The 63,049-nt window shown below is 37.9% G+C and overlaps 1 protein-coding gene and 1 long non-coding RNA gene across 2 annotated transcripts; both read left to right on the top strand.

Annotated features, from left to right (window-relative positions):
• The first annotated feature begins 11,087 nt into the window (after nucleotides 1-11,087).
• Nucleotides 11,088-13,899, top strand: LOC140227245 (uncharacterized). Its single transcript, XR_011901029.1, has 4 exons — nucleotides 11,088-11,641; nucleotides 12,219-12,366; nucleotides 13,118-13,221; nucleotides 13,605-13,899. It is a non-coding gene; the product is annotated as an uncharacterized lncRNA (long non-coding RNA).
• A 15,259-nt stretch (nucleotides 13,900-29,158) lies between these two features.
• Nucleotides 29,159-30,509, top strand: LOC140227871 (uncharacterized). The gene is made up of 3 exons (XM_072308258.1): nucleotides 29,159-29,507; nucleotides 29,951-30,076; nucleotides 30,361-30,509. Exons 1-3 carry the CDS (start codon nucleotides 29,159-29,161, stop codon nucleotides 30,507-30,509), a joined length of 624 nt encoding a protein of 207 aa, XP_072164359.1.
• The last annotated feature ends 32,540 nt before the right edge of the window (nucleotides 30,510-63,049 follow it).

Below are 63,049 nucleotides of genomic sequence, written 5' to 3'. Positions count from 1 at the left end.
GGCAGTTATCATATTTTAAGTGAAATGACTTAATGCATAGAATTATTACTTGTACATCAAAAAAGTTGGCTTATTCTCTTTCAAGTCTTTTTATCATCAGTCAGCGTCAAATCAGTGTCTTCGTCCACGACATTACATGGCTTACTGAGATTGAGCATACTATTTGTATAAGGTATTTATATATAAATATAAATGTATACATTTGTATTTCTAATGTGAATATAGATCATTTACCCAACCGGGGGAATGGAGAATTTTTTGCATGAGTGCATTTTCTATAACAACGTGCAGGGTATAAATAATGGATGCAAATCTGTGTTCCAAACTTCTTAAGCCTCCCCCTCCCCTTCATCCATTCCAACCTGTTCACTTACGGGCCGTTAATGATGCATTCAAACAGGCGAAACTCGTTTTTTTTTTTTCATTCAATAACTTGGCTGTATCGTAGACATATTCTGATGATTCATTCATTCATTAATTCATTTATTTATACACGGCACATACTTCAGTCCGAAGACTGTTCTTCCGCAGATCCGTGCGAATAAAAAATACAACATAGATATATATTTTATACAGAAATGAAAAAAGAAACCAAACCAACAAAAAACAAAACTCATACATAAAAACAACAATAAAAAAAAAATGTAGAAAAAAAAACCACAACAACATGGTGATGAAACTGCGGCACACATTTCGACAGAAACAAACATGATCAATCAGAGATAACCACGTACAATTATTATACAGTACATCGCCGTAGTTTAAAATGAAAGAGACGAAAACAAATGAGAGTTCAGGAGAGAGAGAGAATGAGGGAGACAGACAGAAAGAGAAACAGAGAGAGAGAGAGAGAGAGAGAGAGAGGAGAGATAAGGAGATAGAAGCCCATACAAAGGGGGAAAACTGAAAAAGTTGTCAATTAACAGTTTCGGTCAAGCGCATTTTAAAGCATACAAACGTTGGTTTTTGTTTCAATTTCAAGGGTAACTTATTCCAATGCAATGATCCAGAATATGTCAAACTTTTATGTTTGAAACAAGTCTTAATCAAAGGTAACACAAAATTCAACGATGAATTCCTTACGTTATAGCTGAAAACTTTAAATTGAAACATATCAAGCAAATATTTCGGACAAAGCTTGTGTGCAATTTTATACATAATTTGTAGAGTATGTTTATTTCGCCTCTTATCCAGTTTATCAATGGGTAGTGCTGTGTATAATAAGTCAGTTGGGAACCTAGCTTGTACGTTCAGTACTGCACGCAGTGATCTATTTTGAAGAATTTGGAGTCTTTGAATATGAGATTTCTTTATATTCCTCCACACAACATCACAATAATCCAATTTACTTTGAATAATTGATTTATAAAACAAAAGGGCAATATCATCAGAAATAAAAGACCGAATTTGTTTCAACAAGTACAAATTTTTCACTGTACTTTTACACAAATAATCAATATGTTCATTCCAGTCAAGTGATTGGTCAACATAAACGCCACGATATTTGCAACAAGAAACGTGTTTAATGGTTGTGTTGTTAATTACTATATTGATATGTTGCTTTTTAACTCGCTTATGTGAACCAATTATCATAGCTTCACATTTATTGGAATTTAGAACTAAGTGATTACACTTCAGCCATTTAGATACATGTTCCAAATCGGTATTAAGTTTGGCTTCAATCTGACTGATTCTCTCTCCGGAAAAATAAATACATGTGTCATCCGCGTACAACGCAACAGATGAATGCTGCAAACAATTGGGTAGGTCGTTAATGTAGATCATAAACAAAAGAGGACCGAGATTGGACCCCTGTGGGACGCCACACCTTACATTCAAAGGCTGGGATCTAACTGCACTGACTTCAGTGTACTGAAAGCGACCACTCAAATAATCCCCAAACTATTCACAGGCGAGAGGACCCATACCAATCAAGCGCAGTTTGTCAAGAAGTACAGAGTGATGGACTGTATCAAACGCTTTTCGCAGGTCAATAGTAACCATGCCAACAAGTTTCCCTGTGTCCATAGAACTTAACCAGTCTTCCGTCACTTTTAGGAAGGTGGTCTGAGTGGAGTGTAGAGAACGAAAACCAGACTGGTTTACATTGATAATATCAGCGGCTTTCAAATAAACATGAACTTGATTGTACACAATTTTCTCTAATATCTTAGCGCAAAGAGGTAATATAGATGTCGGTCTATAGTTATTCTTATATACCTCATTTCTAGAATCCTCTCATCTGATTGGTTAAAAGGGGAGTCATGAAAATAGCTGTGCCCAATTTTTGAGGTACTGTGACCGGGGCCAGGGCACATTTAGTAAATAGGTTTTAGAGACAGTCGCGACCCCGTACACGTAGATCGCTCATACGTACGCACCAATGATACGACCGCCGCGCATTCAATCAGCGTGCTGTAAAAGAGACTAGCGGACTAGTTTGGAGACAGTCACATAGATGATCACTCATGTACGCACCAATGATACGGCCGCCGCGCTGTCGATCAGCATTGATTACGAGTGCTGTAAAAGAGACTAGAATCTATATTTTTGGTATCTATATTTCGGAATCTATATTTTCGGTATATAAAACAAATAATGACTGCTTGATATTCGGGGCACAGTTAAAATTACGTAGGCCCTCGGTGATGTGAAAACCATAACCATGCCCTCAGCTTCGCTTCGGGCATGGTTTACGGTTTTCACATCACCTCGGGCCCATAATTTTAACTGTGCCCCTCATAGCAGTCATTATTTGTATAATATCAGTCTTTTTACCACTCTTCAAAATGGGTGTAATTCTGGAACATTTCAGTTTCATTGGCACCTTCCCTGTTCGAATGGACAGATTGAATATTTGGGTCAAAGGAATCGCAATATATTTAGAAATAGGTTTCAACAAAAACAATGGTAAATTATCACTTCCACAAGACTTTTTATCTGGTAATACGTGTATTACGTCGATTACATCTCTTTCCGAGATCGAGTGAAATTCAAACGTATTGTCACGTGCTCTTATGAACTCTCTGTACTGTGCGTTATCATCACACTACACTTTTTTTTTTTGTATGGACTCACCAATTTCAGTAAAGAATGAATTAAAACAGTCTGCTATTTCTCGTTTGTCACTTATAATTCCATTTTCTTTTTCTATAGACATAATATTTTCTTTCCGACTTTTGGATGGCATGAGATGTTTCAACGATTTCCAAATTGCACTGGAATTACTAATATTCGATTTTACGGTATTACTAACAAATTCAGTTTTGGCCTTTCTCACTTCCTTTGTGACGAGATTCCTTAGTTTCCGATATTCAAACCAATCACATTCTTGCTTAAATTTTATTGCTTTTTTCTTTTGTACATTTCTTGTGCGAATTAATTCCAGTATATTGACAGTCATCCATGGCGAGTTTTTCTTTTTAACTCTTTGTTTCTTTAATGGTGCATGTTTATCAATGACTTTCATTAAACTTTCCTCAAACGAGCGATATGCATCATCAACATTTGTCATAGTTGTGAGATCACTCCAAATTATTTTACTCACATCATCGACAAATTCTGTCATATTTACTTTATTAACATTACGCATTTCTCTGTACCTATGACAATTTCCTTGTAATCCAGACGATTTATTTCCCCATAAAGTACAGCGCGTATCAAAAAAACGCAACAAGATTTAATTTCGAATTTGTGAAGATTGTGTCAGCTTTACACCAAAGTGAGTAGCATCATCTTAAAGCCACATATCTCTTCTTTCCAGTGATATCTTATTTATTCTTACACGGTCCTGGATGGCTGAGTAATCATTCTTTTTGGACAATGGGTCAAATTGGACTTGGGACCAAGTTTCAGTTTCTGCATTCAACTATGACGTAGATTTTCGTAGAGAAAAGCTGAATGTCTGTTCTGGACTTTCTAGAAACGGTTTGCTCCTATGGCCTTCTTCTTTGAAAACAACATGAACGGAAATGGATACTTACAAATTTTAAATGAAATATGATTCCTGAATTAATGGACAATTTTCCTGTGCAACAAAGGAGTGTGTTCAGATGCCTATGGTGGGCACAGGATGGCGCACCAGCCGATCGACTAGTTGCATTAAGAAACAGATTGGCTGAGGTATTCGGAAATCGGGTGATTGCCTTGTATCATGATGTGGAGTGGCCACCACGATCTCCAGATCTGACTTGTGACTTTTTTCTTTGGGTTATCTCAAGAGCAAAGTGTTCATTACCCCTCCACCTGACATTGCAACTCTGAGACAAAGAATCACTGATGAGTTTGAAGCTCTATACGCCACCAAGCCCCAATGATTCTCAGGGCTGTGCGTGAGATGGCTATGTGGAAAGAAATAGTGGCCATGTTGAGGGGCATGGGATGTAATGTTAAAAAGAGATACTAGTATCCGTAAGAAGACAATGGTAAGTTGCGATCATTAATTTCATTAAAATTGATATCATTATTCCGTTTGTTTCGTTAATTTCTAATAAGGTGCATTGATTCTTGCTGTGCCTAAACTTGGTCCCAAGTCCAATTTGACCCATTGTCCAAAAAGAATGATTACTCAGCCATCCATGACCGTGTAAGAATAAATTAGATATAATTGGAAAGAGGAGATACGTGGTTTTAAGATGTTGCTACTCACTTTGGTGTAAAGTTAACACAATCTTCACAAATTTGAAATCAAATCTTGTTGCGTTTATTTTGATACGCACTGTATATCAAATAATGTTCGCTCATAGAAATGGGCAAAACACCAGACTGAACAATTTTTTCAGACTTATTGGTGATAACCAAATCTACAATCGAAGAAGTTGTTTGTGTGACTCTGGTCGGACTATCAATAACTTGTGTTAAGTTATAACTTTCAAACAATTGTAAAAGTCGCTTAGTCTGCCATAAATTCACACCAGACGGCTTCATCATATTACAATTGATGTCACCGAGAATAACAAAATCAGTGTTTAAGTCATCGATATTTTGCAAAAACGAGTAAAAATGTTCAAATACTTTATGATTGGCGCTAGGCTGCCTATTGTATACCACACAACTACTATCAAGTTCTTTCTATTTGTGAACTTCAATTCAATAGGCAACAACTCCAAACTGTCGTCGACTAAATCTGTACGTATTTCATACCTCATGTTTGATTTGACATAGGCGGCGACACCACCTCCATAGCGGTCCCTATCCCTGCGTATGATATCATATCCATCAATACTTAATTCAGAATCAGAAATTAAATCATTTATATGTGTTTCATTCAAAAGAAAAACATCAGCTGAAAGTTTATGTTGAAGTAATCTCAGTTCGTCTATGTTCTTCAATAAAGACGTGCAATTTAAATGTGTCAATTTCAATCCTTTTCACTTACGAATTCTCTGCTGATTTACTTCAAAATCTTCAACGTTGGGTTCACATCTGTCTGTACTTATACACTCATCGGATGGCCTACTTAACTCGGGGTTGAGTGAATATGGATAGAATGGCAATTCTTTGGATAAACAAACATCACATATCCAATCATTTTCTGATTCGAATGTTTTTCTGTCAACTGACGTACATTTGAGATGGCACCATAATGAACATTTAACACACATCATAGCATTTTGATTATTTTTGACTGCTTTACAGCATAATGATACATGGATATAGTGTTGGCATATTGCTAAATCATCGTTACGTAACTCTATCACCATCATACTCATTGCAACTAGCTGAGACGTTCGATGTCGGCCTTTGTCCGGATGACGATTTTCCTCCTGTCAGCACCAGTTCCAGTAATCAAGGCATAGATCTTTCCATCTTGCGACCATGTCCAGGCGATGGCATCACTGGTCCTCGCAGCGTACATCAAGCTCTGGCGATGGCTGGTAAGATCCTCGTTGATGAAGACAGATGTCCCTTTCAACTTTGACCTTGCAGCGTAGACCTTTTGACGCACATTGTAGCTGGCGAACTTGACTATGATGCTTTTTACCCTCTCTGGCCCTGTCCTGGTGCTGCTTCTCGGGGTGTTCTATGGCTGCGATCAATGTCGGATTCTGCCAGGTGAATGTTCATGTGGTCTCTCACAATGTCGGAGATGAGTGTATCGGTACTTTCGCCCGGCCATTCCTTAAAACCGTAGAATCGCAGACAGTTGCGGCGACTATATTGCTCTTGTTCATCGAGCGCTGAGTTCATGGCGGAGAGTTTTCCTTCCAGCTCCTTCACTTTCTTTTCCAAGCTGTTCACATGAACTTGGTGTTGGTCAGCGTCCATTTTGAGAGCCTCATACACCTGCTGTGTAACTTGTTCAAGAACAGCTTCTTTCACGGAGCACACGAGAGCTTTGAACACATCATCAGAACAAAGAGCTTCCTTTATTTTAACTTGAATGGCGAGATCGAGAGTGGTATTACCCTCGATTGTCCCTGCCTTGGTTTGATGACCAGCGGTCAGTTCCTCGGTCATCGGTGCTTGAATCAGCCCCCTGGTCCGGGCGCGGGTTTTCGGAGCTTCGTGTTCAGCAGATCGCCCGTTGCTCGACATTTTGACTGTCAAATTACACCAAAATGAAGCGACGAAACAGTATCTTTTTGACGTTCAAGTTGTCATATCCTCACGTCTATGTCACAGTAACAAAGCATAACACCAGTATGTGCAAAGGAACGTGTAAATATCGAAAAATATCCACAACTCTAGGAGCAGTTATGATAGACGTCTCCTCTCCTCTCCTATCTATAGAACCACACAACCAAAACACTTCATACCATACGTTATCATAATAATTATGATAATAATGAAAATTATAACTACAATCACAGAGAACAGACTCACACTGCAAGTCTGCTATACACCACGAACAAAACAGGCTTTGTTGAGAAAAACAGAAGCAGTTCCTAATAAGACAGAGGAGGTGTCAGCTGCCGAACTCGAAGCATTAACCGCGTAGTTTTTTTGCGGAATTTATCTCAATCATCATCGATGATTATGATTATCTCTAATTTAAGCATTCTATATGCAATACGAATATATGTACTTCTTTCTTATCTTTTCATTACTAAAAAAAACATATGAGAGATCGATATCTAATGAATTAGATATTTATCATCTACGTCAAGTAGGATATCTGATTTTTAGGCAGTTATTATATTTTGGGTGAATTGCCTAACAACTATAAAATTATTACTTGTACTTAAAAAGACTATGTCTGAAAGAAAGAAAAGAGTTGGCCTAGTCTCTCACAAGTCTGTTTTATAATAAATCATCACCGAATCTTCACTGTCTTCGTCCACAATAGGACTGACTGAGATTGGGCATATTAGGTATTTATGTAGATATAATTTATATGTTTGTATTATAGTGTGTATATAGATCATAGGTTGTATTTCTGAAACCTGTAGTTTTGCATTTTGGCTACGTTTTTTATAACAACGAGCTGTGTATATGACTATGCATGAAAAACTGTGTTCCCAATTTTCGACCCCCCCCCCCCCCATCCATTCCAACCTGTTAGGGCCGTTATTGGCATTCACACAGGTGAAACTCGTTTTTCTGTTCAATAACTTGGCTGTATCGTAGACCTCTTCTGATGACAATATAATGAAGTCTGCTATATATCAGGAACAAAATAGTGTTGTTTAAAAAATGGTATGAAGAATGATGATTCTAAAGTGTGTTTTCCGAAGGAAGGCGAAGAGTACACAATTCTGCGAGTTTTTAATTGAAAATCCTTTTGGCCGTAAAATAACTGGCAATGTGATTTGCCCCACCTTCTTTGGCAGTGTTGTTGTTATAACAGGCCGTTATAAAGTGTTTTTTTATACTCCCCCCCCCCCATCGGATGTTTGAATAGCAGGACAGAAGCCATTCCTAGTACACGTAAAAAAGGTGTCAGCTATCGAGCCCGAGACACAGACCACGTTGGTCTCACACCTGTAGCCTTTTGCCAAGGTCCTCTCGCTGTATGGTGGTGAGCGAATGGGGCGATCGAAGTGAGCTCAGCTGAGTTGAACGGTCGCGCTCGGCTTCGCTCACCCATTTTCGCCAACATACAGCGAGAGGGCCTTGATAAAAGGCTATCACATCTCTGAACCAGCCCTAAACTTTTTTTTTTTATTTTTATTCAAGTTCAATTTATGCAGAATTTTCTACAATGGACATGATTATCACAAAACAACGGAATAAAAAGGCTTTTTTGCGGAAACAGAGATACTACATAGAATACTCATTAAACATATTAAATACGAGCTACGCAAGCTTGATTATGAAGCAAAATCATGTGTGGTTGATGGAGGTGAATCCCTCTATACAAAATATCCCTCATTTGGAATTTGGATACGCTTTCTAAATCTAGGGGACAGGCCCATATACATTTTGCTTCGAAGAAAGCTCGGTAGTGGAGTGGAAGCGACACCTATGTATGGACGAATTTTATCAAGAGATCGTCGTTTCGAGTTCAATAATATTTTGATTATTATTCATGCTCATGATTTTTCTTTTGTTGTGTTTTACTCATGCATGGCTATTAGACTAAAACACAGTATTTATTACTTGGTGCTTATTTACGTTGATGAAAGGCATTTGTCAATCAGTTGCATGCAATCAAACTCGACCATGTTACTCACTGCCAACGTGACACTGTCGTGGTTTTATTTTTCCAATGAATATAGATCGATAACATCTACGTCATTAATTAACCACGTTGGTTTCAGGAGTCGCAAATATTGTGCTTCAATAATGTCAGGTATATTAAAGAACGTGTCTTGATTCCTGTTGTCTTGTGTATGTTACGTCATACTAAGGAGTTGTGCATGGGCTTCCTTTCCACCTTTGACGTTGCTACACCTAAACAGATATATCGATCCTAAACAGTAATGATGATTGCGTATCATGAAATATCATAGGGCTACACAGCATTAGTATTTTGTATAATAGAGTTTTGTTGTTGTATTTTAATCACTATAGATAGAACAAACAGAGGTTTAATATCTGCAGGCTGTGGGGATATCATGTTAATTGGAATCGGTACAGAGGAAGGGTATAGGGAGTGTTTTCTTCAAAGGCAAACACGAATATGTACTGTATATCCTGTTTATGTGTGTGTTTGTATGTATGGTGTGTGCACTCGCGTGCGCGCGTGCGTGTGTGTTGGGGGATCGTTGAAAAGAAAGCCTGGTATGAAGACATGCTTCTGTTACCCTCTTGAAATCACTTGGGACAGAAGATGTTCAAAATGAGAAAGATCTATGCCTACAGCTTGAATGTTTTCTCTCTCGGAAAGGCGTTTGCTATTTGAAGACTTTTAAAACCTTGTTTCCATTAAAGCGCATTTTTGACCAGCACCTTCACATGCTGTGAGTTCAGAACTGTTTTTTTTTTTGCTCTTTATAAAGGCATACTCTTTATATAAATAAACATGAGCATAAATTATACAAAATAGATATTTATCTATGAACAAAGGAAAAATCAATACAGGAGACTGTCATCATGAGCAGAGCTTGACGTGGATGAGGCCCTTATATCTTAAATATTTTTCACCTCCAACAAACCTACATACATGTATACAACTCTTAATCTTACTGTTATATACCAAACACAATTAACTAAAGAAAACAAAAAGAACAACGGAAAAGAAAAACAGTGACTTGGTGCTTTAAAGAAAAAGAAAACAAAAACACACAGCACCATTGCAAACTGGTAAATAGAAGTGTATATAGGTGTGTGCACTGTTCTCGCCAGAATTTTTTTGCTTTGATCGCATTAGACTCATAATGGGTCTGATGTTCTGTACAGTGTCAAACAACATTATCATCGCGGTCCCTTGTGCTGGCACAATTCTTTTCATTAAAACAATAATAGTGGATGCTCTCTCATGCACTGTTGCAGGTTGGAACGTATGCAAATCGCATCTATAGGGCATCCAGGAAGGACCAATGTGAAAGAAAGTATAGGTCTTCTCCATCATCTGATCAGTGTGAAACGGAAAATGTGCTGCATGCATGTAAGCCAAATCCAGAATCGTTATTATGCGCTTGCCACACCCGTACGCACAGGCACGTACTGTATACATGTATGACCCAATGAAGATGAACCTGTATGTTTTATGCTACGCACTCCGCGGGATACACACTTCGCCAAGACTAGTGAAAGTACAACAGACATGATGCTAGGTCTTTGTATGGATGTGTGCGACATATCGCCGTGCTCAATTTTTGTGAGAACTATGGATAGGCTGGTCGGACGTTAGGATCGAAACGTTTATTCACTTTGATTCGACGAAATTGTCTCTGTCTATATCTACCTATGATGGATGAAATATCATTCCTTGCTCTGCTAATAACACTGACTGCTTCTTTGCCCTGTGGCCGCACTGCCGGATGTAAGTGTGACTGTTTCAAGAACCTGAATTCATATCAAGTCAGCGCTCTCAGGTCTCAACCGAGTGACTTCACCTGCAGAGCTGCAGAGTTGGAAAACCAAGGGATATAGTTATTGATGTAATCACCATCTTTTGGTAGACGTAGAATGCCGATTAGCTATCCGGGCTAAACCCTTCATGGTCTAAGGATCATCTGGTGCAAATCTGAAATACTTGAGCCCTAAGAGTCGTAAGACATCCCCCCCCCTAAAATAAGGAAATTGTTGTTGTTGTTGTTTTTTTTTTGCAATTATATTTTTTTTTTTCTGTACGAGGGGACTGCATTCTACAAGCCCTGCTTTTCAACAGTCCCCTCCATATTGTTTATGCATTTACCACGTGACGTAACAGTTATTTCGTCGCTGAATCCACGAACCGGCACAACCGGCCAAAATCGAGTAAATTTTCGATTTTGAGATTTTTGCATATTATGATAGTATATACCGAGTTCTACAACCTGACAAATTTTTGAACCTCAATCTCGAGTAATTACGTAATAATAACGACTGTGCCACTTCGTAAAAACTCTGACTGGTCGGTCTGGATTTTCACGAAGTGGCACTATTGCGTGCGTACACGCCGGATGTCATCAAAAATCACTTATCTGTCAAACGTCCTCGTACGCGCTCGTTCAAAATGGCTGCGCCCAGAGCAGCGGAAACCAGACAGATGAAATCGGTAAAGTTACATATCGCTCTGTATTGACAGTTAAATTATTCGAATTTTTCACCTTATTGAATGTAGATTTGTGAATAAGGAATTAGAATATCCAAAGAGTGTAAATATGTACTCTAACAGGTCACAATGACTTAGTTTGGCTCTGTCCTAGCTTCGTGCGCTACGTTTGCAGTCCCACAGCTATTATTCGGTGTAAGTGAAGAATAGGGAAAGCGGTTCGAACTAGAGTCAAATGAACTCGTCTCACATTTGCATCGAATCTGTAACGCACTAAACGGTAATATATTGTACAATTTTATTGTTGCCTGTAATACGAGCTCAAGTATGTAATGCTACTGCCTACTTCTTCCCAGGTAAATTAGCTCTCTTATTCACTCTGAATCTTCCAGGAATTATCTACAGTTCTTCTAGATCTAATGTAGATAGATCTCTAGTTAACTGTGTTACAGTGTTAAATTATTGATAGTGATCTTGAATACCTTTACCTGTCCAGGTTACTGTGATGTTATTTCGCTGACTACCCTTGAAGTCTCAATGGGAAAAAATGATTTAAAGGTACTTATGCTAAAATCTAAATGAGGAAGGTCCTCCTCCCACATAACAGTTGTCTAAATTGAGGGCGAGGCGTTACGAACAACAATAAGGTTTGATAATGTTGTCGTGAATATCATACCAGCAATTTTGATTTGGATAGACAACAAGCAAAAACATATTTGTTATGCAACGTTAATGCTCAGCACCTGAATTCATAAATTGTTATATCATGCTATAGGCCTAAATGTAAACATTTTAAACATGTACCTGGCAAGTAATTTTGCCTTAGTTTGTGATATTTGCTTGCTATGATTTTCTACAATCTATGGCTCTTTGAAACACAGTGTTTTTTTTTTGTGTTTTTTTTTTTTTTTTGGGGGGGGGGGAGGGAGGCATGAATTGTACAATTAGACCAGAGTGATGTTCTCAAACTTCAGATTCTAATACGCCATATAATGTAGACCTGAAAAGGAGGTGGGGAAGGGGGCAGTGTGATGTTTTGGAAATTTGTGGCTCATATTGATGATCTCACAGAATTGTAAGTGGTGATGGATTTTCATGTAACTGACATCTTGCATTCATCTTCCATTCCAAACAGATATTGAGGCATTTGTGTGGACAACGCAACAACTTGCAGACTGGACTGAAATGAGTGATGTTCTTCGATGATGGGCTACTTTACACAATTGTACTCCAAACCGCATTCCTGTAGATTTCTACCATCATCACAAGCTTGAACAAGAACAGTAAGTTACATTACTATCTGACAAGGATTTAGACAGACCAGTGTGTAATACTAGTACACAGTGCAGGCATACGACTAATAATTTGACTTTCCACATACCGTACTGAAATGATTGTGTATCTTACTCTTTTTTTTTGGTTAAATTACAACTGTATTTGTAGTTTTGATGGACGTGAAGCACTGACATAACATGGAATCCGACATTTTGACATCTAATTACCTGCAGTCATGCTGCATTTTGGTATAAAGGCAATGCTGTCTCTCAATCTGATCTTGATATTTACCGGTATGCATTTCCTCAGTGTCATGTATCTTTCATTACTGTTATAACTGTAGTTGTGTGTGTGTGTTTTTTTTTAATATGTTTGCTGTGGTTTTTTTGTTTTTTTTTTTTTGGGGGGGGGGGGGGTGGGGGAGAAGGGGGGGGGGGGAGGGAGGGACAATGGAGATGGGGAATGAGCAGCTCTCTGTACTGATATGAGATACCATCAGCTTTGCAAAAGTCAATGGCACATACAGTATGACATATACTTGGCAAAGACAATGAAAATGAAAGGTCTCAATATACATTTAAAGCTTCACTAATATTAATGTTGTTGTTGTTGTGTGGTTTTTTTTTTTTTTTTTTGCTTTGTACACTCAGAAGTCAAATGTTGTAAGAGTATGAGACTTTTACATGGGGTTAACTATATCACCGATTTTCACTTGTGATGTTCTGCTTTCTTTATTCTTTGTCTTATTCTTTACTTCAGTTCTGCTCCTGATTCTAGTCAACAATGTGTTCATTCACCACTTCGTCTGGCTTAGCATCCTCTCCTTACTGCACTCAAAGGTTACATTGTGCACTGAGCTAAAGGTGAGCAAGATATAAACAGCAATCAGTGCAACACCTATTCATGTAGTATTGGGTTTTATTTTGTCATAGATATTACTCAGAAAATCAAGTGTCAATGGACAATTAGGAGTTATCCTAGTATAGTCTTGTTATGAACGTTATCACATTGATTAAAACTTATAATTCAACAGAATTGCATTAGCACTTTTGAGCAAAACATTACCAAAGTGTTGATATGAAAGGAACATTATATGATTATTTTCTCAGGCAAATCAATATAGTTTTACAGATGTGGAAAATTGATTAAGTAGTATGTCATGACTGTTGTCTCAAATGTCATCATTCCCCTCTGCAATATAGAAGTAACATTGTCGTGAAAAACAATTGTTCATCTTTGCATATAGGGAGAGAAGCTGATGACAACTGTCTACTGGATATGTCGAAGTGGTGAAAGCAAAGAGAAACCCGGAACAGCTTCAAATGACTAGGGTGGCTGAGCTGAACATCTGCACCAAAGTCCAAGCCAGGGATCGTTATGGAAGGAGAGCATAGCAATATTTCACTACAATCACAGAGTTGCTCCAGACAGCACTCAGCAAACTTTTCACAAATGTGTGTGCGTGATGAATGGGCAGTCAGGTTCTGGCAGAACATTATCTCGATGTTCTGCTTGATGTCCTATTTAATGACTTTGGGTTGTGTGTGTGCAGAAATGGGGGGGGGGGTAGTGGGATTATAAAATATGACATCATTTTAATAATAATAATTATAATGATAATAATAGTAATAATGATACTACTATACTACTACTTCTAATAATAATAATGATGATAATAATAGTGATGATAACAATGATGACATGAATAATAATAATATAAATGATAATAAAAGTAATAATAATAATCAACAGTACTTATATATAGCACAAAGAACATTCTGTATTATGTCCCTATGTGCTCAAGGATAAAAATGATTACACAAAAACATACAATTGCAATAACAATAATGCCTTGTTTCATGTTTAGACTGTAATGAAGGCATTCCCAAGGCAGACTTAGATTAACATTTGTAAATTATTTTAAATTCTGGGGCAGATTCTTCCATATGGTAGAGACATGACAAGCAAATATGTATATTGTTGCTTTTTTATTCAGCATAACAAATAAGTCCCTGCCTTTTGAACAAAGGGTTCTCTCTGGTGTGTCTCCTATTCAAAGTAGTTCTCTCAAATAGTGTGTATTCAAAAGTTAACATCAACATTTTGTACTGAATATGAATTTTGACATGAAGCCAGTGCAAGCTTCTTAGAACCAGTGAAATTTGTGTTAATGTATATATATATTTCGTTTTAAATTTGAACACTACTTTTGCAGCAGAGTTTGGGATAGCTTGTTATCTCTGTATCTGTTTGACTGACAATCCACAAACTAATTAGTGATGAAATCATCATGTCAAATGAAGAAACCATGAACTGAACGTACTGCTATGTGTTTATCAATGGAGTCTCAAATTTTCAAAATATTGTATGTGAAAGAATCAAGGGGACATTATGGGACATTAATCCTATGTACTGTATCTTACACTGTCACTTTATTCACTGGCATTACTCGTGATAACCATCAATCCATGGGTCTCTCCATACACCTTTGTCACAATGATGCCATCCTTAATTTCCACTGTAATATGCTTCCATTCTCTTTGGCGTAACAGTGCTTTTTAAAGCAAAAACTATATAAGTATCAAAATCCATATAAAATGTATTTTCTTTTACTTTGTTTATGAAGCAGCTCACCTACCATACTATTCATTTTGTCTCCTTTAGCCAGGCCGCCATTAGGCCAACCCCGTTAACGATTCCCAGTATTTTTTAATCATGCCTTCCCCAGCACCTGGGACACCCACAGCAGACATAAACTAAAGTCAGGACCAAGCTTCAAGTCAAGTTGTGCGAGTTAGAAAGGTATTAGGAGACTGCAAGAGGGTTATAAGCAATTGGATGCTTACATTTCCTCTGCTCGCTCTCTCTCTCTCTGCAACTCGAGAATGAATAATAAACTCTGACAGAAAATGTTTTATTGGATGATACGTGTACTGCAGTACACAGCCATATTCTTGCAGTCTGTGTCCACATGAGGACTTATAGCATGGCCATCATTATCTATGTCTTTTTATATTGAATATTGTTGTAGATTTCATTTTTCAAAGAAAAAATGAAGAAATGTAGGTCTGATATGTTAACAGTCTACTTGTAAACAGGTACAGTGCCAGAAAAAAAAAAAACAGTCACCTTGTTTCATGGTGTCAATATTATTTACAGAAATATGTGCAGAAAATTATATACAGAAATATTTGTGACGTAAAGAACCACAGAAATATAAAAAACATGAAAAATTTGATTGCGTTAACGAATCTGAATGTGGAAAGTGTGATACTCGAAGAGATATCAAAACTGATAATTTCCACGTAAATCTAGAGTAAAAATATCAGGTAGAAATTCATCTCTATGAAATCTTTTTAAAAGAACATTACTTGTGTAGATAACTCTGTAAAGTGTTTAACAATATCTTTGTACTGTTTGAAGAAATGTTTGCTTTGAAGAGGTTGGACTTTATTTCTCCACTTAAAATAAATCATACTTAAACAACAGTAAAGTTTAAGAAGTAAAACTTATCATTAATTCGTGTATAGGGAATATCCAGTAACTGATTTTGGAGTAAGAAAGGAGATTGATATTATGCCGATTTGGAATGAACATGAAATTTCTTTCTGCCAGAGAGCTGAAAGCTGCGAGAACAATACATTTTATAATCGGTTCCGAAGAAGTAGAGATGACTTGTATTTAGTTTGATGATAAGAAAAAAAGATTCCTTCATTTTTTGGTCAGAAATGGATATAAGAAATACTAAGCAATATTTTATTCTATGAAGGTAAAGGAATATTGTGTAAAGGTACAATGTAATGTATTTCTATTTCATTGTGATATGGGTTCCTCGAAAATGTCTTGTTCATTAGAACATATATGTCAATAACGTTAAGATTTCTTTCATTACGGGAAATATAGTTACTTTAAATTATGATTGAATGAACTACTGTCCATCCTGGAGGTAATATAAAATCTCATTTTAACAGCTTCTTATTTAACAGCAGTTTTGTTTATTATATTTGTTGTTACGAAATACCATAATATAGTAATGCATTTTGAATTTGGCTGAAAATGAAATGTGGAAATCCGTTTAATAAAATGTACAACTTATGATACTTGGAAACAATACAATAAAATTATAGTAATGAATATATATTCAAACAATTATTTTTCCTAGATTTCTTTTTTTTTTCAGTTCTGCCCGAATTAAATGTTGAATATAATCTAATAAAAATGAATTTCATTTGTCAAAAAGGAATGTGTATTTCTTCCTTTAATGAATGATTGTATACAATACAGGACTTGAGAGTGTTTGAAAATGTCATTATTTCTCGAAGAATACAAGTGTAGAGGATGATGATGATGATGATGAAGATGATGAAGATTGAAAGAGAAGGAGTGATGGAGAGAGGAGGGGAGTACGAGGAATTTGTGTGAATTCTTATTTGGTATTAATGTACGTCTGCATACCTATTTAAAATGAGTCGGGAAATTGTTCATTTTCGTAAACAATGAAGTGCATGAAAAACAAAGTATAAAAGGCTGCCTTCCTGTTTAAATGAATATTGAGAATACGTAATGAAAAATAAAAAAAAAAAGAAGTAAAGATCTAAACATGAAGCTCCATGATCTAAATAAGAACAACTAATCTACAATACTTTTATACACGGATGTTAGATTTACAATGCCAAGAGCGCAGTGCTATACGATTACTAGAAGAGCTAACTGTAATTTAAACTTTTCTTAGTGAAATAACCTTAAGCAGAAATAAATTTGAAAGCCATGTGCCGTTTCGTGAATTTATTGGGTGCTGTTCGTTATTCCGAAGGTTCGTTATTCCGAAGGTTCGTTAACCCGAAACACACAGTATACCTAGACGTTTATTAATCCGAAAATGAAATAGGGTTCGATAATCCGAACATTTGGGGCATTATTCCGAAGGTTCGTTAATCCGAAAATGAAATATGGTTCGCTATTCCGAAGGCTCGTTTATCCGAAAATGAAATAGGGTTCGTTATTCCGAAGGTTTTAATCCGAAATGATAGGGTATAGGGTCGGTAATCAACCTTCGGAATAACGAGTTTTGTTTCATTTTCGAATTAACCGATTTCGTTAACCCGAAACACACAGTATACCTAGACGTTTGTTAATCCGAAAATGAAATAGGGTTCGATAATCCGAACATTTGGGGCATTATTCCGAAGGTTCGTTAATCCGAAAATGAAATAGGGTTCGCTATTCCGAAGGCTCGTTTATCCGAAAATGAAATAGGGTTCGTTATTCCGAAGGTTTTAATCCGAAATGATAGGGTATAGGGTCGGTAACGAACCTTCGGAATAACGAGTTTTGTTTCATTTTTGGAATAACGAACCTTCGGAATAACAAACCTTATTTCATTTTCGAATTAATGAACCTTCGGAATAACGAACCTTCGGAATAACGAGCTGTAACTAATTTATTTTGCGGAGAATCCTGAACGCTATGTGCGACACAAGAGCAGTGTGCCGGTTCGTGGATTTATTTTGCGGAGAATCCTGAACGCCATGTGCGACACTAAGCGCTGTGTGCCGGTTCGTGGATTTATTTTGCGGAGAATCCTGAACGCTATGTGCGACACTAAGCGCTGTGTGCCGGTTCGTGGATTTATTTTGCGGAGAATCTTGAACGCGATGTGCGACACTAAGCGCTGTGTGCCGGTTCGTGGATTTTTTTGGACCTAGTCTGGAGTTTTCACAAAACGACACACAACTTTATAGCCTTACTGTGTGCATATTTTACATCACTGGGAGGATTTTTATGTATAGCAAGAAAGAGCAGATTCTTCTAATACGTCACAATGAAATTTATTGAAAATCAATTCCATTAACATATCTTACTAATAGTTTGAAAAAACAGAAATCTTTAAATGCGATTTACTCGAAATGTACTTCGCGCACCGGCGGTGCGCGTGTGCCGGTTCGTGGATTCAGCGACGATTTATATGTCTGTTGATAATTTACCTGTATCTCTTTTACAATGTTATTCTGTTCATCGCATGTGGAACTGATTTCCTGACATCTGTGTATACGAGTGTTTCATTGTATATTCATAATTATTTTGTTTGTTCGAAATGAAATGAAATCAACTTGAACTTGGGGTCTAGGGCAATTACCCCCTGGGCAATTACCCCGGTCCCTTCCCCTGTCCCTAATCCTAATCCTGAAACTAATCCTAACCATAACCCAAACTCCGAACACTAAACCCAACCCTAACCCTAATCTTAACTCTAACCTTACCATTGCACTAACCAGTATTTAGCCGGGGGGTAATTGCCCTCTGGGGGTAATTGCACGGATACGGATATGACGTATGCAGACTGAATGCATGTCAACATGTAGGGGGAGTGGGGTTGAGTTGTATTCTTACCATGACATGATTGTTAAAGTAAAAGAAATATAATGTACTATAATGAAACTTAGGCAAATAACTAGAAACGCAGAAATGAAATAAAAGACTGTGATTCTAGATAAAGAATTATAGAAGATACACTAAAAAACTACTATTAATACTTTGTGTTTTATTAGAGAAATAGTAATAAAATATTTCATCAGATCACTTAGCAAATATTTCTCGTTTCTTCACAATTGAAATTCAGTTTTATATTTGATTCAGGGAAAATTTTCATACAGAATCAAGGAAGATACAAGAAAAAAATACTACTACTACTACTACTACTACTACTACTACTTCGACTTCGACTATACTCACTACTACTACTACTACTACTTCTTCTACCTCGACTATGCTCACTACTACTACTACTACTGCTACTCTTGTTTATACTATAAAACTACTATGTGTTTTATGAGGAAAAGAGTATTGGAATATTTTCATTTCCGCGATCAATTTCTTCCTATTCTCTTTCCTATGTGTACAAATTGTATTATGTACGGGGGCTGCACGCATATCAAGCAACGCTTACGCTACAGCCCCACTGTATTAACTGTTGTATTGCTCATACGTTTTTCTGTACATTGTGTAAAGGCAATGAAGAAAAAAATTGTGAACAACTATGTTTATGTATGCATATACACATGTAATGTGCATGTACAATGATAAAACAGAAACCAATAAATCAAATCAAATCAAATCAAATCAAATCAAATCAAATCAAATCAAATCAAATTGAGTTTTGTATTTGTAAAGTTCAAGATCAAGTTTACTCCACTTTTTTCAAAAATAGCATAACATACATCTCACATTCTACACGACAGGAATAATCAGACATACAATGTGGATTGAAGAGAAGAAACGTAATTCATTTAACACTGATAACGTCGCAGTCCCCCCCCCCTTGCTCCCTGGTATTGCTCGTACGTGTAAAATAACGGAAACGAACATAATTTGAGCTAAAATTAGCTTTTCCTAATTGTGAGCCCCCCCCTCCAATAAAATTCCTAATTACGGGTCTGACGAATTACTCCCTTTTATGTGTAAATAGATGATTTCGCCCTTTAAAGAATATGTTTCTCAATGAATGTTCAAATTCTACATGTTATTCTGCATGAGATCTGTGTCACGATCGTCTGTGAACTGGTACATTGAAATGTGGCTCTAGTAAGCGTGTGTTGTATGTGGAAGGTTCGGACATGTTCTGCATAATGCATGCTGTGTGTAGCCATGGCTGTAGAAACTGGGTTTTTCTACCTCCACGATGTAACACATCTTCTATGGCATCCATGCGAGCGTGCGTGAAGATTGGGAATTCCCACCGACCTCTGTCACCGACCTCTGTCGCCGACCGCTGTAGAGGTCGCTGGGAATTCCCCAATAGAGAGCCAATCACATCATCAGAATTGCCTCACGCCTGCTACGTCATGATAACCATGCATAAGGTGCATGTGAAGGGGAAAGTGGGGCATAGCGGACCCTGGGGGCATAACAGAACTTTGAAATTAGCATATAAATTATGTTAAAAAAGGCCGCCATCTTTGCAAATTCTTTGAAAAGGGTACTGACTCTATGGCATTAGCATAGAGGTAACCAAACACTATTATAAAACTGACAATGAAATTGCCCTACACGTACACCGGCCTTCTTAGGTAAGAAGATGTCCATAGCATGAAGTGTAACGTACCTCCATGTTCATAGGGCTGAAATTTGGTAATTCTAATCAAATAATTTATTTCTTAATTATGAAATATAAACGTTAGACTTGCCTTTTGCCTGTTTTCTAGTTGTAAGGGATTTGATTCCTTTTGCAGGCAAAAATTTTATTACGAAATATGACATTGGTCAATAATGGAACAAAATTCTGTTTAGCCCCTAAACATTGGACCATTTTGAAAATTATGTATTTGTGATTTGTGCATGTTTAGCAGTGTTTCTTGTTTCAATCTAAGAACATTGGTTCATAAAACAAATCGATAGTTTTTGAAGTTTCCAATTATTTTTAGATTTTTAAGTTAGCAAAATTCAAAATACGGGCCTAGCAATTAGTTTCCATGTAATGTGGTTGTATCAGAAAAAAAAAAGAAGTATAGAGTAGTGCACATTTTTCTTCCAAGTCTTTACTACAATTAATTTCCAATTTAGTCTTATAGATGTTTGAAATGCTTGAAGCTAGCACATAAATACTTTCATCACGCAGCTCAGCCCACAAAATATGCTTAAGTAGGCCCCATATCATACAATATAGAACCATTAGAATTCTGAAAGGGCAAAAATTTACCCAAAAAGATTTCGCTTTACCTCGCTATACCAGGCTTGCCGTATAACTGTGTTTTTCTTTGTTTGGAAATCACAAAAATTATCTCATTATAGCAATTATTTCAGAACTAATCAAAGGAATTATGGCTACAATTTTGGCTAAGATAGTGGATTTAGATTTTAACTTTTGTGGGAGATAGTGAGAAACCACTCCTAAGATATTAAACAGCACGCAATTCTAAGAGGAATGCAACGTTTGTTTGATGAAAATCGGTTTGAAACAGGCTGAGATATAAAAAAAAAAGAGTAAAACAAAGTGGTCCTAGAAAAAAATGGTCCCAAATCAAATTTTGTATAAAGGAAATGTCTGTTTTTGGATATTTCAGCCATTTCAAAGCAAGTTTAATCAAATAAGCTTTGAATTCCTCTTAGAATTGTATACGTTTTCGTATTTCATATTAGATGCTTCTCATTATCTCACAAAAGACTTGGAAACCTGAAGCCCCATCTCAACCAAAACTTTACCATCATTTAACAAATGACTACTTACAGGGAACGTTTCTTTTAGACAAATTATTATCTTTAATTGAACAAACTTTTTTTTTTTACAGAACCCCCCCCCCCAAAAAAAAAAACACAAAAACAAAACAAAACCAAAAAAAAAAAAAAAAAAAAACAACCTTAGTAAGTTGTAGATATTCGTACTCTATAAGAAGCTATATTCATATTTGAATATCACATTAAACTAGGCCCTATGTTTGATAACTATTTATGATTACGACGACATGACGTTCTTGCGTCAAAGCTTAAATAATCCTATAACAGTTTACAAGAGATTAAGGCATTGCGTTCCAGATAAGTGCATGGAATAAGTTATCCGATGCTATAGAGTAGACAACATTATATCAAGTTTAGCAAGAAAATCAAACAAATTCTTCTGAGTATTATATATTCGATTAGCGAATTGACCTATCTCCTTTCAGTTGTCAATCTTATTTCATACCTTATAATTTTACATTTTTACTTGCTGCACTGCCTTTCTCCTGCATATATATATATATATATATATATATATATATATATATATTTTTTTTTTTTTTTTTTGTATCTTGTAGTGTATAAGTATTATGCTCATCTTCACCGGTAGGCATGGTAGGCCTATTATATGAGACCTGTATCGATAATAAGGTTGATATTCTGCTTTGGGTAGTCACACTTTGAAGGTCTGCTTTTTGATGCAGAGTTCTTCCATGTAAAATCTCTTGTCATCTTATTGAATTATGCATAACCAAATTGAATCGATTGTTGAATCGGTTATGGCAAATTTCTGTTTTCCATATTTCTCCAACGATTTTCTGTTTTTCCATTTTTAAGATCTGTACATTGCGTAATACCGTTCATTTTCGTTTTAGTCAACGATGTAAGCGTATACCTTTTGTAATATTTTGACAATCTAAAATTAACAAAAAAGTTACATGTGTAAAAAAATATAATCTTGCGAATAAAGTCTGAAATGGGTCGTTTAAGTTAAGTTGTAATTGATATGATTTTTGGGAGTCAGCAAGACATAATCAGGTATGAGGGAATATCATACCTCTCCCGCAATGAGACGTTCATTATACTCATGTTCAAACCACATGAGCTCGGATACTTCATTGTTCCAAATCGGTAGCTCGTATATGCTTTCTTGATGTTTTAGGACTTTTCAATTCTTCTATATATACTAACTTGTACAGAAGGTGTAATACACTACTGTTTATCGTAGATAGTGTAGTAACAATAGACACCTCCTTCTTAAATTCATCATTGTAAAGACATTCCAACCAACCTGCCAACGTACCAACATCTTGTTTAAAAAAGCGTAAACTATTTCAACTTTTGTTTTACGCTATATTTTCATAACTGGAATTGAGTGAGGATTTTATAGGTAGGTCAACGGAAAACCTTTTAGCGACGACAGAATCCCCTCATCTTATTTGCCAATGGCCGTCTTCTGTTTCAAGAAACTGTGTAAAACTTGTTCATTTCTAAAACTTCATAAGTTTTGTTTGACGAAATAATCTACCCCTATGTGGCTTTTAAAGTTCCCTTTTGCTGTTTGTATGGATTCACCTTAGAACAGGGGTTGGGCAACAAAGTTATTCGAAATTATATTAATTTCAATTGAGCCAGCAAACAGGGCTCACTGCATTGAGGTAAAATCCATTAGTGCCACAACTAGAGTTTACTAAAAAGAAATTACAACTAGATGAAAGATGATAATCTTATGCGCTATTCATGGTCATTTATTTATGAGGTAATTTCATATGCGGGGATAGGGATAACAATGTCATCATTTTCCTCAAAGTTTGGAAGGAAGCATCTTCGTATCTCTCCATCAGTGCAGATACATTATATCTGCACTGTCTTATTTTTTTTTTATCTCGTACACGTAAGGGCCTACTCCTATGTATGTGCATTTGGAAATTGATTTTCTTTGTTACTTTTAGTTGTTTGTTGTCTGTATTTCTCTCTGTCACACACTCGATTTTCCACCATTTATGAGGAAACAGGAATATGAAATTTTGGCGACCATATTTGAGGCCATCTTGAATGTCTCAAAACTTTAAAGGATGTATAAGATTTGCACCATCTAAAGATTTAGATCGACACTTTCGAAATAGGGTCTAGGCCATCAAGAATTACTTGGTGAACGGTAAAAGAATTGAAGGTAAAGTCCAAAATCTGGTTTTGACACCCATACTACAAGAATCCCAGAGGGTCCACACTCTACAAGCTTGGTCTTTTTAGTTGGTCTGTCCGATTTTTTTTTTCACACAATGCATACTGACAATTATTTTGACGTTCGTTTATTCAGCAACCATTGTAATGCATTCCTACTGTAAGTTTTCAAATATTGTTTTCTTTGTATGAATTTCAATGCATTATTTTTGTTCCTGGAGAATGTGAGATTTGTGTTTATATATTATGCTCTTGTGAAAAACGAAATAAGTTTGAAGTGAACTGAACTGAAATATCGCTATCCCTGTAACTGACCACTTCATTAAATTTTGGGATAAGTTTTCTGGCAATAATTTCAGAATCTTCATTTTGTAGCTTCTCTTTTAGGGAAACAATTGAAGTTGTGTGAGGAGATCAAGACACTTGCTAATATTCAAATATCCATCGTTTCATTCTCAGTGGTCAACACTGTCTCCACCGTTCAGAGATGGAAAGGGGAAGACATCCGACTGCCATGTCACTTCCAAGGGGAGCCTGCAGCTGTCGCCTGGGTCAAGGGGAGCATCTTTTATCAGCCGGCTCCCAAGGCTGAATATAGCGATGGGACTTTTGAAAGCTTGGAGGAGGGATTTGAATTTGACAAGAACTTCAGCCTTGCCATCACCGATTTGAAGTTTGCAGATGAGGGTCATTACGTTTGCCGCGTGCTACTGAAGAATTTCGAGAATATCGAAAATTCTGTCCATTTGAAGGTCAACTGTAAGTGATTTTTTGTATCATCATGATGTGGAGGTCAGTTTTTTTTTTCATCGGTTTGCATTACCTTGTGAGAGAATTTGATGAAATCAAAGCAACAGTCAGTGGAAGAGACAGCTAAAGGAGTAAATAGTAATGATGGCAGGGTGACTTGCCTGTTAATCATTTTATGAAAAAGGGATTTGCTTTCCTCTCTTATGAAATCCATGTATTTGTCTTTGATTTTTCTAATTTTATTGTTGTGTAGCGGTGTTTAGCTACTTGGGATCGGTTAATAATTTGAGAGGTACACACAGTAGAAATGAGTGGCGACACAGTTCAGTTATGTTTCCATGTGCACTTTATTTGAGAGGCGTTTCAGAGCGATCCTCTCTCTTAGAGCGTCAGAATCCAAGTCTCCTTCTCTGCATGTTATACAACTTTCACTTCATACATTCAGTTACGAGGATTACACATTGGTCACTGGTTACACTGTTGTGACACACTATGAATGGGTGAATGGGGGTGGAGTCTTCATGTTAAAGAGGGGTTTTAATTTGGCAAAACTTTGGTTGTTATAGGAACAAAGGCGGGACTAGTTTTATTAAGGAGGTAGTATTCTTGGATTTGGAATGAACAACAATTCTAAGTAATCAATGGGGGAACGGCAGGATGTTTAGGTTTGGCTTAGCCTGGTCGTAAATTAGATGGGGCTAGATGAACAATGTATACTCAAGGGATGATGAAGGTCGATGACTCACTGGATGAGAGAGCATTGGTAGGGGTCATTGACTGGTGGAGGTGAACTGGTATATGGGAAGAGGTAGTCATAATTTTGTGTATCATTACACAACATTATTTCACCTATACACATTCATCTGTTATTCTATTTTAAACAGAAGGAACAGTGGTAAATACAGCTTTTCTTTAGTTTGCTGTAATTGAAATCATCACTGTGAAGCCGTGTGATTTTCATAATAAACCAAGATAAAATGAATTTGTCGGCCAGAAAATATGCTGCTCCTTGTTAAAGTGGTACGCTAGTCCGCTGTTCATGGCAGGTGATGGATTTTAACAATCTTCATGTTGATATTTTAATGTTGATATTATTGATTATAAGTTCCACTTAATGTCTTCAGTTCTGCGAAGGAGGGATGTCTGTGCTGGCTAAAACCATCATTGCCACAGTGCAACAGCTTTCCTTTGCAAGAGTAATGTGTTAGACTACTGTTTGGAATGTTACGCGTGTACGAGAGTGTTGTAGTCTATACCATAAAATACATTATAAAATGGGTTCAAGAATGTAGCCAATTGGAAGCGCTGAAATGAGTCACGTGTGCGTGCATCAATTTCTCACTAACATGCTCGGCCTGACGTCACAAATATTTACACTAGCAGTGCGCACTCAATCAGTTGTTACAATTGCGTCGCGCGCTACTATACGCGCTGTCAATCCTGTAAATAACTTCTAGTTCGGGCTGCCGGCCGGCCTTTCTTGTGGGCATAACATGTGTGGCGTACGTATACTCTTATACGTACAGTACTTATATATGCGGGATTTCCGAGTGCGACGTGCGTAAATGTCTGATGGGACGAACATCAACGAGTGCTACATGTAGCTGACTGGTATTGACCCACAAAGGTACGTGAAAAAATGCTGTTAGTTTTCGACCCATTTTATAAAACAAATGATGCACAGGATTATTTCGTGGCGTTAGTGGAGATGCAGCTCACTCTCGGGTATTTACAATGTAGTGCATGTTCACAATTGTAAATACCCTCGATTGCGCTACATCTCCACTAACGCACTCTATCCTGTGCATCATTTGTATATAATAAAATGGATTCAAGAATGTAGCCAATTGGAAGCGCTGAAATGAGTCACGTGTGCCTGCATTAATTTCTCACTAACATGCACGGCCTGACGTCACAATGTTTACACTAGCAGTGCGCACTCAATCAGTTGTTACAAGTGCGTCGCGCGCTACTATACGCGCTGTCAATCCTGTAAACAACTTCTAGTTCGGGCTAAACAGGCTGCCGGCCGGCCTTTCTTGTGCATAACAAGTGTGGCGTACGTATACTCTTATACGTACAGTCCTTATATGTGCGGAATTTCCGAGTGCGACGTGCGTAAATGTTTGGGACGAAAATCTTCGGACATCTTGATTCTTCAGCGAGTGCTACATGTAGCTGACTGGTATTGACCCACAAAGGTACGTGAAAAAATGCTGTTAGTTTTCGACCCATTTTATAAAACAAATGATGCACAGAATTATTTCGTGGCGTTAGTGGAGATGTAGCGCACTCGAGGGTACTTACAATTGTGAAACATGCACGAGGCGAAATGGGTTCAAGAATGTAGCCAATAGGAAGCGCTGAAATGAGTCACGTGTGCGTTGGTTATTTTAGTCCCATTGCACTGCGTGTTATCCTATTGCCGATCGTCTGTGCGCGCGGCGGCTCCTTTGAATTGTATGCATACGCGCTGTCAATCCGGTAAACAACTTCTAGTTCGGGCTGCCGGCCGGCCGCGCGGCCTTTCTTGTGCATAACATGTGTGGCGTACGTATACTCTTATACGTACAGTATCTATGTGCGGGATTTCCGAGTGCGACGTGAGTAAATGTTTGGGACGAACATCTTCGGACATCTTGACCCACAAAGGTACGTGAAAAATGCTGATAGTTTTCGACCCATTTTATAAAACAAATGATGCACAGGATTATTTCGTGGCATTAGTGGAGATGCAGCTCACTCTCGGGTATTTACAATGTAGTGCATCATGTTTCACAATTGTAAATACCCTCGAGTGCGCTACGTCTCCACTAACGCACTCTATCCTGTGCATCATTTGTATATTATAAAATGGGTTCAAGAATGTAGCCAATAGGAAGCGCTGAAATGAGACACACCTCCTTCCTTTACTTCAGTACAATTGCACAGCCTGTAATCCTATGGTAGATTGCCGATCGTCTGTGCGCGCGGCGGCTCCTTTGATGAATTGCATGCATACGCGCTGTCAGACCTGTAAACAACTTCTAGTTCGGGCTGCCGGCCGGCCGGCCTGTCTTCCCTTGTGCATAACATTGGCGTACGTACGTATACTCTACTATACGTACACTTTGTACAGTACAGTAGACCAAGCGTTATGGGACCGGAAGCGTACATGGAGTCACTTTGAAGAGCAAATCCAACGATTTAGCAGGTTAATTCTCACGCCGTTTTCAGAGTATGTTGTCTAGTAGGCCTATATGAGGAGTCTATATCAAGTCTTTAAGGTAAAGGGTGCATATTCTATGTAAAATAACTAAGTTTTCATGCGGGAACTTAAGTGTCCGGAAACCCAACCCCCCATTATACTTATACTGTATGTGCGGGACTTCCGCGAGTGCGACGTGCGTAAGTGTTTGGGATGAACGTCTTCGGACGTCTTGACCCACAAAGGTACGTGAAAAACGCTGAAAAATGATGTTAGTTTTCGAATTTTCGACCCATTTTATAAAACAAATGACGCACAGGATTATTTCGTGGCGTTAGTGGAGGCGTAGCTCACTCTCGGGTATTTACAATGTAGTGCAACATGCACTCGGCTTCGCCTCGTGCATGTTTCACAATTGTAAATACCCTCGAGTGCACCACGCCTACACTAACACACTCTATCCTGTGCATCATTTGTATAATATCACACTTAAAGTATGTACACTGTATATGGGGCAATCATTGACCAACATCACAAGATACATTACGTCAATAAAAGACGAAAACCGTATGGTTATAACTCTTTAATGAGATGGCAGAGACAGAAATGGAATTTTGCAGGTATGAAAACAAAGTAGCTTAGCAGGTCTCGACATGAGAATATACTTGTTTTATGTACTCTTCACTTTCAACTCTAATAATTTTTGAAAGGATAGTGCTACTGCTTTGAAAGTTGGCATTGATTATGAACAGAATGTGTTAATGAGGCATGATTAATTTCAATTTAATCTGAAAATCCCTTCATTGTTGTTACTCAGGTGGTTTACTTCGTGTTTTTGTCCCATTCATCGCACAGCCAGCACGGTAAGAGCGCTTGAATAGACATTGTACTTCAGAGCCTCTTTTCTCAGTTCACACTTTTCCTGAGTTTGTGCTTTCTTTCCAATATCTAGATAGAATAGGAGAGCCCATTTGTTTTGAGTTAACATCATTTTGAAGCTTAAAGTCTGTTTTTTCAGAATATGGTCTTAACTAAAAATTCATGTCTGGGGACTTTTTGTTTGTTTTGTGGTGCAGGGTCACATATATATAGGCCTATAATTAAATGAAGACAAGTCTCAAATACGCCATGGATCCAACAGAAAGTTTTTTTTTGTTTTTTTTTTAATGCAAAATTTCCAGCCTGTCTCAAGCCTTCGTCAGTGTAGTGTACACTACACTGACGAAGACCTGAGGCAGGCTGAAAATTTTTTAATAAAAAAGAACCTTCTTTTTCGATCCATGGCGTATTTGACACTATTTGAGACTCGTTCTTCTTATACTCATAGCAACATTCGAAGTCCAACACGTGGAAATTTCCAAGATGAACATATACACTGTATATATATATATATATATATATATATATATATGATAGATAAATTTCAGAATAAACTGCGTGCATCTTATGAATTTCATGTTTCCCTAGCGATGGCGTCAAGCCATATAATTGAGGAATGCGTCAATAAGAGTCAGTCCAGTAAAACTCGATGTATGTACCAAACTCCCTCCAACGCTACTTCCATTGTACTCACGTGTGTCGTGAGTGGATTCAAGCCTGATATTTCTATGATGTGGACCGATAAGTCTGGAGAGAGACTACAATCCATGGATTCGCTGCAGACAACACTGTCTGACGACACGTACGAGAGGTTCGAGAAAATCAGTATTTCGGCCAATCACGGGACAGAGCAAACCTTCGCGTGCATAGCTGCCGGTGACGCGGTGAATGGATCGTCAACTAAAGAAATCACTCTTCTGCCTACACGTACAATATCAGGTTTGTGAAAAGGTGTCAGTTTTGTGGTTCTTGATTATAACGAGTAATGATTATCATACTTATTCTGACCTCCCTACCAGAAAGTATGCACAACGATAAGAATAAGAATTGTTCAACAAAATGTTTTGAATCTGATTTGTCAAGGGGAAGTCTAATATGAGTTGGCAGTATTGAGTAAATGTAATTGTTTGACAACACAATCATATGACAGTCGTTTTCACTCTCAAAAATACATATTAAGAAAAGCGTTAATGAATTTCACCGAGTAAAGACAAGGGTCAGGCACTTTTGTGTAGAATGGTTTTTACCCGTGTAGTCAACTCCGTTTTTGGCACTACGCAAAATGTGTTGATGATGTAAATTTATCGAGATACTGTTTCACGCCTTCTTACTCATGTAATGACTGAATAACGCGATTTTGCTGTGTCTTTGTCAAATTTCAGGAAAACGTGATAATGTCGGTCTCATCGTTGGACTCGTCATTGGTATACCAGTTGCCGTATTAATCCTGTTTCTTCTTGTTCGAAAGATTCGGCGAAAACGCGATCCTAGCTCCGTATTGCATAGAGGTGTCGCTTTATCTTTCTATGTTTAATCATTTGATTGTTTTTTGTTTGTTTTTCTTCATAAAAACAGTAATTTAATCGAATAAGATAGGGTGTTGTATAACGTTCTCGACGTTCGAATAGTAGTATTTGTATACGTACGATCCACATTGTGTTAATCAACCACTTCTGCCTGCATTTCTGCATAATAATTTTGGGACAGACTCTGCAATAGATTTACAGCAAATGCAAACATCTCGCGCTTTTCAAGGATTAAGATTCATAAAATCGCTATTCATGTTGTCCAGGTTCAGAAGAAACACCATCGACCCTGCGGACAACAACGGATAGTGAAGATGACAGCAGAAAATGGTACTCCGTGCAATGGTCGGACTTCAAGCTTTGTAGACGACTCAAAGACGTGTCCATACGCGTGAGTATGAGCTGGGGTGTATAGACCGACATCACTCCTCATGCAGACAAGACGTTTGTTGTTGTTGTTGCTTTCTGTTTCAATACCATGAGAATGTCATGAGCATTGAGCACCCTTCGAAGATACGGAATGTATCATAACATCGTGCGTACAATAGCAGAGCGAAGACAATGGGGGCTTTTGTGAAATGTTCCAATGTCAATGAATGTTCAAAACGATTTACTACACGTGCATACCACTCTGTGTCAGTTGGCAAGTTGTAGTGCCTAAACTGCTGTGAAAACGGCGCTCGCATGATTATGATTATAATTACATGTGCTGCAATCATGTTCTACTTTGAAGTTAAAGAAGCGAAGGATTTTCGATTTGTTTTTTGTTTTGTTTGTTTGTTTGCTTTAACAAGACTAAAGGAAAAGAGTCAGTTTCAAATGTCTTTAGGTTTCCTTCACTAGATCACTTTAACCATAGCAGATTGATAAAAAAAACCCAACATACTAAACTACAGTGCCTCATATTCAAATCTTATAACAATGGGAGACTTAACAGACTCAATATTCTCCGGAGAACAATCATCGCCGGAGGCTACCCTGCGTTTTGTCACATTTGACTATTGAATGCGTACTTATGTGCACCGTATAAAATCCTTCCTGAAATAATTAGCAGTGACAGGGAAAGTGACGAGGCAATCGCAGGAGTTATTTTGATTTTGTTGTTTCCTTGATCATCACTGGGATCATTCTAATGTTGCATGATGTTATTATTATCAATTTTATTACTGCCACTACTATTTCTTGTTGACATTTACCTCATCCCCGTTGCTATCATTATGAAGCGGTAGTCGTATTACAGTATTAGCAGTATTACAATCGTTGTCACAATCATCGTCGTCAAAAAACAGAAAGAAATTAAAAAAGGTAGTACCAATATCCCTGTTGCTATTGTTTTTGAAGAACTTTGGCGCTACCGTTCTTCCACGAAAAAGACAGAGTCATACATTGATCTTAGAGTGCAACGGTTGGTTAGGGGTAGTTAGGGCTAGTTGTATATAGGTCCCTACGCGTATAAGGATTATAACGGATGCTATTAAAGTATTTTTTTTTCCAGCCACACAAAAAATCCCCCCCCCCAAAACCCCAACAATTTCTCTGATTTTTTTTTTTTTGTCAAATTACGTGACGTTATTGAATGAAGCCAAAACGCTTTACCTGCCAGAGTAGCTTAGGCCACAAGGGGCATGAGTTTTGGTAAATGTCCACCTAGGAAAATCACGTTTTCGCAGCATTCAAGGTGCAATAATAATTTGGGAAGAGAAACGAATTCACTGTGGATACGCATGCACGCAAGGTAGGCCCCATGGTCCTCTTGTTTCCACTGAAATACAGGCGGACACAGCTATACAGCTTCATTTCACTTACCTGACGCTTTGGTAGAGTCAACCGGGCTTGCAGCCTTATAACGATTACAGAAAGAATTTTTCTTTGAATCAAGAATTTCAACTTTCAAGTGTTACTAAAAACAAAGTCATCATTTTTTATGATTACCAATGATGCTATTGTTATCTCCCACACAACTGCTTTAAATCGAGCTTTAACACCGACAGTACGAATAATGCGATAAAAATAAATCCAATCTCAAACTGTGGTGTTATCTTCACACCCCACGGCTTCAGCCCGCAAAATCGCTCTGGGTAGTCATGACTGCTTAATAAATTTTAGACACATGATGGGGAAGATGGATAAAAGTGACACAAATTTTATCCCTTTCCAAAATACAACCATTATTTTTTTTTTCCAGGCTCAGATTTGTCAGTCTATGTCTGTAGTGTGTTCGAAAACGTTCCATGTTACACCATTGCATTAGGATGAACTGTGGGTGATAGGGGTCATCCCACTAGACCGACACCCACGAGTCATACAGCTCACGAGTTCGACGCTGAAAACAGGTCTATGAGTCATACAGCTCACGAATCATACAGCCCATAAGTTCGACTCTAGGCTAATAAAGCCCATGAGTACTGGAAATAGCGTCTGAGTCATTCTTATGCACTGTTAGCACAGACTAATTTCAAGTATGGGATTATTGAAGACGCTAATGCTGAGATATCAGTAAAACCAGCAACTGTATAGCACCGAACATGAAATTATCTATTGTTATCTTTTCTTTTTCAGACCTCTTGCGTGATTAAATTTTGTTGGATTTCACAGTAAAGAATTTGAACAGATTCTTTGAATTTAAAAAGCAGTTTCGACTATCAAAACAGCTCATTTTTTTCTCTCTTTCAGAGAAATATGTATCTCTTGCGTACATACGCAGTTATCCGGTTCGCTCTTGCCGCCGTAATCGTCGCTGTTTTCATATGGTCAGTTGTACCTATGGCGTTGATACTGGGCCCGAAGTTCCTCATTTACCTCCCTTTTTGGACATTAACTACTGGAGCATGTTATAACTGCCTTGCCTTTCTTAACGCTGTGATGGACCTCAAGAAGAGCAGGACGAATTCAACACCTGAAGGTAGTGTTTTGTTTTGAGGGAGTGGAAATGGGCAGGGTAGCAGGAAATTAACATGAAAGCCATTGGCAGGGCCCGAAAAGCCCATGAACAAAATCTATTACTCCACTATCGATGTTTGTTTTCTTTCGTAGAAGTTATTCATGGCAAGGTAAAAAGTTGCCTGAGACTTTCATGTGACTACTGCTCAAAGAAGTTTTATCTCACCTAATATCTCAAAGACGTTTTTTTTTTTTTTTTTTTTTGTCTCGCAACGTGCTTGAGTGACTTGATTTAAGGAATTAAATTTGATAATGCTTAAAAGCAGAAACACATACATGTACACACATCCTCGAATACATAATTCATTATTTCAACATTAAAACTGAATTTATATACCATAATGCTTTTGAAGCGTTTCTGTAATACTACCATCACTGCTGTAAATGGAAAGAACTGAAGTCGGTCAGTAACAAATTTTCATGGATTTTGTTTTGCTTTGGAGAGCCCTTATAGTCAGGTCGCTTAATGTCAAAATTTGGGCTTACCGTGACAGAGCGGATAAAAGCACCAAATTTGGAGAGGTGATCCCCTAGGACCTACTCATTGATATTAGAGTAGGAGCCCTCTGGAATTTTTCGATTTTTAGGGTGAAAATGCTGAATTTTGATATTTCTTTATAATATAATATATATACTGTATTGCGTATATGAGTAATAGTCGCTTAGCGAAAGTACCATTACACGGCAGATAAAAGCATAATTTTTTTTTTTCACACGGATTCCTTGAGGACTATTAAACAATATTAGAGTAGGAGCCCTCCGGGATTTTTGCAGAAAAACATTAAAAAGATCAAAGTTCAAAATGGCCGACACTTAATTGGCAAAACCTTCACTTTTCATGTCATATGGGCGATACGATGACAATATATTACATTTGTGTTTGTATTTTTGGTTTGCTTTAGAACCTTGGCTTGAACACTGCGTGAGGAGCATTATATTCTTGTATAATGTAAAGTCTCTGAACTGCTCGGGTAGGGGTAGGGTAAAAGGGGGCGGGACCCCCCCCCCCTTTAAAAAAATGGTTGTTCGCTTGTTCTTTTGCGTGCTTTTTTTTTCTCGTTTAGCTCTATATGCGTGGGATAAGAACATAAAATTTGGCCCCTGGATTCCTTGAGGACTAGGAAACAATATTAGACTAACCACAACACACACACACACACACACACACACACACACACACAAGATCAAATTTCAAAATGGCCGACACTTATGGCAAACCCTTCAGTTTTCATGTGACATTACTTATAGATAGGTGATACGATGACAATATTAGTCTATTTTATTAATTTTTGGTTTGGCTTAAAACCTGAATTTTGACATTACGGTGAGAGCATTGTTTATATTCTTGCGTAATGTAAAGTCTCTGAACGGCTGGTGGAGGGGTAGGGCAAAGAGGGCGGCCCTTAACTTAAAAAGTGGTGGTTCGCTTGTTCTGTTGCGTACTTTTTTTATCGTCTTGAATTATACACGGCGGATAAAAGCATCAAATTTGGCGCATGGATTCCTCATTAGAGTAAGAGTCCTCCTGCAATTTTTAAGGAACACACACACACTCACACACACGAAATCAAATTAAAGAATAAATCAATTCACAACAGATCTGAACTTATATGTTATCACATTCCCTTATAGTCAGGTTGCTTAATGTCAACATTTGGGCTTAGAGCGGATAAAAGCACCAAATTTGGAAAGGTGATCCCTACGACCTACTCATTGATATTGTAATAGGAGCCCTCTGGAATTTTCCAATTTTTAGGGTGAAAATGCTGAATTTTAATATTTCTTTATAATATGATATGTATACTGTATTGCGTGCGTAAGGGAATGTGATAACATATAAGTTCAGATCTGTTGTGAATTGATTTATTTGTCATGGAACTGAAAACATAAGACCAAACTTGAGACCATGATTAACATCAAAGCATCTGAAACATGGAGTTGGTAGAACTAATTACTGATCAAATATTATATACATATATTATATACTAATCAAATATAATGTATACAGTTTAAACAGACAGAAGATAGTTTCTAAAATAAACAGTTTTCCTACTCAGTGGCGGATCTGGGTGCATGGAGGCGCACCGGGCGAGCCCCTTCTATTCTTTGTTAAAACAAAGAAATAAAAAGAAAAATGTAGGGGGAGGGCATGCGCACCCTTTAATTTGGTAAAGGCGCCCCTCCCCCTTACGGAATTCCTGGATCCACCCCTGCTACTCCCATGCTCTGAGACTCTAAGAATCATTTTACACTGAAATAATTTTTCAGTGCAGTAAGATTTATTTGTGGATACAGTGCACTCCCTTTATGACGAACGCGGTAAGAATTTTCGTAACAACTAAGTAAAAATCAGGTCCCCAAACTCACATCTTTTGCCCTTATACCTCTCCCCCAGTATACGCAAGAATATGATGCTCTTAACGCAATGTTCAAGCCAAGGTTCTAATGCAAACCAAAAATACAAAAAAAAAAAAATGTAATATATCAGTCAGTCGTCACGACGTGCGAATCTCGCTCAGAGCGCGGAGGACGTATGCATGCTCGGAGCGGTCATGAATACATAATTAGCTGTGCAGTGTTGTTTTTAAACTATCGTTGTGCAGCCCCAGCATAACATTTACAGCTCATTTTTACATTAAATGAAAGAAGAAAGCTCAAGGTCTAATTTAACGACAATGATTTGATAATAGTGGAAAGGGAAATAAGGGTAAAAGTACGAATAATTTCACGTGTTGAAAATATAAGATTTAAACCCGAAAGAAGTGGGTCAAATACGTTCTTAACCACCTTGCATCTCTTTCAAACTGAATAAGTAGGATACTTGATTATCTTTTTTTTTTTCAAAATATGGACAGATCAAGTCACTCTATCTTTTATACCTCATGGGATCCAGCAAGTTAAAACAGTATGTCACATCGCTCTTTGTTCGAAATCGTCCATTAGCGCCTTCGTACAACCAGGGAGGTGGATCCTCCCTGGTACAACGCTGGATCGTGATTGGTCAGAAACGACGCTCGCATGATGCCATCACATCGTCTGCTACTGTGGTTTTTTGACTTCCTGTGTCGAGTCTCGAAGACTGAAACTCGGCTTAAACGTGTATATAATAAGTTTATTCTGTCATATTCTGTCAAATTTTCGTAGCTAATTATTTAAGGATTCGTTATCGCCACTTTGTGTTCGCATGGATTTCTCATTTGTTTGACTACTTGCAGATACGAGCACGCCAGCAATTTCACACGTTGTAAAATTAATAAAAACACATGGGTTCAGTCCCGTATACTGATATTTGTGTTACGATGTTTCTCATGCCTTTTCTTTTCTGAAATGTTCCATTGTGATTTTCTTTTCATGTTTAGTTTTACATCAAGTTGTGGACTACTGGTGATTTGCATGAGTGTTAATCTTAAATAATCTGATGAACTATTAATCATGCCATATGTTTTTTTTTTATTATTATCATTATTATTATTATTATTATTATTATTATTATTATTATTATTATTATCATTTTTATTATTCTAGAGCCCGAAGGCCTGGATTCATGAAGCAAGCAGTTTCGTTTTCTTTTCAGGGTGATTATATAAAATTTTAATTTCCCCATTTTTTTTTTTTTTTTTTTGGGGGGGGGGGGGGCACTCCCGTTTCTACAGAAGACTCTCTGGAAATGAACAATTATGAACCAGCATAGAATCAGAAGCATGTCATTGAACAATCTCTCTAATAATTGCATTTCAACGTTGGCAGCTCTATATTATGAATGCAAACAACCCCCCCCCCCCCCAAAAAAAAAAAAACAAAAAAAAAACAAAACAAAACAAAAAAACAAACAAAACAAAACAAAACAAAACAAAAACAAAAACAGAAACAAAACAGAAGAAACACACACACACACACACACACATCTCAGAGAGGGAGATAGGGAGAAGGAACATGAACAAACACTCCCCTCACACAGCAACAAACATTCGTGAATATATTTGACTACACAATCAGGATAAAGAGGAAGAAACCTATATATGATAATAAACTTGTGAGGCAGAGTTTAGAAAAAAACAAACAAACAAGGTTTTATTTGTGGACAATGCCACCACAGAAGTACACAGGAATACATGGAATGTAAAAGAGGTACACAATGCGCACACTCCATGTGCAATTCATCCATCAAGGTGTAAATAATGTGAATATTCAGAAGGTACATGTGCATGAGGCAAGAGGATTGTATATCTGCACACAATACTGACTTTTCTTCACACGTGAGTTAAGGTCTTTGGCAGGCAGACAATTTGCATGAATTTGCTATTCCTGAATTTTCTCGATACCTCTTTATCCTTAATACTGTCATTGGGTACAAGCTTTTCAAAACTTGTTAGCTGCTTTAGCTTTGTCATTTCTTCCCCAATAGACTAACAAAATAAATGGGTTAACCCCGTAATTACTAATCACAGACACGATGATCACAAAAGATGAAATCGCTACATGCAAAAAATGACTGGAAAGGATTAAAATTGGATCCTTGTTCATGAATTGTGAAAATGAAGGTAAGGAATACAAAACACTTTATAAATACAGTCAACTCCGCGTAAGTCGATTTTCACGGAACTGCATGAAATACGTCGACTTGCGCAACAATTCGGCTTATACAGAGTTTTAATACATGCAGGTCTATGTAGAGAATGTAATATTGGGACTTTTTCAAGCTCATTGACTTAGCCGATTATTCGAGATATTCAACGTCGACTTACGCGGAGTTGACTGTATATCACATATCTATCAGCAGTCGTATCAACTTGTTATTTCAAGCAAATGAATGTCAAAATCTACGTTCACAGCCTGTTTCTTTATGATATTGGCAAGAGCAAAACAGGTATTCAAAAATATGAAAAAAAAACCCTGTAAAACTGGCAACAAATGACATCTAGCTCTGGAAAGTAGATAAAGATAGCACCAAAGCAATCACAGAAAAAAAAAAGAACTGCAGTCACGCAGTGAGATTGCAGCAGTACACAATGGGCAAGAGAAAGTAGGTTTCAAGACCTGTATAAGGTACATGAAAATAATTCAAAAACTGTCCACATAAATTATATCTGTGCTGTAGCATATAAAGATAATAGTTCAAACACAGTTTACTTACAGAGTTTCACATAACACATGCGAGTCACTGTCATGTTCTACAAAAAAAAAAAAAAACAAAAAAAAAAACAACAACAACACACAATTGCCACAGTGCCATAAATATTTTCTTACTAACATGGCAAGAAAATAAATACCGTATCAAGTCCTGAATATCAAAGTATAAGAACATGATGTAAATGATGTACCTATGTAATACTGTAAAAGTAGAATATCTCTGTTCTGTAATATATACTGTACAAGCATAAAATATTGCGGTTCACACTAAATCTTACAAAAAGGCTGCATCCAACACACGTACATAGGACAAGAAAATGAGCGCCCTTCTCTGAGTTCATGCACCTCAATCTTAACTCTGAAGGAAGTGATGCACCTTGAAATAATTATATGCACTTTAATTATGTAAACATGAATACATGAAAAAGGCAAGAAAAACAACAATCAGTCTATTTCCTGATTATCAAAATCCTCTGCTCCTAATACTGAAGAAACTTTGCATTCCTCTTCACTGCCTGAATCAACTTTGAGGTCTGTCTCTTCAGTATCACTGTCTTCTGTGTATTCATTATCACTAATATCACTGTCTTCACTATCTGACAATACTTTGTCAATGGAGGAACTTACAGAAATTTCTGCATGTGGTGTATTTTCACAACTTCTGCACCTACAGCCAGGTCCGCAAGCATTGTTTTCTTTTTTGCACTTACACTGACGATTGATGCTTTAAGGCTTCACTCCACACAGAGCTGACAGAGCATGATCTTTTCCAGTGAAATTGAAGAGCATTGTTGGATGGCATCAGCTCATCCTCGTAAGTACCTTTCCATGAAGCTCTTCTCACCTCATTGAGAGCCTTGTGATGATGTTCTAAGGGAGAATCAGAATTTATACTGTCAAACTTATTCAAACAAGCCCGATTTGCATTGAAGTATAAACACAATATTAGACGATAAAATGAAAGCAAACCATATTCATAGTCTGTAGGGACAGGGGTCTGATTTAAATGACCAGGTGCTGAATTACTTAGATCTTCTGTGATGAAACGTGCAGTAGTATAAAGACATGATATCGCTAACTTTTCGCTTTTGGACACACTCAAAGATAATCTTGGACATAATTTCTTCACAAGTTATATTTAAATACCATCAGATACTGTGATAGCATACAGGCCATCACGCTCTGATTTTTTAAGCTAAAAACGATAAATTATGTCTTTCATGAGATATTTTTTTTTTTTTTTTACAAAATCAAGACAAAACCAAAAAAAGGTATTATCACACACCAACGAAGCAGACCAACGAGGCAGACCAAGACAGGGGATGTGAGTGGTCTCTATGGTTAGGTCCACAGGAGGTAGATTAGGAGGCAGCTCAGGTGCAAACTCTTCCACAAGTCGAGGAAGGGGCAAGTCGGGATGGGGCTCCGCAGGATGACTCGGAGGATCTTATTGGAAAACGAAAGAAAAAATGGATGTGAAGGAAAAGATTCAACCTCTTATGAATTTTACTGTTTGTGTCATTAATGCATCTACTACTACAACTTAGAGCAAGCCAATATTCAACATTGTGGTCGACCAATTAAAAAAAAAAAAAGTAAAATCGACCTTTCTGACTTGTGATCAAATGGAAGCATAACCAACCAACAATGCAGAAAAAAACCCAAATAAGAAATAAAATCATACATAAATAAAAATCATGCATTCACTATCAAGTCTTATACGAATTTGCTAAGATTATTGTATGCCATCTTAATTCTAGCACAGAAGTATACGTAAATGATACTAGAAGTTTTTACTTTTTTAACACACTAAATGATAAACAAAATACAAAACAAAAAAAAAAAATCATTTTTATCACACACCCATGAGTGACAGGTCAGGAGATGGCTCTGGAGGAGACTCTTCATGAAGCACTAGTGGAGGCAGACCAAGACAGGGGACGTGAGTGGTATCTATGGTTAGGCCCACTGGAGGTAGATTAGGAGGCAGCTCAGGTGCAAACTCTTCCACAAGTCGAGGAAGGGGCAAGTCGGGATGGGGCTTCGCAGGATGACTCGGAGGATCTTATTGGAAAACGAAAGAAAAAATGGATGTGAAGGAAAAGATTCAACCTCTTATGAATTTTACTGTTTGTGTCATTAATGCATCTACTACTACAACTTAGAGCAAGCCAATATTCAACATTGTGGTCGATCAATTAAAAAAAAAGAAGTAAAATCGACCTTTCTGACTTGTGATCAAATGGAAGCATAACCAACCAACAATGCAGAAAAAAACCCAAATAAGAAATAAAATCATACATAAATAAAAATCATGCATTCACTATCAAGTCTTATACGAATTTGCTAAGATTATTGTATGCCATCTTAATTCTAGCACAGAAGTATACGTAAATGATACTAGAAGTTTTTACTTTTTTAACACACTAAATGATAAACAAAATACAAAACAAAAAAAAAATCATTTTTATCACACACCCATGAGTGACAGGTCAGGAGATGGCTCTGGAGGAGACTCTTCATAAAGCACTAGAGGAGGCAGACCAAGACAGGGGACGTGAGTGGTATCTATGGTTAGGCCCACTGGAGGTAGATTAGGAGGCAGCTCAGGTGCAAACTCTTCCACAAGTCGAGGAAGGGGCAAGTCGGGATGGGGCTCCGCAGGATGACTCGGAGGATCTTATTGGAAAACGAAAGAAAAAATGGATGTGAAGGAAAAGATTCAACCTCTTATGAATTTTACTGTTTGTGTCATTAATGCATCTACTACTACAACTTAGAGCAAGCCAATATTCAACATTGTGGTCGACCAATTAAAAAAAAGAAGTAAAATCGACCTTTCTAACTTGTGATCAAATGGAAGCATAACCAACCAACAATGCAGAAAAAAACCCAAATAAGAAATAAAATCATACATAAATAAAAATCATGCATTCACTATCAAGTCTTATACGAATTTGCTAAGATTATAACTGATAAACAAAATAAAAAAAAAAGCAAAAACATCACTTTTATCACACACCCATGAGTGACAGGTCAGGAGATGGCTCTGGAGGAGACTCTTCATGAAGCACTAATGGAGGCAGACCAAGACAGGGGACGTGAGTGGTCTCTATGGTTAGGTCCATTGGAGGTAGATTAGGAGGCAGCTCAGGTGCAGACTCTTCCACAAGTCGAGGAAGGGGCAAGTCAGGATGGGGCTTCGCAGGATGACTTGGTAGATCTGATTTAAAAGGGGGTGGTGAAAAACTGTGGGCTATGATCTTAAGTGAAATATGCTCATCTTCTAAGCAGGCAGGAATTAAAAAAAAAATACTTTATTGTACAGGTCACATATTCTAGCCTACAGCCTAGATTGACAAAATTGGATGAGCATTAACAGAAAACATGGCAGTGTATAAAGTTTTTAGGGGCCATTTCTCAATTTTGCAACTCTTTTGAGCATGATGGGAGCCCCAATGAGATTGTATTCCCCATATTTCCTTTCTTTAAGGTCATTGGTTTCAGGGAGTCCACTATAACTTGCAAATTTGAGTTCCAAATTTCTATCAAATACAAAAAAAAAAAAAAATCACCACATCACACCTGTCAATGACACGGCTAGAAGAGGCTCTGATGGGGGCTCTTCAAACCTCTCCGGTAGGGGCAGATCAGGACAGTGGACTGGAGTGGGTACATGAAGCTCCTCTGGAGGCAGCTCAGGTGCATATTTGTCCACAGGTTGAGGAACTGCCAAACCAGGATGAAGCTCTGCAAGAGGCTGACTGGGATGATCTGGTAACAAAAATGCTCTGTCTTAATTTCAAAACATAGTGAACCCTTAAAGGCATTTAACCCTATAAAGCCCAAGGGGGGGGGGCACATTGTGCCCCCCTACCAGATTTTCGTTTGCCACTCCTTCGTCCTTAATCCGATTTCAACCAAATTTGGTGACTTTTCCTAAAATCTTATTGCGAACATTTTGATATATAATCTAGCTATATTTGATGTTGCTGGTTGCCATGGCAACCATAAACTGACAACCATGTCAGTCAGATTTTGCATCTTTTTTCTGTTCCCATTTCATTTAACAGCATTACGGTGTATGAAATGGGTATTTCTTGGCTGAAATTTGATGAAGAAGCAAAATTTGAAGTAATTATGGTCCTGGAAAGTTTTTCTTATTATTTCCTTTGTTTTTATGTGACACAGGCATAAAACAATAGATATAATAGAGATACTTGAAAACAATAATATTTTCTACAGATTGCCCTTATATTTTGAGTTATTTTGATTCCTTCACCCAAGTTATGCCTCTAATATCATTACTTTATCATATTATCAATTTGCAATCTCAAAATTCCACTATTATGCAAATATGAAATGTCATAACTATACATGTACCCATCCCAAACATTTTGCTTATCACTTGTGGCAAATATGAAAATGATTGGTCTATAATAAGACATATATAATGGGGATAAAGAAATTATACCGAAAAATCATGTTTTTAGCATATTTCCTATGTATTTCTTTATATTTTTAAAAAGCGCCCTCCATGGGTGACCTTGTGAAAATTCAAATGTACGGTCATGTAGAGCATGAGTTACTCTACCCACGTGCCAAATATGACGATGATACATCAAATAATAGAAAAGTTATATGGGAGGGGGGGGGGGGGGGCACAATGTGCCCCCCCCCCCCTTGGGCCTGCGAGGGGTCAAAATAGCTTGGGCTTAATAGGGTTAACATTGTGCTCAGTTAGAAAAATATGAGCTGCATGTCCATACTTGTTATCTGAATATCTGATATGATGTAAATATGAACCTGTGAAAAATTATGTTTCAAGGTTATCATTTAGTGCATCAAAAGAGTGAACTTCAACCCATAGACTACTGCGACGGAATTATTGTCCTCGGCGATAACTAATACAATTGTCGGCATTATCGTGGTATAGTCCCCGCCTAGATCCCAACCACAGTGCGCGTGCACCCGTGCATTTAGGGTTAGGGCATAGGGTTAGGTAGGGTTTTATTTAGTACGAACACGCAGGGGTGGGGACTACGTCACGATTATGCCCAATTTTCATAGATATCTTGATACAAATATGTACTGAATTTGTATCTTTCATTATTTTTGCATTCTTGTTGTTTTCATACATCTGAACATTATTAGACAGGTCATGCAGCTCACTTAAAAAAAAAAAATAGATCAGTCAACCACAAGGTTAATCAGTGGCTTCAACTCTTAAGATTTATGATGTCTTCAACTAGGCAACCTATCCAATCAATATGATTTTTTTTTTTTTTTTTGGGGGGGGGGGGGTTGTATTTTTCATCATCATCAAGCCACCAACTGTATACATTAGTAACACAACATGAAACTTCAGTTCTGCAATTGTTAATTATCCATATTTGTCAGATGTCCATCTGCAACAGTTAGAGAGACTACCCTTGGTAACGTTAGAAATAGAATCCTAACTTGCTAATTATTAGACTTATTCGTTAGAGACTCCAGATCTAGAGTCTGGATCTACATTTAATTTTACAATACTACTCTTGAGGTCTATTCATCAGTTAAATATCACTAAAAAGTCTTTGGCAATCGACTTTCCTACTCTTATTTCTTTTGAGTTTTGTTAAAAAAATGTTAGACGTTACTCTACTACAAGACTACTAGTCTTGTTCATGTTAGTAACATTTACTACAAAATTTGCAACGTATGGGACTACATATTGTTGACGTCGTGAGAAAATACTTTCAAGGGCGCGCGCCAAGCTTCGCACCATATGCAGAAAAATCTTGACTTCGGCGATCGCAACTTCCGGTGCAAGTCTCGTTTTATTCAGTTTTTGAACGAACTTTTAAGTAACTTACAGATTTTGCATCTTTTCGATTTTTACAACAAGTATCGGTACATGCTTCCTCTGCCGAATTAAAGAAAAATTAGAGTATGAAAAGTTTTATACCAGCCAGGATCCAGCAAAATAAAGGTTTATGTTTCGAATGCATCAAAACTACGAGCAAAATATACGGTAAATTCAACGAGAGATTAAACATTGAAGATATTTTTAAATATGGACAAGTTTTATATCGAAATGAAGAGTACGAAACAGGTAATTGGACTCATCCCACCATGTCGAAATCGTAGACACTAGCGCGAATTGCATGGCAACTGTAATGGAGCTTGTACAGAGTCTCGCAAAAACCCGTGAAATCTCAAATTCGCGAGACGGTCATGCGCATCGAGTCAACACTGGCACGCGGAACCTCATTATGCCTAATTTGCATACGGCTTGACGACTGACTGATATTGTCATTGTATCACCAATATGACATGAAAAGTGAAGGTTTTGCCAATTAAGTGTCAGCCATTTTGAAATTTGATCTTTTTATTGTTTTTCTACAAAAATCCCGGAGGGCTCCTACTCTAATATTGTTTTTTAGTCCTAAAGGAATCCGTGTGAAAAAAAAAAAATGATGCTTTTATCCGCCTTGTAATGGTAATTTCACTAGGCGACCTGATTATTTCTTACGCTATACAGTATACATATCATATCATAAAGAAATATCAAAATTCAGCATTTTCACCCTAAAAATCGAAAAATTCCAGAGGGATCCTACTCTAAATATTGTTTAATAGTCCTAAAGGAATCCGTGTGAAAACAATTTAATGCTTTTATCCGCCGTGTAATGGTAATCTCACTAAGCGACCTATTACTTACGCAATATCATATTATAAAGAAATATAAAATTCAGCATTTTCACCCTAAAAATCGAAAAATTCCGGAGGGCTCCTACTCTAATATTGTTTAATAGTCCTAAAGGAATCCGTGTGAAAAAAAAATGATACTTTTATCCGCCGTGTATTGGTAATTTCATTAAGTGACCTAACCTATTACTTACGCAATACAGTATATATATCATATTATAAAGAAATATCAAAATTCAGCATTTTCACCTTAAAAATCGAAAAATTCCAGAGGGCTCCTACTGCAATATTGTTTAATATTCCTAAAGGAATCCGTGTGAAAAAAAAAATGATACTTTTATCCGCCGTGTATTGGTAATTTCATTAAGTGACCTAACTATTACTTACGCAATACAGTATATATATATCATATTATAAAGAAATATCAAAATTCAGCATTTTCACCTTTAAAATCGAAAAATTCCAGAGGGCTCCTACTGCAATATTGTTTAATAGTCCTAAAAGAACCCGTGTGAAAAAAAAAATGATGCTTTTATCCCCCGTGTAATGGTAATTTCATTAAGCGACCCGACTATTACTTACGCAATACAGTATATATATATATATATATCATATTATAAAGAAAAATCAAAATTCAGCATTTTCACCTTAAAAATCGAAAAATTCCAGAGGGCTCGTACTCTAATATTGTTTAATAGTCCTTAAGGAGTCCGTATGCCAAATTTGATGCTTTTATCCGCCGTGTAACGGGAATTTCACTAAGCGACCTGACTATTAACGATTATGTCAAAATGCATTTTAATCAGATACACCATGAAGCTTAGATATTCTAACCTCTAGGAACATCCTAACCTCCGATACGTTCATTTTTTTTTCACTATTTCATTGTCAAACTCGTCACTCTTCCCTTTCCCAATTCTCCTCTATATTCGATGTAAATTCCGTAGTTTAGTTTATCTTTTATTCATTTAATTGTTTTGTATTTATTTGTATCATCACTGCTTATTAGTTTTCTCTGTAAATTATGCAATACAGGGTGTCATTGTAGTTATCGAACTGAGTATGCCTATTGGCCTACATTACAAAATATAGAAACCATGAACGAATAATAACAGCAAAAAAAAAAAAAACAAATAATAAATTCGGTGCATGCCCATACCGGCAGTACCACTGAAAATTCCGTTAGCATTCTATGTGATGAAGTCACGAATGGTAGCAAATCAGTTGAGCGGGAAATGAAATAAAAACTTATGTGCTAAACGTATGATCCAGTGTATATCGCATCATTATTTAAAAGGGGAAATTCAGTCCAAATATAGGTTAGTCTGATAAGAAAGAGTAAAATATCACGTGTTCAACGGTATAATTTTGTATATTGTATTTATATATAAATTTTCGTCATTCTTTTTTTTTTTTTTTTTTTTTTTGGTACACGATCGACGGAAAATTGTGAGGTTATGACATGGCTAACTCATACATTGCATATTCATATCCGCTGTACAAGAACTGTTTTGCAAATATTAGCAAAACCTAAGAAATTTCATAACTTCCTTATTTTTTCTTCCGGTTTCAGACAAATGTTTACCGTTTAACTGGTAAGATTTTACTCTTTTTATTTGTCTAACTTATTCTTGAACTGGGTTTCCCCTTTATAAGCTTACTTCTTTCCGATACAAAACTACCATTTTTACCTCACGACAACTGAAAGACGCATGTAGTATTAAGCAAGTAACAACGCTTTCCAGCAACCCTACATTTTACTATTTATTTTTTCATTGATTTTTGTTTCTACTCCATCTTATTTTATTTTATTTCATTTTGTTGCCGGGGGCATGACTGCTGATTTCATAAATTGAACTGGATCGCGTCAAGAAGTAGAAATGCATTTTCCCCCAAACAAACCGATGGTATTTCTTTGAGAGAAAGCAGCTTTATAGCAAACTCTCTTCTGGATATGCGAACTTAAAGGGGTAAGCTCAAAACAATATTGATTAAGTTTTTTTTTCGTGTGTGTTAATCACCATTGTTTTCTCTTTCCTTTTTAATTGTCATCTTTCATTGTAATTTCAGACAAATTTCGATACCAGACTGAATGGCTTCTCTTTAACCTCGCCGCCATTCCTTCCATCATAGTAACTGCTTTCCAGTTGGGGATCCTTAACTTTGACTGGTACTTCGCAGGTAATCTCCTTCTCAGCTTGCTCTTCCTGCTCGAAATCTTCTTTATCATGATCGTCGTCCGCTTTGTACACGTTGTCTACCCGTTCATGTACCTGGTTATCTACCTGCTCTTCATTGTCACCTATTTTGCGGTTGGGGGAACGGACCCGTTCGGAAACCTCTCCGTTTCTTATGTTCTCGACTTAAAAAACAATCCCGACACAGCGGCCGCAACAGTGGTGGGCGTTAGCTTCGCAACGCTGTTAGTTCAGGTAATATTGAAGGGATTGTACGTTATCCGTGTCCGCCATTGGAGAAGAGCAGTCCGACGTATGAATAGAAGAGCGCAAGCCGTTCCTCCAACAGAAACCTATCCTCCTACAGAAGCCGTTCATCCAACAGAAGCCGTTCCTGTAACAGAAGCCGTTCCTGTAAGAGAAGCTGTTCCTGCAGCAGAAACCGATCCTCCTACAGATGCCGTTCATCCAACAGAAGCCGTTCCTCTAACAGAAGCCGATCCTCCAACAGAAGCCGTTCTTCTAACAGAAGCCGATCCTCCAACAGAAGCCGATCCTCCAACAGAAGCAGTTCCTCTAACAGAAGCCGTTCCTCCAAAAGAAGCCGTTCCCGCAGCAGAAACCGTAGAAGCCGTTCCCGCAGCAGAAACCGTTCCTCTTACAGATGCCGTTCGTCCAACAGAAGCCGTTCCTCTAACAGAAGCCGTTCTTCTAACAGAAGCCGATCCTCCAACAGAAGCCGATCCTCCAACAGAAGCCGTTCCTCTAACAGAAACCGATCCTCCAACAGAAGCTGTTCCTCTAACAGAAGCCGATCCTCCAACAGAAGCAGTTCCTCCTACAGATGAGCCGGTAGCCGTCGAGCTCGAACCCCTTACCGCGTAGTTTTCAAGGGTAATAGCGCCTTCACCGTACACAAACTGTCCATATATGAATGTATGGATGTATGGATAGCAGAACAAGAGCTGTTTCTCCTACAGAAACCTTTCCTCCAATCGAAGCCGTTCTCTTACAGAAGAGCATGTAGATGTCGAGCTCGAAGTACTGACTGCGTAGTTTTTGTGGTTAAAGGGATCGTACAGTTTTGGTTGAGATCTTATTTCAGGTTTCCAAAAGTTTTTGGTGATATAATGAGAAACCTCTTTATGAAGCATGAAAGAGCATGTAATTCTATGGGGAATTCAACGTTTATTTGATGAAAACTGGTTTTGAAATGGCTGAGAAATCATAAACAGAGAGAGTCTAATAAAGTGTGGGACCCACACTTTATTACGATCGCTTTGTTTTACTTTGTTTTTGGACGTTTCAGTCAGTCCAAACCCGATTTTCATCAAATAAACTTTGAATTCCTCTTAAAATGGCACGGTCTGTACTATTTCATAAATGTTTTCTCGGTGCTATATCCATAAACGTGTGGGACAATGCTGCCACTGAGACACGTGTGTGTGTGCGTGTGTGTGTACGCATCATACACAAACATTGTGACCGCGAGCTGCGGTGATTGGAGGAGAGAGGCCAGAAGACGCGTGGCTCTTTTGGCCTCTCCATGCGCATACGCACTGAGAGTGTGCGTCCATTCGGAAGCTCTCGTGGCTCGGACAGCCATGTTGGGTCAGGAGATTTGTAGTCTAGGGCTCACACCCATAAATATTTCCCCATAGGGATGTGTGTTAAAAATCAAATTTCAAAAAATTCTTTAAAATAGCTGGGAGAAATGAGGTGTTTCAGCTTCACTAACCTGGATAAGTGAGATATACCCTTTCATCCATCAAATTTTCAGGGTGGATTCTTCAGTCCAAATTCTGTCCATGGGTCCGCAAAGCCAGACTACGAGTTCTTGTCACTCAAAAAATCACCTATTTTCCAAGCACGTACCCAATGAAATATAGTCCCCTCAAATTCCATCAGAAAAGCTTTCATCTTCCAACCAAAATGCAGTTTGTAGAGGAATTCATACTCAATATCTACAGCTATTCAGTTTTTTGCCAAACTACATCATTGATTTTTCATAAATTTTTTCCTTCATTTATTTTAGTATATTTGGTAAGAATTTGTGAAGGGGTCTGCGACATTCCATTGTATTTACTGGTGTGAGCCCTCTAGAGTGTTGTTCGCTGACCCATTGAGCCAGCGCCATTCTCATTCGGTGTCAATTTGATGTAGAATGGGCGAGGCAGCGTGTTGCGTTCGTTTCCGTGCCGCACAAACCACTCGCCACGATTGTAATTCTTTAATGGCTCTTTTACCATTCACAAACTTTTCATGTCTAGGAGAGAAAAGTTGCTGAACACAATACATGTTCAACCCACATCGCAGAATAAGAGAAGGCCTATATAATTATTGTTGGATGGGTCCATATACCTCAAATTTCGTCGGATGTTTCAATATTGTTTATAATATTTCTCAAATTTAAATGAAAGCAAAGGTACAAATGATAATAAAGATGTAATCAATACGATATTTGCGAAAGTAATATCACGATCCTTTGCTCTGATCTTGTCCATTGGTGGTGATAGGGGTTGGCTGGACCCCTCGGTTTTTTTTCTCTCTGATTTGATAGTCCTCCCTTATTTCTTTTTTAAAGCTTGATATCCTATCTTCCTATTTTGTTTTCTCTTCTGAAGAAAAATTAGTATCTAGGCAACCTGTTCAAAAATATACAGTTTCTTGATTGAAAACTTTTTTTTTTCAAATATTCTACAGTGTACACTAGATCTTTCATCCTAAAAATAGAAAAATCTCGCTTGTGTGGGAAGGGACAAACCCTCGTACCCCCCCCCCCTTCGGTCCTCTTCCAGAGACAATCATAAATTTAGTAAAGCCTACACACAGTGACGACATCACGCTAGGGAGAGGGACCGCTTTGGCATACTGCATGGATTTATGTACGAGTTAAACTACGCCTTTAATGCTCACAATTATTTTCTATTTGGCAAGTTATCTGTAAATCCAATTATAGGTCTCTCACGAATCCCGTACAGACGAAGTTTGTACAAAATGTATTATTGGGGCCGCGAAACAGGAGGGGGTTGGGAGTTCAGATTATATTTCAGGAAATGTCAAGCAATATGTACTTTCAATGACATCTGACACGAAACAATTGATGCATTATATTCAATATTGAGGCGCTTGATTTGATTTGATGTGATTTGAATTTATTTCCTCTTTACGTTCACAAAACAACAACAACAGACAAACAAACATAACCGAGCTACAATGATTTTCACTAGCATAACTAAAAAACTGTTTGAGATATCCTAATAAAACTTGGCATGTACACTGTAGGGGAACGTGGGGCAGGACGGGCCACATTTCTCTAAATGTGCTTTATTTCAAATATTACGTCACAAACTTCCCCATGAAACAGGATTTACAAAGATTGTGTAAGGCAACACTATCACATGTAATATCATCTTAATTGCCTACCTTTATTTTACGTAATAGCCATCTCAAAATAGTCAAATCTGTCCCATCCTGCCCCATTTACGTGGGGCACGATGGGACAAACAATGAAGACGCATATTTCCATGTTCCACTTGAAACGGTCGCTCTTTCTTTTGTAATTCCTGACGATTCTGAAACGGAAAAAAAAAATCATATACATTAACCTTATCAAATATGATGGGGCAAGATGGGACACCCGCCCACCCTGCCCCGAGGTGAATGTCCCATCCTGCCCCAAGCACACACACACTACACTTCTAAGCTCTACACAATACATGAAATGACATACAGTCTGCCTACAATTTGTGAAATAAACTTGATGTATATACTATAAAAACCACACGATGCCAACGTTCTACCTTTCTTCATATTATGTCAGGGATACTATGCATTTCAAATTCTGTCGTCATCGATATCAATTGTTGCGTTTGTCCACCAAAGCTTAAGAGAATCTCAGCTTCACAGAGCGTAAAGATGGCTTCCTGATAGCGTGCTTTTTATCAATGCAGATTATAGTGCCCTCTGATGCTTACTTAGATAGTTATCGCATTGTCCCATCCTGCCCGGTGTCCCATCTTACCCCACCTTCCCCTACATTTATGAGGGGGAGAAGTTGTGTCTATCAACGTTTGGGTGCAAATGCTCAAGGTCAAAGGTGAAGGTCAAATGCTCAAAATTTCACTTTTTTTCCCATATCTAATGCAATAGCTGAAGATATTTTCTTGAACTCTGCGTATACATGCACTACCCAACAAAGATTCTCTGGTAAGAGTTTTGGGTCACGAGGTCAAAGGTCAAGTTAAAATTTTAAAATTTCACCTTTTTCGTCATATCTCGGAAATCGTTGAAGGTTCCTTCATGAAACATAATACATATGCATGCATGCAGTGATCATGTAAGGAATTTTGGGGTCGTGGGCAAAGGTCTGGGGTAAAAGGACAATGGCAACTCTTCAAAATTTCACTTTTTCCCTCATATTTATGCAATGCCGGCAGGATTTTTGTTTAAACTTGGTATATACATGTACTACCCAATAGAAATTCTCTTGGATTTTTTTTTTCGCCAAATGGTCAAAGGTCAAAAGGTCAAAGATCAAGACGAGTGAAAGTGCTGAATTTCACTTCTTTCTCCATATCTCGGATGTGGCTTACGGTGTCATCATGATATTCAGTAGATATTCATTTATGTTCTGCCTGACGGTGATTTTTCTTGGAAATTCTAGGGTCATAGGGTCCAATGGTCAAGGGCCAAAGACCAGGTTCGAATGCTAACAATTTACTATTGATACAGAAATTACACTTTTTCTCCAAACCTTGACAATTACTCAGTGCATTAAAATAAGGGTCAAAGGTCAAGTAAAAGTCCCCCAAGCACATGCTCTCTTAGAAAATATAGCCATTCATCCAATTAAACCTAGTTCAAGGAAAGTGAAAATTCAACACATTTGTGGCAAACATGTCATTTTAATATTTTGCCAATTATGTTAAACTGTAATCACACATTGTCAGATGTATTATAGACCTAGTAGGAGAATCATACATTATTGCGGAGACATACAGCAATCGCTATAGCCACATTTTAGGTTTTTTTTTAATTTTCTTGATACACATACCATCTCCCCATCTTTCTTGTCAACATTACCTCTTGCTACTGAAATAACACAACAATTTATCTGGTATATATTTGGGAGATGGTGAGACGTCTTTTTGCGTCGTCTGTAAGGCAATTTCCATTCCGACCTTCTGGATATTAAAAGCGATATGGATGAAACACTCTTTATATAATGTACATAGCTGTCAACTTAGTGGTAACTAGGAAGGTAGCGTACACCGAAACACTCGTGTTATCTATCCTCTGTAACCTATTAAACTTATGTTCTTTTTTTAAAAGGAAATTTAAACATTTTTATATGAAATACATACTATGTACCTGTTGGGAATACATGTATTACAGATAATTCATGGGAGTGTTGTGGGTGTTTCAGTTGAGTATGAAATATTTTTTTCCGTCTTTTCTGTGTGAACACGACCGGATCACTTAGAAAGAAGTCCGGATGCAGATAGCCCGGTAATGAAGGTCGGAGTTTAGTTTGCTGTAGGTGGGCATTTAGATGATCGGTATACCGAAGGTTTATTAATCAATCAATGAAATAAGGTCGGTTTTTCTGAAGTTTCGTTAATCCCAATATAAGGAATGGTTCGTTTATAATTCCATAATGGGAAAAACAGAGGGGACGTATTTTTGAACCTTCGGAATAACGGACAATATTTTGTTTTTGGATTAACGAACCCTCGGAATAAGGAACTGTAACCGGCATTGGCACGTACATTTGGTACGGTGCTATTATGTAGGTAGCTGTCAAATCTGTGGCGTGTCATGACGACATTTATTTACACTCTATCAATAGGCGAAAAGCGTCATCAAGAGTAAATAAGAAAGTCATGAATACGATGAAACGCAATTATACGACATTGTAGCATGAATAGGAAGCAAAGACAGACATGGAAGGGGAACTTGGGCACCCGAGGCTATAGTTAGAAAACAAAGTTGATAAACCGAATGTATTTCTTGCAAAGTGCAACTTTTCATAAATGTATTCAAATGTAAACTCTTTGGCAAGTAGTATGTATTTATAAGCTTACTTGCACGTTTAGGTGCAGCCACTCTTATCATACTATAGAAAAAAAGTATATTCTTTCACAGTGGTCACAGAGCTTAATATCTAACTCGTGTCTTTCATGCATAGACACAGGCATATTATTTGATGCCTATTTTGAGGCTGAAGTGCTGGGCATATATAGTGCGGAAAATAATTGTCATTTATCTACTTCATTTTTGAAATAGTGTGATTTGGATGTCTTTTTTTAAAGTGTTCTTTGGACCGTATTGCCGTTATCCATGGTCAACTTCTCTTCAGATGAGGCTGATTATGTTGCAGGTTAGTGTCACATGAAAATGCACTTCTGATGCATTTCATTCATATCGGTTAATGCTGTTGTATTGGTCTGTCAACTGGACAAGCCATCACGTGTGTGTGTGTAAAGAGAGAGAGAGAGAGAGGGGGGGATATAAGAAAGAGAGTGAGAGAGTGAGAGAGCGAGTGAGAAAATGGAAGAGAGCAAAAGTGTAAGCCTGGTGGCAATATTGTGTGTACTGTGCCATCGATATCTGAGCCTAACTGTTTTGCATGTAGTTATGTGTATAGGGAGACACAAAAATTACTCCATCACCGTCTGGGAGTGCTCTGTAGATGCTTTTTCAAGTCTTTTTTGTATACCAAGTGCTTGATATGCTTTAGAAAGGAACATTAGTTAAGTGTCTAGCTTGCTGTGTATTCAAGATTTCTCGTGCCAGATACCATTTAGACTTATACGTCGAAAGTATACTCGTGGTAGCTCGGTAGCAGGGAAAATACGCCACACTCGGACGCCGTTTTGGATGGTGTTAACCAGGGGTACATTTTCATTTACGGCCAGAAGCCTTATTTCTCCAACATTTGTGCAGTCTGTGCAGGGTGAAGTGAAATATAATGTTGTATCTTACGCCGGTCATCGATGGTGTCGAGGTCGAGGTTGCCCTCAGGCAGCAAAATGTGCAGGTGATAGACTGTGCCCGCCTCTCGCCGGGGAGAGCCTCTGGATGCCACTGACGGTGAAACGCGTGCTCCCCGCATCACTTTGGAGTCGCAAAAAAAAAGTCAACTACTTAGTAGATGGTGCATGGCGCATCTGTATATGATGTAATGATCTGTAGATGTGGTTAATAAATTTGATGTAAAAATAACTGGAAATTTGGTACAAGTGTATAATAATGCTGCGTGTTAGTTAATGTAAATCATACAGGATCCCAGTGGCATTGGAGACGGTGTTCGTACAGTGAATGTAGAGGGTAGTGGTCATGTGTGCAGAATGATCATTACAGGATCAGCACGACAAGTAATGCACAATAATGCGAGTAGTGGTTAGTATACCTCTGCTCTAATGCTGAATTACAGTGCCAATGGTTAAACATGTGAGTAAGTGAAAAAGTGACAAATTTAATTTTTGGAAGTGAGACCCGATCAAGTAAGTGTTTCTGTTCGTGAGGTAGTTGTGGGACAAAGGAAGACAAAACAGCAACAACGATTTTTCTTTGGAAACCCAACTGAGTGTGTTCTTTGCATATGATTTTATATATGAACTCATTTCACGTTGAAACTTGGCTTCTTACTAACTTTCTGGGTGTCACGAACTTATTATTTTGTTAAAAATATGTTAACAGTGCCACTATTCTTTAACAAATTGTACATACATTGTATCTTAAATGTGAATGACACGAATGTGACTTGATTTTTATTTGAGTATATATATATTTTGAATATATATATATATATATATATATATATGTATATATATATTATAAATCTCTTTTTATCACTCAAACGGATAAGGAGGAAATAGCACTGACTGGTCTACGGGAGGGGGAGGAAGTAGGGGTTTTAACCCCATCCCTCTGCAAGTGAAAATGTGATGTGCACATGCCAAAAATCAATCATGCGTGCAAACCCACAGAGTGTGTACCTGCACTCCGTCTGAGAATCAGCGCCTCCCCCGCCTCCCCCCGAAAAAAAGAAGACTCTTTGTGTTTCCTTTTCTTTATTTTTCTTTTTGCTTGTCAGCAGATTTGGGTAGAGAAGTGGCATGAAAAAATGTGGAGGAACTTTAATAACCAAAGTTTCTCAATGGTCAATGTGAAATAGCATATTCATCAAGAAGGCAATAAAAAAATGATTGCAATATTCGTATTGAGGGATTGCCTGTACTTGAAATGCGATCGACTCGGCTCCTACGAATTACAATAGGCCCTACTGATTTGAAGTGAACTTGGAATGACCAATACACACACATCAGTAAAGAAAAAATAAACAATGGGGATTTTAAACCAACTAGAATGAAAATAAAAAAAAAACACAAAAAACTTCGCATATCAAAAGTTATTTATACAGTGCCCTGATTGTTCCGTTAAGGACAATTGTGTAATCTCAATTAAACAAAATCTATTTTTTAGAAATATCTGTTGTGTTATTAATCACTAATTCCCCTCTTCATCCTTCTGATCTCTTGTTCTATCATCTGACATAAATAACTACTGATATTCATATTTTTTCAAACGGCTCTTGTTATGCAAATATGTACATAATCGTATCCGTATGTAACTATGACCTTCGAATTTTTTTTTATACAAACTCCGCAGTTCATTAATACCCAACATACCCAAGTCGTCAATTGTCCAGTTACTATTGTGGAAGCCCCAGAAGCCAAAGTATAGCCCAAAGAGAATTAAAAAGAGGAAGGTGTTTGATGATGCCACATGTCTGGAATTCTTTCCCCTTAAGCATGTTAACTCTCAAACGGTGTATACCGTTAAGTATGTTGAAAAGATGATTGAAAACAGCCTCATGCTTCAAGATCTCTTCGTTATAACTAAAACCATACCACAAGTTCCCACTTACTCAAAACATCGACTTTAGGGCCATTACAAAATATTACAACTGTACATAGTACGTACGTCTACACATCATAACATCATCACATCACAAGGAACACTTCATCTCAGCACACGTCCTCTGCACTGTTTGCTCTGTGAGTGGTCATATTGCTAATGTAAGTTATGATAGTTTATTCTATGTTGTAACGGTACCTCTGACCTTCATTCTGGTCAAGCTCTTATGAATTATATATTCCCCTATATTTCTAATTGTTTTCTCTCAATTATATTTGAAGTGTTTGCGCAGCTGCTACCGTCCCCCTAATGACGATGATATTGCTTCACATCTTTATTTCACATAATAAATTAGAATTCATACATACACTATGCACTTTATACGATTTCGTTATTCCGTATTGAAAAGGAATCCCGAAATAAAACTATTAAAGGTGCATGGTCCCAGTGTTTTAGTTAAATGCGTACGCGGGCGCATGGCGCAAGTTTCCTATAGAGACCTACGCTATCGACTTCTCTTTGGCGCTTACGCTTTGGCCCACTTTCCCGAGTCCGAAGAAGTCCGATTCAGTGTAGTCAGTGGTCCGATCACAGTTCGGCTCATGACTCGGTTGAGGGGGATGACAGCTTTAGCAAACTTCTTTTGTGATGTCACAATAACAAGCACATATGCACGCACCCTGGCATTACTACAGACTGCGCTATGCGCAAAGAAGACAACAAAGGCAACGTTACTTAGCAACACCTACGCACTTTACTCTTTATGACAGATCAACTTCGGTAATCTTCGTATCAATGCTTACGATGATCGGCAGTATCATCAACAGCGCCATCTACACTACCGGACTATGCCCCTTTAAAACCAAAGGGAATTAGGATTTTGTTTTTCGTATATACTCACGCCATATAAAAGCTCTTTGTTTATCAAGTACAAAAGCTACTTTTTTTTTTTGCACACAGTTTACATGATCTACGAGGAAAGTTCACGTTACGTCTTGTTTGAAGTACATGGGACATATCTCAACATTCATAAAATGTATACTTAAATAATATATTGTGCCGAATTTAAAATCAGCCTTTGAAATTATAACCCTTTCAAAGAACATGGACTCATGTTCAAAGGGACAAAAAATATTTCGACGTATCATGCTGTAATTTGTGTGTGTTAATGATGCACATCTGGGTTTTTCAAAAACAAATCTTGCAGTGTTGATATAGTTCTACAAATAAAAGATGATATACATGCAGTTATCCTTGCATAAGGGGGTATCGTCATCACCTTATTGTCTAGAAAGTATTGTAAAAGATTTTGACTCATCAAACAGATTAACTTTATGTATTTTGAACTGTGCCACTGGTATCCAAAACAAAGAACTACATAAAAATACCACAATCGTTCAAAGCTCTGTGATAATGGCTTACTTCAATATGCAGGAATTCAACTGATAATGATAATGTTAATGATAATGATAATGAATAACATCTATATAGCGCTTAATATTGATGTTTCTAAGCGCATCAATCCGGGGAAAAATAATATATAACGTAAAAATAAAATACAACATTATGTACATATTATGATAACGACAGCAACAACAACAACAGCAGAATTAAGGTTGTGTAAACAGATGAGTTTTCAACAATGACTTAAACCTATCAACATTTTCAGCGTTACGAATATAAAAAGGGAGTTTATTCCAAAGAAGTGGGGAAAGAACAGAAAATGCTCTATCACCATAACGTCTACAGGTGCGGGGACCACGTGATAATTGGAGAGCGGAGGAAGAACGGAGAGAACGGGTTGAAGTGGAGGAACGGAAGGAAATTAAATCTTTAAAATAAGATGGGGCACGATTATTGCACATCCTGTAAACAAAAAGGAGGATTTTAAAAGTGATACGTTGATGGATGGGAGCCAGTGGAGGGATTGGAGAACTGGAGTAATGTGGTTAGATCTTTTTGTAAGGGTCACAAGCCTAGCAGCTGTATTTTGAATTCTTTGAAGTGGTGCAGTACTTGAAGCAGGGAGACCAACAAGAAGGGAATTGCAGTAGTCAAGGTGGGAAGAAACAAATGCGTGAATGAGACGTTCAGTGGAAGACTGATCCAATAACTTGCGTATTTTACCAATTTTACAAATACCACAAGCAGTAGAACGACATGAATTCTTAATATGTTGTTGAAAGTTCAGATGCTTATCTACAATAACTCCGAGATCTCTGACGGACTGAGAGATGGGGATAGTACTATCTTCAAGGGAAATTTCTGTGAGAAAGCTACCCCGCCTGAATTGAGAATGAACATATAAAAATTCCGATTTAACACAATTCAATTTCAAATAATTATCGTGAGACCATTGCTTAATGTCATCAACACATCTACTAAGTTTGCAGAGTGCTTCGACTTGGGTATTTGGTTGTATGATTATGTAGAGTTGAGTATCGTCAGCATACATAACATGTAAAATATCGTTATGAGGGTTGATTACTTTAAAGACAGAGGGGCTGTGTATAGAAGAAATAGTAAAGGACCGACCACAGACCCCTGGGGGACACCATGTCTGAGAGGGAACGACTGAGAAAATGCACCGTTCACAGTAACCATCTGGTGGCGGTCATGTAAGTAAGATGCAATCCACCTCAAGACTGTTCCCGTTAGACCAAAATTAGTCTCCGATCTGTTAAGGAGAATTTCATGATTAATAGTGTCAAACGTAGCAGAATAATCTAAAAGCAGGAGAGCAACTTCGTGGACTTTGTCTACTGCTAAGAGGAGGTCACTGAGTACCTTCAATAAGGCGGTTTCGGTGGAGTGGAAGTGCCTGTAGGCAGACTGATTACTAGGAAACAACTGGTGTTCATCAAGATGATCTCTGAGTTGGCAAGCAACCACTTTCTCAAGAACTTTACCAAGGAAAGACAGATTAGCAATGGGGCGAAAATTATTCAAATCATTACGGTCTAAACTGGGTTTCTTTAGAAGTGCTTAGGAACTACGCCTGATGGCAACGAGAGATTCAGAATGTGAGTTATTGCAGGAAGAAATTCATCTAGACACTCTTTTAGTAGCCATGTGGGGAGAGGATCGAGAGAACAAGACTTGGACGGAAGAGAATTGATGAGACGTTTCATTTGCGACTCAGTAATTAAACCAAACTCAGAAAATACACACTCAGTTTTTACATTTATGCGAGAGGAATTAGAGAAAGAGATTTCAGGAGACACTGGGAATGAAGATGCAATGGTACTAATCTTGTCGAAAAACTCAGCAAACCGATTAGGAAGTGCAGGATTTGAAGTATGGTCAGGAAGAGAAGAATCTGGATGTGCAATTATGAGTCTTTTGATGATGTTGAAAAGTTGTTTGGTGTCTGCAGCAGCAATCTCCTGTCTTAGGTGCCTTGACTTGGCGTCGACAAGGTGACTGTAGTAGGACTCACACTCTTGCCGATACAGCTCTCTGTCAATGCAAAGACCAGACTTGATCATGCGGCGCTCTGCACGGCGTCTACGCTTCTTAGCCTCCTTCACCTCTGTCGTGTACCAGGGATTATTTGGCCGCACTGTTACAGATCTAGTCTTGAGCGGAGCGTACTTACCAAGAAGTCTTGTTACATGAGAGTTGAGCAGCAGGACAGCCTCGAAGGGACACGCTGGCTCTCCGATCTGGAAAAGTGATGCAGCAACGTCATTTTTAAAGGAGCACAGGTCCATAGACCGTAGATTTCTGGAGGTAGTCTGTTTCTTGGGGTTCACTGGGCCTTTGAGGTTGGGAATGGTGATGATGGTGGAGTGGTCAGAGGGCAGAAATGTGACAAAATTAACATTCGATACAATGTTGTCGACTTTTCTGCTTAGAACTAGATCTAGCGTGTGTCGAGCTTTATGAGTTGCCTCTTTAACATGCGGTTGAGAGTTAAAGGTGCTTAGAAAAGATACAACAAATTATTCGAGCAATCGTCAACATGTATGTTGTAATCCCCAAACAGAATGGAACGATAGTCATCGATTGCAACTGATTCCAGAAGTGTAGGGAATTCTGACAGAAACAAGTTATTAGTTAACTTGTTCTTAGCAGGAGGTGGCCTGTAGATGCCATATACTCTGAGAGCGGATGAGTGAGAAAGGTTGATTGTGACATCAAGGAGTTCAAATGATGAGAACGTGAAAGTGTAATTTAAGGAAATACGTGCAGATGAACGGACAAGCAAGCAGATGCCGCCACCTCTGGAATTCGTTCGAGGGCAGTGTACAAAATCAAAGTTTGGAAGAGAGGCCTTCAGATCCGCTATTATCAGGTTGTCTCTTTGTGTACCAGTTAACCAAGTCTCAGTTATGACGAGAATATCGAGCTTGGCATCTACTACTAGATCACATATGTACGCAGACTTGTTGCTCTGATAAAATCAGACAGGGTGCGAGCATTCCAAACACCAATACGAGTTACAGAGGATTTGTCACTTGCTGTAGATCTTGTCTGACGATCTGTTGAAACACGAGATGAAAGATGTGGTTTGTGAGCTGTGCGACCACGATGTGTACGACGACGTCGTCTGATGCCGAGCTCACAGACCCTTTGCGAGACATCTTGTTGAAGAAATTGGTCGGTACCTATGTTAAAGTCGTGTAGTGCGCGAAAATCATATCATACACGATGGGCAATGATGGGGTGGAACAGAGTCGTGATGCACACGTAGGCTTACATTGTCACGTTGGTGATGGTCCGGCTGAGTCGGGCCAGGATTCAGCTGTATGTCCCCACACAACAAGATAGAAAGCTGGAAACATGCATGGTGGTTACTGTAGTATGCAATTGGATGACCATGGTACTTCCACGAGTCATGTTTGGTGGTATTCACGCACTTGAAGAAGTCCAGAGGCTGAATGAACTGATCCTCTGCAGATGAAATGAATGGTGACAGAACTGCACAAAAGATGAAAAGCCACCTGCAAAACCCCTCCATTGAACACAAGAGTCTGTCTACACAGGAATTTGTGTCGGCTCACAAGAATGGATGAAAAGCTGCTAGGTGATCACCTCCATTGATGGTTGCTCGATCAAGTACAAGAGTCAGTAGACACTGAATACAAGAGTCTGTCTACACAGGAATTTGTGTCGGCTCACAAGAATGGATGGAAACCTGCTTGGTGATCACCTCCATTGATGGTTGCTCAAGTACAAGAGTCAGTACACACTGAATACAAGAGTCTGTCTACACAGGAATTTGTGTCGGCTCACAAGAATGGATGAAAAGCTGCTAGGTGATCACCTCATTGATGGTTGCTCGATCAAGTACAAGAGTCAGTAGACACTGAATACAAGAGTCTGTCTACACAGGGATCAGTCTCCACTGAAGCAAAGTATGCAGAATGGGTACCTTCCCCCATGTACAAAATGGTGGCACAGGGTAGTAGAATGACATTGAAATAGATAGATAGATAGATAAATGGTATTTTATTGAAGTATTCATGTCTCGCAGTCATACGACTGAATTGCACATAGAATTACATCGTAAAAGAGACAATAGATATTACAAAAAAGGTATTCATACAAATGAAACACGTAAAATACTGACATCAAGAAACGAGGTCATACGACAGGACAGGTAAACCTACAGACTGGGCAAGCCGTAAACATAAACTCACAACAAAACACAGATGATCAGGGTTCGGTATTCACACACTCTCTTTCGACACCTGCCTCACACACTATCACACGCCCTTTCGTTCTTTGTCACTTTCACTGGCTCTTTCTCTCATGTTTTGCATACGCACCACTACGCTCACACGATGAATTAGTACATTATCAGACCTGCTGATTTCCTATTCTCGTTACACCCCAGTGATCACTCTCGTGCACCTGATCATCAAAGCCTATACTGATCAATGAGATTCTTCTCGGGAGATATGCACAATGAATGCCTATTGAAATATATTGCACTGAATTAATTACGGGGGATTCTAAAATGTGCAAAGTATATATAATTCCACTCCCAAACAAATAGGGTGAAAAACAGCAAAACATGTTCCAGACAATGAATTGGTGTAGTTGAGGAGAGATAAATAGAATAATGAGGAAAGAGGGGCATGGGTGGGAAGGAGAGAGAGGGCGGAAGAAACAGAGAGGATAAAAAAGAAGGAAATAAGAAGGTGTACACCAACAGAGCGCCTATACAATATTAGGTGGGATATACATGCCTGCGAGAACCAAGGGAGGTTAAGAGAGAGATAGGAATCTGAGTGTCGGCTGCAGCAAGTATTACACAGTTCTGCGAGGCACGTGACACCTGTACATTGTGTATCATAACAAACAGATTATCCAATAATTGAAATAACACGCAAAATTAACGCTTTCATAAGTGTAAGCCACAGACTCTACACACGTACATTATACCTCTTTACACAAAATATATCATCTTTGTGGTGTAAATAGGAAGAAATAAGAGGGATCACATCAATGAGCATAAAATTGATCCAAGTGACACGAAACTCATTATCCGAATACGACATGCGACATAATGTTGGGTAAACTAGTTCTTCTTCTCTTAAAATAAGTGTGTACACTTAAATGTGATTATCATTGCATTAAAAAAAAAACATATTACAATCATACAGTACAAAAAGCATTGCTTAAAGCCGAATATGAGAGAAGCCGGAAAGGCCAAGAGAAAACGGGAAATAGGAGTATACATCGTAACATACACACAACGGGAAATAAAAACCTACCCATTGCAAATCAAAAGCTACAAAATGAAATGTCATATAAACCCCGCATCATTGTATAAACAAATCATCGATGCAGTATAGACGTGTAGATAAAAGGGGGACAACCAGTCAATGGTCATAAAACTTGATCAAAATATCGTTGGTTCGTCATCCAAATACACGTGCACCAAAGATTGTTTTGCGTGAGATTATTGTACTTCTCGTGACATGAAAATGCTGTATATAGTATCGTACAAAGAAAGCAATGATACGGTAAAGCACAAGGGGCTGCATAAAATACCACCATGAGTAAAGGTACAATTATGATAACAATTTCCGAGCCTAAGAGACGACTTTTGCTCACAATACAAGGAAACATTACAAGGAAG

Source organism: Diadema setosum, chromosome 4 (assembly GCF_964275005.1).
Source record: "Diadema setosum chromosome 4, eeDiaSeto1, whole genome shotgun sequence".
Lineage (NCBI taxonomy): Eukaryota > Metazoa > Echinodermata > Echinoidea > Diadematoida > Diadematidae > Diadema > Diadema setosum.
This window is presented reverse-complemented; position numbering and strand designations above follow the sequence as displayed.

Excerpts from the sequence above, each read along its gene's own strand:
- LOC140227871 (XM_072308258.1), top strand. The coding sequence starts at position 29,159 with ATGGCGTCAAGCCATATAATTGAGGAATGCGTCAATAAGAGTCAGTCC. Across the intron at positions 29,508-29,950 it reads GCCTACACGTACAATATCAG|GAAAACGTGATAATGTCGGT; the intron begins GTTTGTGAAAAG and ends GTCAAATTTCAG. Across the intron at positions 30,077-30,360 it reads TAGCTCCGTATTGCATAGAG|GTTCAGAAGAAACACCATCG; the intron begins GTGTCGCTTTAT and ends CATGTTGTCCAG.